The sequence below is a fragment of the Juglans microcarpa x Juglans regia genome, chromosome 3D (assembly GCF_004785595.1).
Source record: "Juglans microcarpa x Juglans regia isolate MS1-56 chromosome 3D, Jm3101_v1.0, whole genome shotgun sequence".
Taxonomy (NCBI): Eukaryota; Viridiplantae; Streptophyta; class Magnoliopsida; order Fagales; family Juglandaceae; genus Juglans; species Juglans microcarpa x Juglans regia.
In genome coordinates, this window is record NC_054598.1 from 20,610,036 (window position 1) to 20,682,124 (window position 72,089).

Consider the following 72,089-nt stretch of genomic DNA (forward strand, 5'->3'; position numbering starts at 1 on the left):
ACCTAGGCTATTATTGTGAAAGAATACATCCAGATGGGTATAGAATTTAGCAATCAAAGGAATAGTCAACAGCAGCAGCAATCGCAGTAAGCTCCCGACTGAAATAAAAGGCCTTACCAAGATAGGCCCTACCCTCGTAGGGGGCTAGACTTACCCTACTTGTTAGACATATGGGAAGATGCACTTGGGGAAGTGCTTATGGGACAAAATGTGTGCTTCAAGTGCTAGAATTCAAACCATTTTACTCAAGATTTTCAAACGAAGTGATTAGTGATGCCAGTTAAGAGTGGTAAGCAGAAGGTAATGGTCACAACACAAGTGTTTGCTCTCACCCCTGACAATTTAGAGGCATGAAATGATGTGGTTATAGACATTTTTACTATTTTTGAAAATCACCTCCATGACATAACGGCATGTTTAACCTATTCCTCGTGGCACTAAATTGTTAATAACATGTATGTAGGTACTCTTTTACTTTTTTCACGTTATGTGTTTTTTTTTCTTTTTTCTGAACCCATTGCCACACATTCCTTTATTTTGAATTGTTATGCATGTCTGGTTGAGAGAACACCTGAGACACTTGAACCTTTTTTTTCTGTTGATACACCTATAGGGAGCGTGTTATTTGCAACTTTGTGTTAGGTGGTTTCCCAATAGATATTTAGGGTAGGGTTCTCTCTGCGAATTTGATTGTATTTGATATCTATGGTTTAAAGTACTTCTGGTGATGTATTGGTTATCCCATAATCATGTTTGTCTTGGCTGGTTCAAGAAAAATGTAGGCTCCAAGCATACAGATGGAGAGGAGTTTCATTTTCATTCATCATGATCAAAACCCCTTCCTTAATCTATGCAATGCAAGCAACCCGGTTATTGAGAAAAGGCTATACGAAATCCTTAGCGAGCCTAATCTCACCCCTTGCAGATGGACTCAGAGTTGAAGAAATAGCTATGGTTAGGGAGTTTGTGGAAGTCTTTCCAAATGAACTTTCAAGATTACCTCTAGAAAAGGACATAAAGTTCTTGATTGTCCTCAACTTGGAAACTACGCATACATCCAATGCTCTTTACGGTATAACCCCTGTAGAGTTGAAGGAACTCAAGGATTAGTTAGAGGAGTTACTCGAGAAGGGTTTCATACAACCCAGTGTTCTCCACGGAGTGCACCGATACTCTTTGTGAAGATAAAGGAGGGGTCTGTGCTACTTTGTATCGCTTATAGGGAGTTGAAAGAAGTGGCCATAAAAGACAAGTATCCTCTGCCACATATAGATGGCCTGTTTAACCAATTGCAAGGAGCACAAGTCTTCTTCAAAATAGACCTACGATCTAGATATCATCAGCGCAATATCGAGGAGTCAAATATTCATAAGACAACTTTTCAGATGCAGTATAGACATTATGAGTTCCTTGTTATTTCATTTGGCTTAATCAATATTCGCGCTGGTTTCATGGATCTCATGAACAAGATTTTGAGGGAGTATCTTGACTAGTTTGTTGTGGTCTTTATTGATGACATTCTTATTTACTACCGGAGTAGAGAGGGACTAGAATACAATTTGAGGATTATTTTGCAAGCACTTTAAGAGAAAAAATTGTATGTAAAATTCAATAAGTGTGACTTTTTTATTATAGAAGATCACTTTCTTCGGAAATGTAGTGTTAGGAAAAGAGACTTCATTAAATTAGGCAAAGATTGAATTAGTGGTGAAATGGGCCAAGCTAAGTAATGTTAATGAGGTATCGAGATTTTTGGGACTGGCCAGTACTATAGGAGGTTTGTAGAGGAATTTGCTAGTATTACAGCTCTAATGACGAAGTTGACAATGGAAAATGAGAAGTTCCTATAGATAGATGACTATGAGAAAAGTTTCTAGGAACTGAAAAATTGATCAGTTACTATAATTGAGCTTGTTCTTACTGTTCCATCAGGTTATGGTGGATAATTTTTATTCACAATTATGCTTCTCTCAAGCAACTGAGTTATGTTCTAATGCAAAATGGGAAGGTCATTGGATATGCCTTTCGACAGCTTTAAAGCCACGGGCAAAATTATCAAACACATGACTTAGAGCTTGTAATGGTAGGCTTTGCATTGAAAATATGGAAGCATTATCTTTATGGATGAGAGGTGTGAGATCTATACAGGCCATAAGAGATTGGAATACTTTTCACACAAAAAGAGTTGAATATGAGATAGCACAGATGGTTGGAACTTCTGAAAGATTATGATTGCAGTATCAACAATTACCATATGGGCAAGGCTAATGTGGTGGCAGATGCCATCAGTTGGAAGTCATCCTTGTGTATATTTGCTACAATGTACACACCCTAGAGGCATATTTTGTTGGATGTTGAGTGAGTAGGTATTGAGATAATCAAAGATACGCAAGCCTCACTGAATAGTTTGAGCCTTGGTTTGTTGTTGATATGCCTTATCAAAGTTGCCGAGGCCAGTGATACAAAGTTAATGAAGATCAAGGGATAGGTACCAAAATGTAAGAGGCCTGACTATGCAATATAAGATGATGGTGCCTTGAAATTTAAAGGGAGATTATGTGTGCCTGATGATAGGAAGATTAGGGATGTAATTCTAAGGAAGGCTCACCGCTCACTTTATATGATTTACCTGGATAGTACCAAGATGTACGAAGACTTGAAGCAACACTTCTGGTGGAACGAGATGAAACAAGAGATAGTTGCTTATGTGGCACAGTGTTTAACTTTTCAGTAAGTTAAAGCAAAGCACTAGAAGCGTTTGGGGACACTACAACCATTTCCTATACTAGTTTGGATTTGAGATGATATGAGGATGGATTTTGTTACGAGATCTTTAAAGGTACCAAGAAGTCATGATGCGGCATGGGTGATTGTTGACCAACTGTCAAACTCTGTCCATTTAATTCATATTCAGGTGACGTATTCTATGGACAAGTTGGCGAAGTTGTATGTAAGAGCGATTATCTGCATGGGTTACCATCTAAGATCGTCTCTAATAGGGATACTAGGTTCACTTTGTCATTTTGGAGGAGTATACAGAAGGAGTTAGGAATTGAGTTGACCTACAATACAACATTCAACCAACAGAGATGTATATTCAAAGAGGATAGATTGGAGGATATGCTTAGAGCTTGTGTGATAGATATTAAAGGTAGTTGGATTCATATTTGCCACTTATTGAGTTCGCGTGTGAAAACAACTACCTAGAGAGAATTCAAGATGAGGTCCTCTGTGGATGCAAGTGTATATCATCACTTTATTGGGGCGAGGTAGGAGAGTGAATGATGCTTGGATGGGAAATCTTATAAGAGATGTGTAAGAAAATCTTAGTCATTAGGAGAAGCTTGCATTAGCATAGGAGCGACAAAAGAATTATGTGAACCAAAGAAGGCAAGAGCTATAGTTTGAGGTGGGGAGCAAAGTGTTCTTAAAGGCTGCGCAATGTAAAAGATCATGAGGTACAAGGAAAAGGTCAAGTTGAGCCCTTTTTCTTCTTCTATTACAGGCTCTGTTCATTAATTGACATACTATACTCATAGAACCTATTTTACTTTTGATCTCCTAAGGTACATAGGCTCTTTTGAGATATTGGAGATGATTGGAATTGCAACATATGGGCTAGCACTTCCACATCACTTATCAGTTATTTATGGCGTCTTCCATGTTTCTATGCTCCAAAAGTATGTTTTGGACCACACTCACGTATTAGAGTACGAGCCCCTCTAGGTGCTAGATGACCTAACCTACAAGAAGTTTTCCATGGGAGTATTAGCACAAAGGCCCAAGTTCTGTGCAATAAGACCATTCAAATGGTCAAAGTGCTTTGGACTCACCACACCGAGAAGATAGCCACTTAGGAGCATGAGGATGATATAAATACCCCTACCAATTGGTCCTATTCAATTAAACTATGTTTTATCTTGAGGAAGAGATTCCATTTTAGAAGAGGTATGTAACAAACGAGTCCTAGATGAGCCATAAATTTTTTATAATTGGGGGTTGGGCCAAGCTCAACAAAGATAGAGCCTAACTTATTTATTTGAAAATTATTGAACTTTGAATCATAGTACCGTAAATTTTACAAATAAAAAATACAGATACAAATGATCCAAAATTCCAAAGATTGAGTTTCTTGCTTTTCAAAACAGGATGTGGTACAAAAGCTACTTTTACACCCTCCAACCAGATATAGCAACATCAGTGTTTTCATGATAAGTAAAATAAACTCACCCAAACAATCAAAACACAAATTTATAATATAGATGTAAACTCACTCATGGAAAGGGATCCCTGTGACTTCTGACCAGATTCTGGTGGACTCCAGTCGCCTCTAGCCGTCTCTTAGGGTGAGCCACCTCGAGTGACGACTAGAATAGTAGTGGTAGTAGCTAGAGGCAGTTTTAGAAAATATATTAAGGTTAAGGATTTTATATTTTTTGCTTTTATATTTTATATTTTTATTTCAGTCTTTTAGTTAGGTTTAAATAATCATGTGTAGTGCATCTTTAATTTTAACCCCAAAAAAAAAAAAAAAAAAAAACAAACTATGCATCATCTATGTGTCATCTTCTGATTGGAAGGAGTACAAGTTACCTTTACACCACATCCAATGTATAGATTAATGCACTCTTTGTACAAACCTTTATTTATTTATTTTTATAAAGGGGGTGGGGGGTTCGAACCAGGTTTTCCATTTGGAGAACCGGGCTATATGCCATCAAGCCATTAGGCTCTTGGCTTGTACAAACCTTTATTAAAGTCCAAACAAGACAAGAATAAATTCAACAAACCAACTATGTTCAATCATAAAATAAACTGACCCAAAAATTAAAATCCCAAGCATGAAAATCTGGTTGAAATTACAGCTAGGTAACTCATTTTAGTAGAAATAAAACTAACAGTATTGCATTTACAAATTATCGTGCACAAAAAACTAATAATATTATAAACATATCAACTTCTAATTAATGTGCTACGCTCTTCTGTGTAACCATACTTCAGTGATTGTCCGCTGTTTTGAAGTCCCTGCTAGTCACCCAAAGGTTCTATCATAGAAGCCATGCAATCCAGCTGATTAAATAGTTAAAACTTCATGGCCATTTTAAATGGCTCAAACCATCATCGCTGACATTCCAAGCCCCTTCAGCAATCTCATCAAACAGCTGGTCCCTACCCCAGCTGGAGTAACCCAAGAAAAACCAATAGGCAGCAATGGATCGGTTGCCTGACTTGAAGTCTTCAATTTCACGGATTGTGGCGACTTGATCAATGAAGTAAACACCTGGTAGAACTTCAGGATACTGATTTTTAGTATCACTTCGAGTTAAGGCGACAAGAGGTGCTCCGTGTGTCATAAGTGGTCCCCCAAAGGACAGAGGAGCTTCTTTTAGTATTTCTAACCCTTCTTCCAGTTCACTCAGTGAGTCCCATCTGATAGGCTTGTTGATAATTAGACCTTGAAATCCAGTAATTTCATCAGCTTTTACAATGAGAACCAGTGACTGACCAAATGGTTGTATGCTGAGAAGTTTTTCAGTAGCAATTAGGACAGAACCGGCTACAACATGAGGGGCAGTTTCGTGCAAGTCTTTCAATGCATGAGATTTGGTTTGAATGTACTTGAAGACTCCTTTTGGCGTCCTATCTTTTAATAGGCTGTCATGGTATTTGTCCTCTGCGAGTGTTATTTTGTCATGAATTTCAGTTGTAGATGCATACTTAAATAGATCCGGACTCTTGCCTCCCTTTTCAGCAACGGTCCGTAGAATTCCTACACTAGCATACAAGGTTTATGGAGTTGGGGAAAAGCCATTAAAAAAAAAAAGGAATAACTAACTAGCGAAAACAATGAACCGACTTTGAAACAAAACAATGTAGCCAAGGAAAAAACAATGAAAAATCAGCACAAACTGAGCAAGTTCTTCCAGCCATTTCTTGCCAAATTTACAATTCAATTTGAATTCCAAAGAGTTCATCGAGAAACTTCTGTATTTTGTCTGCGTGGTTATTTATACATATAGTCAGGGAGTTGACAGGTTCATTTTCTTCGATGAAGGTACTTTCAATCTCAAGGACCAACATGTATAGTCCATCAGCCCCATGTACACAAATAAGTTTTATCCCAACAGGATGAAAATGGGGGCATTCAATTCACCTCCAAAATGGAATAACAATTTTTTTCTATACCCATGCTGCATTTCACAAGGTGACCCATATGGCACTCAGCGACAGCATCTAGTGCAGGTTTACCTGTCTCTACACGCATATAGCACATATGAACCCATTGGCCTATTATTGCCAACCAAACAAAAAAAAAAAAACTAAACTACTAATCGCAACGCTTTAAGATATTAATTTAACTAAAAAGCAAAGTGATCATTTTAAATGAGAACATGCAGGTCTTTCTTTTGTAAGTACAGTAACAAAAACCATGACCCTAGAGAACATCAAATAAGCTATAATGCTCTGATAACTGCTATGACATTTATTATGATAGTATGAAAGCAAAATTTGCACTGTATCTGCACAAAACCAACCGACCAACAAAAACAGGACTTCAAAGAAGATTAAATTATGATATGTGAACCAACCAAGAAACTACCAAGAGGACAAAAAAGTAAAACTCCACTGAAGACAGAAGTACCAAACATTTATAGCATACAGATTAGCAACAGAAATAGACGATTTTTCACAGCCATAAGAAGAGTAGCGAGCAGCACTCAGAATTGCTAAAAGCAAGAGGATGCGATGGTGGAAGCCCAGAAGGTAGAACAAATGTGAGCAACATTCCAAAGCAGCCAACATCCAACTTATCAAAGTTAATCGTTTTCCTTCATTTGAATTGGTAATCTCATTAACTAGTCGAAAAATATACACATGAAGAAAAATTACCCTTATCACTCATAAGATGTTGAGAATTGCTTCCATGATCACATATGAACTTGATTACATCAGCTACTGCCACATCTCCGTCATAGAAGACAGTATTCTTCCTTTCTGCTGGAAATAACATCAGAGCAGGATATACTTCTTCCTGCACAATCGCAGTAAAACAAAAGAACATAAACAAAATGGCAGGTTTACAACAAAAATCAACACAAAAACTAGGATGCAACTCTAAACTTGAGAAATAACTTTAAGCTGCAACTGCCAGTAAATGTTGAACTAAAATGTTTAGTAATTACTAAACAATGTAAAAAAAATTTAGATGCAACTGCTAAGTCTCATATGATAAGGGAGGCTCCAGCTTAAATTCAACAACATTTTTGAACTTCAGAAGCTTAGTAAGATCCAACAGGTTCCTAATATTCCACCAATATTTGTAAGAACCTCTGGAAAATGTGTGTTGAGAATGTCCAATAGGTTTGGGCAATGTTTCAAGACCAGACAGCACAATGATGATTAGACCAATCAGAGCTTCAACTTCTTACCTTCGTTCCAATCTAATTTACCCCCTCAAATAAAATTTGGTCACTTTGGTCCATTTCACCTATAACCAGAGGTTTGGTAAACCAAACTGATCATTGACCTGACCAATTCATTTCCATGAGTTTAACAGAAAAACAGAATGTTGGGAAGTCAAAAGAGCCATTTGAAAAATTGGTCAAACAAGAACTGGCGACGTTAACTAATCATTTTGTCCATACTGGTTCACTTTCACAAGCACAAAAGAAAAGGATGTTGGGAAGTTAAAGAATTTAAACCCTAGTCATATCCCTAGTTCATCTTTACCATTAAGCTAGCTAACACATTTCTTTCTTTCAAGTTTACTTGAAAGAGCTTAGGAAATTGTTTTTCAATACTTTACTTCATTGGTTGGTTGTAATTGATTTCAATGGAGTGAGTTTCCATGAATTTCTTCTATCATTGAACTAGCACACTAAGGCTACGACGCTCTTGTATATGTCACATATACCTGGGTTTTTGGCTATTCTTATGATCAACAAAATTTTGTTTAGCGAGAAATATATATATATATATATATATATATATATATATATATCAATTCCATAAAAAAACTAACACTTGAACCCCAAACCTTTTTTTTATAACTGACCACTTAAACCCCAAACCTTAATGACCATTTCATGACACCCCTTCCATCAGGCTAGAGATTCAAATAATCTCAGTTTCATCTTTGATTATAGCAATAGAAAATTTTAGCATTTTATTAACAAATAGTTAAATATACCTTTCACATCAAGTTCCAACTGCAGTCGATCAAATGGTTTAATTCTTGACCCTGAATACTCTTATTTCTTTTATTGCCAAGTCACATATACATCCAACGGCTCTTGAATCCATGATGACAACCTCTATTCCATTCTTATTGGGGAAGCACTATTTGACATAGAATCCATTGGCTATCATTCCCACTTTTCTACTGCTGAACAGTGAGTTTTGAAACAGTTTGTTTGAAGACATGAAAAACTGTGTACAAGAGGTCAATAAATATTAGCCGATCTTTAAGCTTATTCTATTGGCAGTCCTATTTATGATTGCCACTTGTGTGATTAGTTTTTAGCTAGAAGAGATTAATGAGAGTGAACCAATATATACTCTTATGAATAATGAGATCTAGCAATGACCTAATTAAATAAATAGGAAACTTAAGAGAATAACACAGTATATCACATAAAGCAACATGATAAATTACGAAATCAAAGATTACACAGAAAATATGGAAAACTTAAAAAAAAAATAATAATAATAATAATAATAAAAAAAGCCCCCTAGCCAAAAAAGAAACTGAAATGTTTTGCCAACTAAGATGTGGAGAAGGACACAACCTTAAAACAATGAATAATGTGAAACATTCAGCAAAAACAGAAATTAAATGTAGATCCCAGACCTGATCCATTGATTTTAATATGAAACTGCAATCATTCAATGTGCAATCCATTAAATAGATCAGTGGAAGCTTCACCAAGGCATCCCTCAAAATGTCTGCTACATGAATAGCAAATTGTTAAAATTTGAAGACTTATAAGATATTAAGTTCGAGCATTCTTCTACCATTTCATAATTTAAAGGGAAATGCTAAGAATCCATAATTTATGTATTGTACACATTATAACAGCACACAGTACTCCATATAGTACAGCACACAGCACTCCATATGGTCAAAACAAGTAATTTCCCAAGTCTAATAGATGAAATCAAGGCTATCAAAATTATATGACAACAATTTACACGACTAGCTCTCAAATCCAAAACGCAAAAATACTGTAATGCTCCCAAAAAGTTAAATACAAATTCTTTTCTCCGGAAAACATGTCTGCCAACATAGGTTTCAATACAAAATCTTCTGGAAAACAAACGAGGCTTCCATAAACCATGTCGTACAAGGATTTTCCTTAACGCTGCAACCCAAGCAAAGCATGCCATTCTTGGTGGAGCCTTACTCCTCCAGATATTCTTCCACGGGAAATGCAAATTTCCGGGGGGAGAAAATGCCAGCAAAACGATTTTACATCCAGGCATAGAACAAGGCAAAGATCTCCAAATCATATACTGCTATAAATAAATAAATAAAAAATTAAAAAAAAAAACGAAAAACAAAAACAAAAACAAAAAAACAAAAAAAGGCCACTTCCCATTGATTGGAACCCATTCAAAATCTACAATACCAAGAAAGCCCTGTTAAGAGGTTGATCTCCACATTGTACATCGTGTTGGAAACTTATTTTGAGTTATTTCCCTTATTTTGAGTCATTTCCCTCGTATGTGGTGAATCTGGAGAAATCCCCCAACACCTTTAAATTGTTTTCCATAGACCAACCCATAAGTCCCAACATCATTAGAGCACCAATCCCCCCATGAACTACCATTGGGTGTTGATATCAACATCCTTCAAAGGCTTTTTGTCTCCTTGGCATGCACTATAACCACTTCCCAGATAGAACCCGATTAAAAAGGATCAGTTTCCTAGTTTCCCAACAAACCCCTTTCAATATATGGGATAAAACCTTGGGTCAGATCACTAGGGAAATTTTAGCACCACCCTCTTATCTACCCATAAGAAGTCCCTCAGTAATCTTTCAATGCTATTGGCAATGTCAACGAGAAGAGGAAAAATATACATAAAATAAGTGGGCAAATTTGACAAAGTACTCTTTATAAGAGTAACTCTACCACCCTTTGACAAATATAACCTCTTCCATCCAACCAGTCTCTACTTTATCTTCTAAGAAATACCATGCCTAATGGATTAGACCTTAAAATGAGATCCCAACAGGAGGCCTAGATACATCATAGGCAAAGAAGCGACTTTACAGCCACTTGTAATTGCATTCTTATAAATGTGGAAGCCAGACAAACGTTAGATTTCTCTTAACCAAGCGCCAAGTATGTTTCAAGAAGTGCTCAACAATGATTACTATATGACATGAAACTAGTAAGTTTTAATACAGATTTCGCCATACAAGTATATACCATATGACATAAAACTAGAAACTAAGGTAATGACCAATGACACTTGCAACAAATACAGTGAAGAGGATGCTTATACATGTCATGTCATTGAAAGGGAATCTTACAACATACTTGATTATGGAAAATATGCCATCTTTTCATCATATAAACCGAAATGACCACATATCACCATAAACCTTAGCTTTTCACCTTTTTTTTCAACCACAAATGTCAAATGGTTATTTACTTGTCTTTTTTATGTAACAATTTTGCTATTGATTGAACTCTGATGATTAAATTCAATTCCAAATGACTTATAAAAAAAAATTCAATTCCAAATGACCAAGTTTGAACTTGAAGTGTGGGTTTGTGGAAATATATTCATTCTAGATGGGAGGGTTTCTCCAACTTTTTTAGGTTGGCAGTTGAAAATGGTCATGGTGTCTACTTTTGGCACAATGTTTGGTCTGGTGCAAGAGCTCTAAGTATGTGTTTCTGCCTCCTTACCAGATTTCTAGTGATAAAGAGGCTGTGGTGGCTGATTTGTTGGTGTGTTTTAATCAGTGTTTTAAATTTCGTACCGTACCAGCCGGTACGGCCGAAATTTTTCGTTTAGGCCATCCGGCCGGTACAGGTACTATATCTGTTCCGTACCGGCCATACCGGCCGGTACCGGTCGTACCGGCCTGAATTTCGGCCTGTACCGGCCTATATTTCGGCCGGTACCGGCCGATATTTCAGCCTGTGTTTTTTTTTTTTTTTTTTTTTCGTTTTTTCAAACTACAAGCTTATTTTTTAACCCCTAATTGATATTAGACTATTTATAATTTTTATATATATGTATTTATATATAATTTATTTATATATAGACTATTATTTTAGAATATAATTTTTATATATATTTATATATATAATTTATTTATATATCGACTATCCCGAAACGTTATCCCAAAACGCTATCCCGAAACGGTACCGGTACCGAAATATTTCGTTCCAGTGCCTTGACCGGTACGGCGTCCGGTACGGTATTCAAAACATTGGTTTTAATAGTTCTTTCCATTGGAATGTCAGTTTTTTTTTTTTTTTTTAGCAGTTCATGATTGGGAACTTGGAATGTTTGCTGATTTTTTCGATTCCTTGTATCCAATGTCATTCGGTAGTGTGACGGAGGATAGGATGTGTGAGGGGAGTAATTCCCTAGGCCTGGGCCGGGCCGAGCAAGCTTAGCCCACGAAGCTCGAGTGATGTAAACTAAGACTAGGCAGAGGAGGGCAAGGCTGGTCCAAGAAGCCCACGGTAGGTAAAGGAGGGAGAAGCGCCAAGCGTGAAGCCCAATCAGGAAGACTGGCACAATGGATGGCCAACAACCCATACCCAGGGTGTAAGGAACAACCCTGACACTCGGGTGCCGATGGTTGTGCAGACTTGTGCACCAAGCAATTGGCCGACAACTCGTGTGCAGAGTGTCAAGGACAACCCCCGTACTTGAGCGCTGACAACTGGACAGACTTGAGTAGTACGGGCTCACCTATCTGAGGCCAAGCCGCATTAAATGGAGGGCGAAGACGAGCACGCCAAGCACGAATCGGGGTGTCAATGGTGGCCATGATTGGGGCGTGGGGACCCTGCCACCTGATAGAAGGTTGGCATGGGACACGGCTGGAGTACAGGCAACACCCCCACAATCTAGTCGTCAGATACGGAAGATACCACCACGAATCCTTTCGTCAGAGGATCTCCTAGGCCAGGTATATAAATATCCCCTTCCCACCCCTGGGAAGGGCTCTATGTTCATTTTCCTACTTCCATTTTATTTACCAAACAATCTACACATCTAACTTAAGCATTGGAGCTACCCTGGCTGCCCCCAGCCCCCCCGTTCATTTTCCCCTTCCCGCCCCCCATTCTCTGAAGCAGACAAGAGTCGCTACCCAGAAAAAAGGAAAGCTAGGCCCCCAGTGGGAATGACCGTTTGTGGCGACTACCAGCAGAAGGCTTGGCTCTTACCGCCTAAAGGACAGTGGAGACTACAAACTCCCTCACCCATGAAACGCCAAGCACTTGAAGAAATACTTCACCTAGGGCTTACAGTTTCGCCCACAAATGTATGATGAATATTCAATGAATGAGAAAGCACCAAGCATTTCGCCTCAATTTGACTTTGCCTAAAAACTCCGAGCAAACAAGCCGAGTCACTGGACTCGCCGCAAGGTAAAGTTCAAGCCAGAGCCTCCCGAGCTCTGTCCCACCAACCAGTTGGACATAAGTCCCTTGACTTGCCAACCTTCATGCTACAAGCTGAGTCACTAGACTCACCGCGAAGTAAAGTTCATGCCAAAGCCTCCCGAGTTCTACCCCACCCACCAGTCGAACACAAGTCCCTTGACTTGCCGACCTTCATGCCATAAGTCGAGTCACTGGACTCGCCACAAAGTAAGTTTAGGGCCAAAACCTTTCGAGCTTTGCCCCACCAACCAATTGGACACAGGTCCCTAAACTTGTCGACATTCGTACTACAAGCCAAGTCTCTGGACTCGCCGCGAATTAAGCTTTGGACCAAAACCTCCCGAGCTTTGCCCAACAACCAGTCGGACATAAGTCTCTTTACTTCCTAACCTTCTTGCTACAAGCTGAGTCACTGGACTCACTGCAAAGTAAGTTTAGGGCTAGAGCCACCCGAGCTCTGCCCCACCAATCAATTGGACACATGTCCCTAGATTTGCCGACCTTCATGCTACAAGTCGAGTCACTATACTCGCCGCGAAGTAAGGATCAGGCTAGAGCCTCCCGAAATTTGCCCCACCAACTAGTCGGACACAAGTCCTTTGACTTGCTAACCTTCGTGCTAAAGCCGAGTCACTGGACTCACCGCGAAGTAAGGTTCGCGCCAAAGACTCCTGAGCTTTTGCCCCAACAACCAATCGTACACAAGTCTATTGACTTGCCAAGCTTCGTGCTACAAGCCGAGTCACTGGACTCACCGCGAAGAAAGGTTCAAGCCAAAGCCTCCTGAGCTCTGCCCCAATAACCAATCGGACACAAGTCCCTTAACTTGCCGACTTGGCAAAATTCGTAAAAAAGTAGAGAGAATAGAAGAAGAAAGGTGCATAGGAATAAGGAAAACACAATGACAACAAAAGAAGAAGGCGCAAATTCATAAGAGTGGCTAATTACACCAAAAGCCCAACCGAGCGTGAAAAAGAAGAAACAAAAAAAAAAAAAAAATTACAGCAAAGATGCAGCAGCAGAATCATGGAGGGGGAGGCGCGTCAGGGAAGGCCAACGGCATCACATTCCTCCCCAGGTTCTTAATAAACTTGAAGACTTGAGGGTCGGGATCAAGTGAGGAAAGGTCCAGTGTGCTAAGGTCGACCGAAGGATTCTCCCTCATGTAGTCCCTTAGGCGCTCGAGACCTTCCTTGTAGCCATTACCCCAGGCCTCATCTCGAACAGACGGCGCGCTTTGAATTTGGGACCTGACCGCTCCCCAATACTTGTGACTGGTCTCCCAGGTGGACTCCAGGGTCGAGATGGTGATGTCTCAGGCCAAGATTGTGTTTGTCGCATGGCCCAACTCCCACTCCAAGGAATGAGCCCAGTCTCGGCGTCGCTGTGCCAGGGTCTTTAGCTGGCAAACGGACCGGGTGAGCTCGAAGTATCGAAACAGCAACCGCGAGCACCGCACAGCATCCGAAGCCCGCTCCTCTTGCAGCTGATTCTTCTCCGTCCAAAGATTCCAGAGCCTCCTCTGGGTAGACTCCAGCTCGTGCTCCATCCTTAGTATTTCCCCTCCATCTTGACCTCTCTTTTGACTAAGCCGTTGGCACTCCTCCGTCGCCTAAGAAATTTCCTCCCACGCCGAGGCCAACTCCCGCTCCACCACCTTCTTTTGGTCACGAAGTTCTTTACCCTCCTTGCGCAGAAGCTTGTTAGACTTCCTCAGAGTGACCAAGTCCTCCACCAGGCCGTCGCACTCCAGGGACAGCTCGGTCACCTCCTGGTTCGCCTTGCGAACCTCCATGCACGGAAGAAGGGCTAGGGAGCGAAGTGCCCTGTTCTCTTCTTCAAAAGCCTCCCATTCGCCCAAGATCATACCTGCCAGCTGATCCGCGGCCTGAAGTCCAAAGGCAATGTTAGAGAAGAAAGGATCTGGAGAGGCAAAGAATGTAAGAGTAGAAAGCACCTGAGCAAACAGAGGCCTAAGTTTCTGAGCCTCTCGTTCGATCGCCTCAGCCCAAGTCCTCTCAAAGCCCGGGCCTGTCACCTGGGCACCCCCCAACTCGGAACGGAAGGACAGACCTGAGCCCGCCAGTAGCCAAGAGGGCCCGGACACATCAAAAGCAATTTCAGAAGGAACTACGCTCGAACCCACTTGGGCTTCGTCACCAGGACTAGTCTCCGCCAATCCAGGCTCCGACCCTCCCGACTCCGGTACGCCTTGCAGGGTCGGCCCCGACTAGGGTTCTTCTACACCACCCGACATGTCTTCCACCTCCAGGGTCACCTCCTCCACTTGTATGACCGACGCCAGACAGGGAAGCTCCTCCACGATTATTGGCGTAGCTCCAACTGGCAAAACAACCTCCCTTGCCCATGGGCCCATCACACCAAGAAAGTGGGATTGTTGAGCTTGGTCGTTCGAGACCAAGTAAGAATCGACGTCGAGCTTGGGGGAGTGGCCCAACAAAGGCGACGGAATAGATACGAGGTCGTCGCTAGGCTCCGGGACCGGGGGAGAGCTCAACCCGACCGCCTCACAAACAGTTGGGATAGAACATACTGGAGGAGATGAGGGAGCTGCTCCCCCGACCTGGGGCTCAACGTGAGTGGCTTCCACCTAGGCGAGCGTCTCCTCAAAGGAAGGAAGGGACTTAACTTCCTCATGGTGCTTTCTCATGATCGGCAAAATGAACTAGCGGAGACGGGACCACATGCGGCGTGAATGAGGGGCAAGGTGCCTCCAGAACGAGGACTTGGCGAGAAGAACTAGCTGCACCATGATGGGTGGTGCCTGCCAAAATTGGGCTAGAGGAACTAGCCAAACCACGATGGGAGGTGCCAGCTGGGATCGGACGAGAAGCACTGCCGAAAATGTAGTGGGAGGTGCCCGGTGGAACTTGATCGACTGAGCCATGATGGGGGATGCTCGCCAAAGCTAGCCGGAGGAACTAGCCTAGGCCTCGCAAGAGGAACTCGGCGGAACTACACAGGAGGAGCTGGGGAGAATGCCGGCTCGATCAGGACGCCTGCTATCCTGAGAGGCGGGGCAAGGGCGAGATATGTTCGGACACCAGCCCCAATTTCGGACGCCACTTCAGTGTCACTGCAATCTGTTCGGCACCGTTTGTCACAATCACCAACTGTTGGGGGGGGGGGAGATTGGCGCTTCTTCCCGAGGATGAAGGGGGAACCGACAGGAAGTCTCGACTGAGAACGTAGGAACTGTCAGGGACAGTCAAGAACAGCCGGATGTTGATTTCTGACAACATCGCGTCCGTCTCGGTGTCAATAGCATGGGCGGCCCCCCAGGACAACACAATCGCAACCCTAAGCTCCTCTCTCTCACTTAGTTTGATCAAGAAAGACTTACTATTTGGCACATGGGCCTAAATAGCGTGCACAGGGAACTTCTAATGGACCTCCTCCCCCTCGGGATATTCTCAGCCCGAACCAGAAATGAAGAATCATTGGGACCAATACCTAATGTGGGAGAAGTGCCTCTCCAGAGTAATGAAGCATTTCTCAGTAGAACGAGCTTGGAAGCTACACAAGCTTCTGTAGAGGCGTAGGACTCAGTACACTGCCAAGAATTCCCGAGCCGTCAAATCGAGATATTCCTCCGAGTCGGATCTTAGTACCCTCTGAAAAGCTATGGAACTGGCCACCATGAGTCGCCAGGCATTGGGGTGGAGTTGGGCAGGGGCCAACCCCAAGAAGTCGAGGATGTCCCGAATGGGGCAACAGAAAGGCAGGCACAGTCCATTCGCGAAAATCAATGGGAAGAGCGCCACCCGCAACACCTTCCCATCTGAGTCCACCACAGGAACGCGACGGCCAGGAATCTCCAGAATCGCAGATGGAGGGATGTTGTAAGTCCTCCACAGGCACAAAGATCTTCATCGAACACGGACGATTCCCAGCTCTGCCCAGCGAAGTACAGGTGATGGGCGTCGAACTGACTAGTAACAACCATTGCAGAACGAGTAAGGGGAACCAGAAGCTGAAATGGGTGAAAGGGGGGAAGAATGAAGGCTTATATAGGGAAGGGAGCAGCGGTTGGCCTTTAGGGGACAACGAAGCAACTAAGGTCAGAGATCGAAGCGACTTGTCAACCCTCAAGAAACGTGCGAGGGGGGTCGTAGATCCAACTGGCACAAGATGGGCGTGTGATAAGCAGGACCCAATGATAGGCTCTGTGCATGGGCGGGAAACCCACTGACGGGTTAGTCTGAGTGGGAGGGATCCGAGGCGACACCTCGACATTAATGGGGCAGCCAAGCACTTGTGGGGTAAATTCGGGAACTTCAACCGACGGCGAGCTTGTGGGAATTCAAATGATCAGGCAACATGCGTGTGGCAAGCACAGTCCAGCCCCAACTCCACAGGTGAAGGGGTGGGACTCTAGGCGCTGCAAAGGCTTCAATGGAGCAAACGTACGGTCGCAGGGTACCAAAGGGACCCAACTTTTTTAATTCTCACCATACATGTATGCTAGGAATTCGTGGGGGTACTGTGAGGAGAGTAATTCCCTAGGCCTGGGCCAGGCCAAGCAAGCCCAACCCATGAATCTCGAGTGATGTAAACTAAGGCTGGGTCGAGGAGGGCAAGGCCGGTCCAGGAAGCCCACGGCAAGTAAAGGAGGGAGACGCGCCGAGCGTGAAGCCCAAGAAGACTGGCACAATGGATGGCCAACAACCCATACCCAGGGTGTCAGGAACAACCCTGACACTCTAAGTGTCAATGGCTATGCAGACCTGTGCACCAAGCAACTGGCCGACAATTTGGGTGAAAAGTGTTAGGGACAACCCCTGTACTCGAGCGCCAACGACTGGACAAGCTTGAGCAGTACAGGCTCACCTGTTTGAGGCCATGCCACATTAAATGGATGGTGAAGACGAGCACCATGGCATGGACTGGGGTGACAGTGGTAGCCACGATCAGGCGTGGGGGCCCTGCCACCTGACAGAAGGCTGGCACGGGACACGACTGGAGTACAGGCGACACCCCCGCGATCTGACTGTCAGGTATAGACGACACCACCACAAATCCTTCCATCAAAGGATCTCCCAGGCCAGGTATATAAATATCCCCCTCCCACCCCCAAGGAAGGGCTGTAAGTTCATTTGCCTACTTCCATTCGATTTACCAAACACTCTACAAGTCTAACTTGAGCATCGGAGATACCCCGGCTGCCTCGAGCCCCCGGTTCTCTGCATCAACAGGTACTGAAGTGAACCAAGCTAAGTGGAGTTGCCCAGTCTGCGAAACACGACATCAACAAGATGATTTGGATTCCTGGTGGCAGTAATAGGTTCTTGATGCAATCCTATTACAAGGCTCTCTTGAGATTCTCTAATGATCATTGTTTCCCTTGGAAGGCTATTTGGAAGTGTAAGGTGCCTCCAAAGATTGCTTTCTTTGTATGGACTGCTTCTCTTGGGAGATTGCTCACTACTGATAATTTGAGAAAACGCGGTCTCTATCATTGTGGATTGGTGAATCTTGTGTAAGGAAAATGGGGAATCTGTGGATCATCTTTTATTACATTGTGAGGTGGCTCGGTTCTTGTGGAATGATATCTTTAACCAAATTGGGGTGGCTTGAGTAATGCTAGAAGAGTTAAGGACATTCTCAGGTGCTGGAAAGGAATTAGGGAAAATGCTCACATTGTTGATATGTGGAAAATGATGGCGATAAATAAGAGGTGTTTTGAAGATCGGGAACGTTCCTTGGATGAGCTGAAGAGATCCTTTTATAATACTTTATTTTCTTGGGCTTCGGTCATTAGTTGTAATGAAGCAATTTTCATGATCTGTTTGTATCCCACACTAGTGCTTAATGGTAATTGGGCATTTTCTATGTATAATTCTTGTGTACTTGGACTATGCCTATTTCTATCAATACAATTCTACTTATCAAAACAAAAAAAGTTTGAAACTTGAAGTGGGCTTTTGAAATCTTCGTCTAGAGAGAGACAAGATGGCCTTTGGGCCATGGACAATGGACTAAATATCTAACCGTGTTCATCATGCAAAAGTCAATTATTCTACTTTATAGTGGAGTCGAGAACTCACAAAGAAATCTATCCGTTTTACTCCATACTTTACGTGGACCCAAATTTCAAATTTTTTATTGGTCTAGTGTTAATGAATGTACAAGGGGCAAAACAAAAGGAAATATCCTTGGTTAATGGTGTGAAGATTAATTTCCAATATGAAGCACTTAAAAACACATTTACTTTTGGAAGGCAAGAAAAAGGAAATTATGATGCCCATTTAATTAAAAACTATATTAAGGACGTACCGCTATTAAACAATTTTTCCACATCCCTTGATCCACCCATTAACGCATTCATGTAGCCCTTCACAGCCCGATATACTTCTCGAACAACTAGTTCCATTCTCTGACAAAACCCACACCAATTATTGCTAAAAAGGACCAACACATCCTTATTCCAGGCATGGAATGCATCTTTGGTGTCAGATTGGTTAAAGCCAAGAACCAGCTCAGAGAATGTATGTGTGGTAACTCGAGGGACAGAATCCATTTCATGAAAATCCACATTTACAAATGGAGGACGAGTGGCCTCCCTAGGGCTTTGAATAACAGGTTCGGACCGTTGATATGGAAGAAGACTTCCATTAATAAATTCATTAAGAAAATCAGCAAGTGAAGAGTAGCTGAAATTTGACTCTTGGGGTAGTACATAATGTTGCTGCAAAGTTGGATCAATTATTACCACAGATGGAATCTTTGAACCACCAGTCATAGCTCTAAGTAACCGGTAGTTACCATCAGAAAAGAAGAAAGAGCCCTCAAAACTTTGAAAGTGAAGCTGTTGTTCATCTAAGTTGTCTGCATGAGAAAACTTATTTTGTTCAACAGCCACATCTTCAGGTCTTTTCTCTTCGACCACTACATCTTTAAGAGCTGTAACAGATTGGTGAGCTTCAACAGATATTAATTGCTTAATGTTATCAACATAAGCCTTCGTCCCTTCATTATATTGAGAAGAAGGTTCACCATCAGTGAGTTTAGAATTTCCCTCCTGCACCTGAGCAGATACACTTTTTTCTGTGTGTTGATCTTTGTCCAAATCATCACTATTTGAGACAAGACCTTCCTTAAAAACTACAGGTGAAACTTCATTAGGCTGAACTCTCTGTGATGGCAACGTATTTGCTGACTTGATGTCAATATCATCAGATAAAAGTTGGAAACCCAACTCCTTCACAAGGGAGCTTAATTTAAGTTCTTTATTTTGTTGAAGAAGGTGTGCCAAGATCTTAGGCAAGGAACTGCCTTCTAGATTTGAAGCTATTTTATCCAAAGTGACATGTTTTTCATCATTTAAAATCATGATAGTGGACAGCTTCTCCTTTAATTTAATCTTCCGAGCTGTTGGAGATAGTTTTAATCTCGGATGTTTTGCTTTACTGTCCAATGCTTGATAATCTTGGACTGAGGGTTTCTCTGGCTGTTCCCTCTCTTGCTCGCTTATCTGATTTGAAATATGATAGTGCAGCGCCAATTCTCTAAATGCATCAAGAGCTTCCTTAACCCTTCCTCTAGTTTCTGATAAGTTAGATGATCTATCCACAAATAGAAGCATTGAGGGCTTATTTGCAGGTAAAGCAGGCTCGATATCATTCTTATTTCCTTCCAGCTGCATGATTCAAAGAGAAACATGCTAACATAAGAATTGCTAGAAAACAACCAAACCGTGTCTCTGTGTGTGTGTGAGAGAGAGAGAGAGAGAGAGAGATGAAGAAGATGTAGAAAGACAAATAGCATTACAGGGTGTGCAAAAACCCCCGGCCATGAAAGGAAGTCAATTTTGGCTTTATACATGACCATATATCAAAGCTTACTAAAAATAAGAAACAGAGAAATTCAACACCTGACGGCCCATGAACAGACAGATATTGGCTATACTAAAACCACTGCATGCAATTTACCAAACATCGATTAGATAGAACAATTACAAATAGAAGGTACGTTAAATCAAACAAACTTAACAAGTTAAAAAAGGAATACAATCAAATAAGTTGTTTCAATTACATTATTTGAGTTGTCCGTAAGAAACCATATTCAGATAGAACATATAAAGCAGCATGACTCCCTGTTTGCAAAAGCATTTCCTTCCTAACTGGAATTAGAAGGTAGGTTTTGCCATTTACACAAGTAAAAGACATGTTGCGTTCGCATGGTCATAGGGTTCCTCATCATCAAAATTTATGGAAATCGAAAGTTGTTTAGAGTAAACCAAATGTTGCCAAACTGAGTACATAACTAAAAAAATGCCTGGGAAGGAATTTTTAATACTCATTTGATTCAGGACAGAGCGATGATGGTCAGCACACAATTGAGGATACATATATGACACCAAATACTCCCTGATATTGCATTGAATGGGTACAGCAGGTCCACATTTGTGAGTGCAAGTCTATGGCAAATATATACTCCCCTGTCAATTAACGCATGTCTAAGTTGCCAAATGCAGAGATTTTACAAAAAGACAATTAATTCTCAATTATCTCGACTTTTGAAATGGGTGGTGGGAAAGTATGAGCAGAGGGTATGGTGGGAAGGAAAGAAGTTTTATGCTTTATCTTTTTTTTTTTTTTATAGGTAATGAGAAATTTTATTCCAAGTAAATAGGCATAGCCAAGTACACATGAAGTATACAAGTGAGTGCACCTAAATACAAGCTATAGAAAAACAAGACTAAAACAAAGCTACAAATATTTCCATCCCTTGCAAGGTTTTTCACCCAAAAACTTAAAGTACTATAGAAAAAATCCCTGAATTCCCCCATAGTACATTCACAAAATCCCTGAATTCTCCCATAGTACGTTCACAATCATCAAAAAACCTCCCATTTATTTCTAACCATAACACCAGAACAAACACAAGGGGATCATTGTCCAAATTTCTGCACTGCCTCCACATCCCACTGAACCATGCCAGCTAGCCAAAAAGTCCACCACTCACGAAGGCATCACCCAAACCATGCCTACCCAGACAAATATCTCGTTCCACAAGGCTGTCACAACCTCACAATGAAGAAAAATATGGTTTACAGATTCGCCATCTTTTTGACACATAAAACACCAATCGATCACGTATAAGCCTCTTTTCCTCAAATTATCTGTGGTTACTATTTTCTCAAGTGTCACCAACCAACAGAAGAATGCAACTTTGCTAGGCACATTTGCTTTCCAGATACTTTTCCTGGGGTAAGCTGAGTCACCATTATTATTTAACACCTTGTAATAAGATTTCACAGAAAATCTGGAATTAAAATCATGAACCCACAGCAGCCTATCTTCCCTATTCTGATCGATCTTCATAGCATATAGTTTTACAAAGAAATCAGCAGCTTCACACACTTCCGAGTCCTGTAATTCTCTATTAAATTCCACATTCCAGTGCAGCAGATTATTAGAGAACTGATAGGATTCAGCCACTGCAGCCCCTTTGTTTCTTGCAATCCTAAAGAGATTAGGGTATAAATATTTGAGAGCTGAATCCCCACACCATGCAATATGCATCATGCCAGAAAAAAATATTAGACCCTTTCCCCACTTTGAAAGAAATGTTTTTGCCAAAGTCCCCCCATCCTAATCTAATGGGTTTCCACAAGCCCACCCCAAACACCCCTTTTACTTCATTTGTACACCAATTCCCCCACATCCTTCCATATTTGACATCCACAATCTGCCTCCATAATGCATTACTCTCTTTGCTGTATCTCCACAGCCACTTCCCAAGAAGCGCCTTATTGAAAGCTTTAAATTTCGTATGCCCAAGCCTCCACATGACACCTGGACACAAACTTTATTCCAGCTCACCAAGTGAAATTTTCTTTCCTCCCCAATACGTCCCATAAGAAGTTCCTGAAAATTTTCTCAATTCTTTTGGCTGCTCCCGCAGGTAAAGGAAAAAGAGACAGGAAATAAGTGGGAAGATTAGACAAGGAGCTTTTAATCAAAGTAACTCTGCCCCCTTTTGACAAATAAATCTTTTTCCAGCCAGCTAATCTCCTCTCTATCTTCTCAATCACCCCATCCCAAATGGACACAGATTTGTGAGGGGCCCCCAAAGGTAACCTGAGATATTTCATAGGTAAATTAGATACCTTACAACCCAAAATATTGGCCAGATCAAGAGAGTTTGTAACTGTACCAACAGGAACAATTTCAGACTTAAAAAAATTGATTCTAAGCCAGGAGACAGCTTCAAAACACAACAGCAAAGCTCTTAAAGCTCTAAGATGATCCTGGTTGGAATCACTGAAAATTAAAGTATCATCTGCAAAGAGTAAGTGAGAAAGAGTGATTCTGCCCCGTGTGTCATCACCCACCATAAAACCCGACACAAAGCCACCATCCACAGCCGCATTAATCATACAACTCAACGCATCCATAAAAATAACAAAAACGAAATGAGATAAAGGGTCTCCTTGCCTTAGACCACGGGAGCTATTGAAAAAACCAACTGGAGAGCCATTCACTAAGATAGAAAATCTGGCCGTCAAAATGCAATGTCTTATCCATGAGCACCACTTCTCTCCAAAACCAAATCTCCAAGTAAGTAGAGAAGGAAATCCCAATTGACATGGTCAAAAGCCTTTTTCATGTCCAGTTTGACTAAAATTCCAGATTGCCCCATCCTTTTTCTGCTTTCCAAACATTCATGAGTGATTAAGATTGAGTCAAGAATTTGTCTACCCTCACAAAGGCATTTTGAGACTTCATTATAATCTTATCTATAACCACACTAAGGCGGTTAGCTAACACCTTAGATATAATCTTATACACTCCATTTACCAAGCTAATAGGGTGAAAATCTCTCATTTCTACCACGGCCACCTTTTTGGAAATAAGAGCAATGAACGTAGTGTTGAAACTCTTCTCAAATTTCAGGAAGGAATGAAATTCTTCAAAAACTTTCATAATGTCATCCCAAATGCATGGAAAAACCATCCGGGCCCCGCACGTTATCCTTGGACATACCCCTAACCACATCAAGAACTTCATCTTCCTCAAAGGGTCTCTCTAACCAAGCAGCAGAAAAATGGTCAATGATGTCAAAAGACAACCCATCTAACTTAGGCCTCCAAGAAAATTCTTCACAAAAGAGCTTTTCATAGAAATCCACAATATGATCTTCAATCTCCTCCTTATCACAAATCACATTATCTCCTACAATGAAGAACTTCAATAGCATTATTTCTACGATGAGAATTTGCCATTTTATGGAAGAACTTTGTGCATTTGTCTCCTTCCTTTAGCCATAAAATTTTGGATTTTTTGTCTCCATGATATTTCTTCCATAAGTGTTAATTTTTCAATTTCTGCCAGAACACCTTTCTTCTTTTCCTTATCCTCAAAAGTTATTGAACCCGACAGCTCCAATTCCTCCAAACTATGCAGCTGATCCATAAGAAGTTTTCTATTATTTTCAACATTTCCTTAAATTCCTCCAAAAGTCTCTGCATTCCATTTCTTCAAATCATTTTTATGCTCCTTAAATTTTTCAGCCAAGATAAAACTGGGAGTACCAGAAAAATGATAAGAAGTCCACCACCTGCTCACTTTTTCAACAAAACCCTCTTCCTTCAACCACATATTTTCAAATTTAAAGTGTCTTTCCCACTAAAAATGCCTCCACAGTCCAACAAAATAGGAAAATGGTCAGAAACAATACGCTGCAACCTTTTCTGACTTAACTCTAGAAAAATGCTTCCCAAGAGACCGAGACCAAGAATCTGTCCAAACGAGACCATGCTCTCCCATTAGACCACGTGAAATTTCCTCCCGCCATAGGTAAATCAATCAGCTGTAACTCAGAAATGAGATCTGAAAATTCTGACATAGCTTTAGAAATTGACGAAACCCCTTCATGTTCACAAGGAAAGCGAGTAATGTTGAAATCCCCTCCAAAGCACCATGGAAAGTCCCACCAACTGCAAATACCCGTCATTTCCTCCCATAGAATACTCCTACATGAATAAGAACTTGGCCCATAAACACCAGCAAAAGCCCAATTGACACCATCATCCACATTCTTAAAGTGACAAGCCACCAAGAATTCACCCACGTAATGATCAACAACTTCAACAGCCCTCCTATCTCACATAACAATAATGCCTCCCGAAGCTCCATCGGAGACTAACTCCATCCATCCCATATAATTGCAAGTCCATAAACTATGAACAATCGATTGATTAACAACATTTAGTTTAGTTTCTTGGAAACAAATAATACCAGCCTTTCACTACCTTAGCATATTTTTTACTCGAAGATGCTTTCTATAGTCGTTTAACCCCCGAACATTCCAAGAAATTATCTTAGGCTTCATGAGAAACCATTGACAGCTCTCTCTTTGCCCTTTTCTCTAAAGGCACTCCCATCCCTGGATTTGTAATTAATTGTGCATTCTAATCTTTTTAACTCCCTCTCCTTTTTAGCAGCTGATCTAGCCAGAGCAGGATGTCCAACCTCGACAGCGATAAACAAAGCTTTAAACTGCTCTTCAAATCCCTCACATGAAATGCCAACACAGCTTCAGATTTCTTCCACCTTTCTCAAAACCCAGTCAAAAGAATTACAAGACCATTCAAAGCCTGGGTTAATAGAACACAGAGGAAAAGTTCTAAGTCTTCATCAGAATCAACAAATTCTCTAGATTCGCACAATACAGAATCTTCACCACCACCAAACACCAGTTGCAAGTCATTTGGAAAACTGAGTGCAAGGAACTTGTGAGGTTGACTGTTCAGAACCATTTACCTCCTCACTACCTTCAGATTCTAACTCAACAACAGCCCCTAAAGCTGGAACAATAGAAGACATTGCAACCCCAAACCAGGCCTAGATTCTGACTCTAAACAAATGCCAGGAGAGTCTCTAACCTCCATCGCAATTTTCTGGGGCACCTCGACCTCCTTACCTGAAGGGGGGAGTCCCCTAGGTTAGTCGACATCCTCTGTGTAGATGGGAGCTGCAACGGGCCAATCCCAACCTCGGGCTCAACTCCACACAACTTAGCCGAAAACTGATTCACTGTAGCTGGGGGAACAGTGACAGAAAATGTCGCCGGAAGACCCCCTGGAGGCTGGCATCCTGTGATGTTATGCTTTATCTTTGGACATAGACATCCATTATGGGACAAGAAAAGAGGTAAATTTCGATATACATAATGAGACAGAAACATAACACATTTTTAAAAGTTCTATCATTGCAGCTTATAATATAATAACCTTTAGGGTGTGTTTGGTTAGTGATGTGATCTGAGATCACCTCAGACTACCTCACTACTATTCATTACTATTCACAAACTATTCACTACTTTTTTACTACTATTCATTACTTTGTCACTAATATTCACAAATCATCTGAGATCACCTTAACATCCAAAAGTAGCCTAATTAAACTTGCATCCTTAAATTACACTTAAAAGAGGAGAGACACACAAAGGCTTAAATTGCATGACTTACTTGTTATATTTACCACTACATCAATAATATTACATTAAATTCACACTCCTACAAAGAAAAGCACATCTGATATGGGCATGGCTCTGAAGAACCAGTGCTGCTTATATACAGAACAGAGAACGAGCAACCATCTTTAGTCCGACCTCACTGACACAAACATATTGCAAGAATTGTACTAAGACAAATGAGATACTAAATGGTATGAGCTTAACTGTCTCAATAGAAAAGACAAGCCCAGAAATCCACCAGAGCTGATAGATCCAATCCAAAAAATCTACAAATATACAAAAACTGCCACAAAACCAAACAAAATCGCACAAATATGGTCCAAAATCCAACATATGGATATACAAAATCTCACCCTTGCTCTTGAGACCCATGGCATGGTGGTCATGGATCTCCCTTGGTCGAGAGATAGAAGAAGAAGAAAAAGAAGAGAAGAGAAGAGAAGAGAAGAAAAGGAAGAAAGAGAAGGATGGGGTGCGGCTAGAGAGAATGACATGCATAAAATTAGGGATTTTAAGTATTTATATCCAAACAGGCAGACAGGTAGGATACCCAGCCCCCAACCACCAGTGCCCTAGCGGGATGCATGGATTGGGCTGGGCCGGTACGAGTGACCCATCCCACACCCCTAGCCCTCAGCATGTAAAATTTCACTGGATAAGCTAAAAGATAAATATTTTCTGATGAATAGTTAAACCACTGGATGAGACATTCTAGGCAAGGCCAACTACCGATCCCACTCACGTTGAATCAGCCAAGTAACTCATACATCTGAAAATTTTTTAGCCACAATTTTTGGAACGAGAATATAATATAAGGAAACCTTAAAAAAGACCAGATAAGTGATGAGAAAACTGGTTAAAATTACCTCTTTAACAACAGGATTGTCAATGTGTAAAACATTATTGAGGTCATCCGCTTTCCTAATAATCTTTAAACAAGTAGGACATCCAGCAAAGTAAAGCACTGCAAACCATGAATCAGAATCTTCGAGACCAAGAGATGAAAGCATTGATCTTTCGGAGACGAGGCCAAATCTATGTCTTTCAGGGGGCAGAAAGAGCTCTCTTGCAACAATCATGAACTTCGAGAAGAAAGAATCAAACTGCTGAAATTCTTCTAAGGAACAGGAAGAGGCGCTAGAGTGTAAATTCTCAATTTCCTCAAAAGGAGCACTTCCATTTCTTGAGCTAAATTCCCCAAGCCAAGGAACTTCACTGAACCCATTTTGCACACCACACTTCCATTTTTCATCCCCTATTCATGAAAAGAAGGAGAAGTGACAAATGTGTTAGAGATAATTTTTTTATTTTTAATTCAAAATCAGTCTCGCAATCATTTGCAGTTAGAAACTACCAGCCACCTTCTGGTTAGTTGGTGATTCATTAAAGCTCATGCCTGCAAAGAAAATTATGTTACTAGCACTGAGGGATAAAATTAACACCACAAAATAAAAGTAGCCAATAGAGACATTCCAAATCATATCAAAGCTTTTGTTTCCGCTAACAAAGACAAGATGATTGTCTATGTTACAAAAAAGGTTATGATAAAAATGTAAACAAAAAAGTTGATTTGAAAAAAAAAAGGATGATGTCAATAATTGAAGTAAAAATTAATAAATCATCAAATGGAATTCGGGATACAAAACGATACAGAGCAGCCAAATTGATTCACTATTTCAGCAATAAATGTTTTTTGAGATAAGTGATGAGATTAGCTGAAAAGAATTTATTCAAGGCAAAAATGATAAGATTAGTTGAAAAATAAGAAATGTAGAAAAATTATCCATGGTTGCCAATAAATGTTCCACTAACCTTGTGCACCAGAATCACCCTCAGTTCCATTTTTCTTCTCCTTGGCCAGCAATTTAGGAGTCCATCCACAGAATTCAAGGAGAAGTAGAGCCTTGTCAGTTGAACTAATAAACATCTTCAAGTCCTCTAGACTCTTCAAGGACTTCAGAGGAAGTTCTTCAGGCACAAGCAACATATAGGGATAGACTGAGGATAATATATTTTGTGCTCGGTATCTTCCTCGATATTTGTAAGATATAGAATGTTGGTAGTATAAAATTGTTATTTCCTCGGTAGCACTGACAGCATCTGCCAACATCTTTTCCCTATTTCTATACATAAACATCAACTTTAGCGAGCTAAACTCCTCTTGTCGATCAGAAACCACATGTGATACTTCTTTCATAAGGGAGCGAAACTCACCGGACCCTTTGCATCAAAATCAAAATCAATGACTAGGTTTAGTCTAAAAGAAAAATATAAAAGGCTGGCTCAACAATAATAACAATAATTAATGAAAATCATCACAATCAATAACCAAGGGGAACATCTTCCGCAACTGGAGAAAGACTACACTGCATGCATTAAGACAACATTTTCCATGGATCACTCTTTTCAATTCATATTACAATGTAAATCCCTGTATACATTGCTATGCTGGTTCTATATGAGTAGCATGACATGAGCAGAGGCAAAATGTAGACAAGATGGTAGCAGGAAAAAAAAATCTATCCACACAAGCTAATTGGAAAAAGAAATTATATTAGCACATCTGTGTTACCACTTCAACTATTAACTAGCAACCCAAAATGTCCAGGGCATGCTCCATCATTTCTGTACAGACACATACATACCTGTGTGCCTACGCAGTCAGCTATCACATCATAAGGTGGCTTGGCAATTAGTATCAGATAGAGATTGCATGGATGCAAGGAAAGAGAAGCTAACCTTAGAATGGTTCAAACATTTCAAATGAAGACACTACAAGTCCACATTTTATATAGTAACGAGCTATGGCATGTTTCCCCACATGACAGATTTACAGCCAACGTTTTAAGTTAACATGACTTTACAGGTTCAACCGTTCAAATAACCCTCACCGCATTTGCACCCTTAATTAAATTCCGTTACTTAAAATTTTCAAATGCGTGAAAACCACAGGTATATGGAAAAAGCATGAAACTTATGATTTATTTAAGAAGATTAGCTCATAGAGAAAATATTGCTGAAATGAAGCTTCTCGTTCATTATAACCTTATTTCTTTTCTTTTAATGATTTTTATATCAGTAAGATAATATTATAAAATAAGCAAAAGGCTGCCACCCAAGTATCATCTAGGGACTATACACTAGAAACACCGAGGTGGAAAGGGTATAAAATTAATTAATTTAGGCGCTGATTTGTTATAGAAGGCAACTAGAAACTTGCCCAATTGGATCTCGTATAGGAAAAGAAAAAATTAATAAAACTGGGACAGCCCTAACCCAGAAATTTGAGCATTCTAGAGTCCTTAATCAAAGCTTCCTAAGATCATATGTTGCAAAGATTAATTCTTACGGAATTCACTTATGCTCTCAAATTTTAATACCTGCAAAGTTTCAACCAGAAATAATGCCTGGAAAAATTTTAATGAATAGATAGTAGGCCATGAAAATTCAAAGTAAGCAACCCTCACACCTTAAATTCAATATTGGCTTCTATGCCTTTGTTTGTTCTGACTGGCAGAAAAGTGTTCCCACAACATTTCAAAGAAAGTATGTTTATTTTCTTCACCACTCTAAAATTAGACAGGGCTCAATTTGTTCAGCAGCAACAGAACTCTTCATTTTGTCTCATTCAAACAAAAGAATTAACGGGGAAAATAGAGGGAAAAAAAAAAAGGGAAATCACAGGACCATTCCCGATTAACATATAAGCATTATATATGTAGAGACACAGAAAAGGAGAGAGGGAGAGAGTAAATACAGGGAAGAGTGACGAAGAGGAGGATATGGGGGTGGAGTCGAATCTGAGAAGAGAAGTTTTGCTTGGTGAGCATCTGCCATTCTCCAACGCTGTCCGACTCAGAGTCAACAGCTAATATTAAGAATGCTGCAAGGACAACAAAAGGAACCACCGGCACCAGCAATTTCCACTCCTTCATCGTGCTCTCGTTGCTCTCTACTCCTTGTTCGCTGCCTTGTTACTGGCACCGAAACAAGCAAACATCCAGGAGGAGACTTGGGGCTTGAGGTCGGGTCACAAACGGTCCAAACCCAATTAATGCATGGTTTGGTTATACCGTTTCGTTTCTTTATTATAAATTTTTTAAACTCTAATACAAAATATAATAAATAATTTAATTTTTTTAAATATTAAAATAAAAATAATATTAAAAAATTATATTCTAACAATATTTTATTCAACTTTTAACTTTTATCTCATCTACATAATGAAATGAGACAAACCACTAGACAAATACGCTGTCTAGTAATAGAATTAGTAATGGCAAGCTAAGTTTTGAATTTGATTTTCAATTTTAAGTGATGTTTTTGTTTAGAAGTTGAAAAAAATATCTTGATACCGAGATATATTAGCATTGTATCATAGGATTACCTATATATACATTGTCAATGATAAAGTTAATTGGATCCAACCCATTAAAAACTTATCATTAATAGTAATTAAAGAGATAAAGTCAATAATCCGGCATAAGTAAAGCCAAGAATTTAGCCAAAGATAAGATAAGTTGACTTTGATTCTTAAAAAGAAAGGGTTTCATAAGACAAGTAGGACATAACTACTCTAAACAAGGAAATAAATCCCTATAAAAAGAAGAGATCTCTGCAAATCTATAGAGGCTCAACGACTCCACGACGCACAATAACTCCAAAGGATATCTCTCAAGAGAGGTATCATCTTCAAACTCTCGAAATCTTAAATTTCTCCATTATATTGAAAGATATGTGAGAGCATGAGAAATATGTAAAATCGACTATTATAATGGAATTTGCAGCCAAACGACCTATAGATATAGGCATTATGTCAAACCACGTAAATCTCTCTATTTTTCTATTCATTTTCATACGCTTATTTGCTCTTTATTTTTATTGATGAACAAAAAAAATAGAGTATTGAGTGCATGAGTAACTAAAAGTAAAATTTAGAAAATGCATAAACTACTCTTGACTTGGGCTTCCTTCACTTAGGTCATTTTTGGTTGCAAGACTCAACTGAGACTAATCCAGTTCAGTCTAATTTTAAACTGAGTCTAACATCTATACACCCAACTCTTAAATTACTAAACTCATCTCAACTCAAAACCTTCTTATATATAGGACCCACAACCTTTTTCAATTTTTTATAAATAGTATTAAACTCATCTTAACATCCAAACATATCTAAACTCATTTTAGATGAACCTCACATAACTCACTCCACCTACTCAACTCACTACTATTCATAAGAACTTAATTCAGCTCAATATCCAAACGTAACCTTAGACATGTCCTATTATCCGATTTCATCCTTCATGCTTTCTTTTATCACGTTTCTCTAAATTCTCAAACTTGTAGCTTGGGACCCAATTGACGTCACATTTCCAACACATAGCATTCTACTTCAAGTGCTTATATTTTAAAGTGAACTTCCATGATTCACTTTCAAGGTTAAGACACACTATCACCTTCATTATACTCTTCCTACCATATCCCTTCCGATGCATAACTTGAACCAAATAAGTGATACATCTCAACCCTAGTTAGTACACATATACCTTACTTCATTCTTACACAACAACCAACACTTCATCGAAATCTAAACAAAACATAATACACAATTTTAAACCAACTTTGAGGCTTAACATTGTGTATTCATGCTTAAAATAGACTATCAATTACATATGCTAAATCTGTCTGGCATATGCGTCCAACCAATTTACACATGTACCCTACCCTTTTTATTACTTAAGATTAATATATAATCCACTAAACTCCTGCTTCTTTAAACAAGCTTCATATACCGACATTAACGTCCAACTCAAACCCATCCAATCATCACACTTCACAGTTTTCTCCAACCTTCACAATTCCAACACTTCACTTGACATCATGTCACTTCACAAACTACATAATTCACAACCTCTTCCAAACTGAAACGTGATCCCATCGCTTCACATGGCATCTGGCCGCTACATAACTATCCAATCACCCCATCATTCACACAACACAATTACATCACAACTTTGCATTTAATCCCAACACTTCATAACATACTGCCATAACACCAACTACGTCACAATTACACAACAAACCTGTCACTTCACACTACGCACAATCACAACACAAACTACACAATAATGCTCATCACTTCAACTACATAGTCAAGTCACAAACTACTCCACAGCACCGTTCACAGCAATCCCACCACTTTACATCACAATCCACAGAACACCCTTCACAACTATGCAATCATCCCAACACTTCATAACACACCGCCACATCACAACTACTCCATTCACAATTCACAACACAGCACACTCCACAACAACATAACACACTTCACATATAATCCCATCATTTCACAACTACATTACACAGTTCACAACACCAATCCATCTTCACAAACACAATAAACTATCATGGGAAAGAGATATGAATTATACCATACATTCGGGCTGAAACGTTGCGTCGTTTGCAATCTGGCAAGGTCTCGTGACGTCAAAAGTCGTTAATTTGGGTTGTGGTTATCCCTTAGTGGTCACTGTCGTGGCCTAAAAAAAATCCTGTTTAGAAGGGGCTAGAGCTAGGGTTTGGTAGCTATGGTTGGGTTACCGTGGCTGTCCAAGATAGCGAAATGGGTAGTGATAGGGTGCTAACCGGCCATGGACAGTGGTGCTAGGCTGAGGAGCAGTGTACCATGGTGATCCCTAGTGGCTGAGGAGATCTAGAAAGGAGATGGAGAGGGGTGGTCGTGGCAAGGCTTGATGGCAGAGGATGGCTGGTGGCGGCTCGGGAAGGGCATGGCTAAGGTCGTGGTGGAGAGAAACAGAGGAGAGGGAGATAGACGTGGGGGAGGGTTGGGCGTACGGTGGACCAAGGGAGGGGAGGTGGTGGTCAAGGCGACGGCTCGTGGCTCACGGTGGTGGTTGGTGGGTCACGACGATGCTGGGATAGGGAAAATAGAGAGAGAGAGAGAGAGAGAGAGAGAGAGAGGCCTCGGGCTGGGCATGGAGGAGCAAGGGTGCTCCAGTGGAAAGGTTGGCAGCCTCGGCGAGGCGCGGTGGCGTTCGTGGCGCCCGTAGCGACAATGCAGCTAGGAACTCGAGAGATGAGAGAAACTCAGGGGCTAAGGCTCAAGAAGGAAGAAAGGATTGGGGGGAAGAGGAAGGGGGTGGCCGGCAACGAGGTTCTGACAGTGTGGCTGGCTGGCCTTGGCGGCTACGGTGGGCAGCTCTGGGGAGAAGATGGATTGGAGAAAGGGGTGCGGTGGTGTGGGAAGAAGAGAGAGAGGAAGAAGAGGGAAGGGGGAATTAGGGTTTTTGAGATTTAATCTCAATCCTTCGTCTAGGGGTCCCCATATTTGATCTAACGATAGAAATAAAACACAAGAAGAAACTAACTAAAAATGGGAAATAAAATAGAAATGTAATAGGACTAAATTAAAAACCCTACTTTGATTCTAAAAATAATAATCTTTCATCATAAAATAAAATGATGAAATTTACTAAATATTTTTAAGAGAATAAAATCATCTAAATAAGTAGAGTTTTTAACATAACATAAAATGGTTAATATTAAATAATATTCTTAAAGAAATAAAATCATTTAAACAAAATGATTTTACAAAACTATAATATCTTCGAGGCTCCCAAAAATATGAAAATGTTTACTTTAAAAATTAGGCTTGGTTCAATAATACTAAAAATATCACATTTAAAATAATTTTGGACATTTAAAATATTTCGAAGGTTTTAAAATATTCAGCTCACTTTAAAAATCATTTGCTAAATTTAAAAACGACTTTGAGATTTAAAACGCAAAAGTAAGACTCATGACCAATCAAGAGAAAAATGAGCGGTTGGTCACACCTACACACTCGGTGCATAATTAAGCGAACATCATTATACCAAAGGTAAACCAAAACACAACTTAATCCAAGACACTCAATTAATCGAAAAGTCCACACATCCCATCTAAAGTATGTGCTAAGCTTAAATGTCCAATACAATCTCATCCAAAAAGATAAATGCACCTATAAATTTCATTCTAACAACAAATACTAAACTACTCAAGACCCCAGTTCTAATTAGCGTTTATCCTAGTGGTACTAAACTCAATATCATTCACCATTAAAGTCCACCCAGTCCTATTCTCAAACTACCTTGATCACATTGTATACCATCACATAAACTACCATTTCCAACACCTTGATGGACCTATATCCTTAGAATCAACAAAAAAAAAAAAAAAAAGAATCATTCGCTAAATTAGCACCATCTATAATCCTTAAATTTGATAAAAATCATTTCCTGAAATCTGCCAACCGTATAACCTCAAACCTGATAATAAGCATTTTTTGAATTACTCAATTTCCATAACTTCTTAAAAGTACAATCATTTTCGAGAGTCTGCATAATCAATACCTTCAAATCTCATAGATAAATTCACTTCTTGTAAATCTACATATCAATAACTTAAATTTGATCAAAACTCACGTTTTAATGGTTGCAAACTAATTAGCTTCAAAATTGACCAAGCTTACATACCAAGTCTGCAGAACTAAAAATTCAAATCTTATTATAAATCAATCCTTTAAGTCTGTAATTCTAAAACCATAAATCATATAAGAATCATTTTCCAAAGTCTGCAAGATTGATGACCTTAAATCTAATAACAATCATCTCTTAAAGCTTTTAGATTCTAAAACCCCCAAATGTTATCAAATTGTTTCTCAGAGTCAGCAAAATCTAAAACCTCCAATTTAACTAACTCCTCAAATGCTTGTTGAACCTATCACCTCAAATTCCATAAACTCATTTCATAAATTCTATAGAATCTCAAACCTTAGATCTCTTGCACGTTTAGAAGCACCCTGAACAATTCATGTCTTTAGTCTTTGTTCCAATGAGTTCGACTAGACCACATCGTTTCTCCTTCAAGCATGATAATTCTAAATGCTAAAAGTTCAAGCCTACTATACGAAAGGTTCATGCCTATCATATTAAAAATGCCAGCCAACTTTGCTAAAAAAAAAATCCTAAGGCTATCAATTTGTATTAGTGTGTCATGTTAAGCCGTGAATATTATACTATGAGTCAATTTGAACACGATTTGTTTAACAATACTAGTATAACTATATAAAATTATTCATAATTACCACTAGATTAATGATCAAATATTTTATTATCAATATCCAAACAAAAAATATATAAGAAAATTAATATTTTCATAAAATAAGAAATCATATATTAACAAAGTCTCAATAGTTTGAGATAATAAGTACTCAAATACTAATATTAATATTATAAATGTATATAAAACTAAACAATTATAAAAGTTAAAAATAAAATTTATTCGTGTTATATGGTTGATTGTGGGTTTCACCCGCAATTGACTTTTTTATTAATTATATCTTATCCGGTTAATCTGTTTTGACCTAAACCTATTAATTTGGTATTGTGTTTGTATCAGATTTATAGATCATGTCATGTATTGTCATCCCTAATAGGTCTATTATAAGTGTCTTGCTTTTTTGTCCAAAATGACACCCAAAAGTCAACGTGATTTCAAAATGCCTAGACGAGAGTCTTGTACATCCGATCGGTCGTAGCTAATTTCCTCTATGTCAATTGAATTTGATTGAAGCCAAATTTGATGTTGTACATGAGGTTTTCGTAAATTAGTTTCCATATTTTAGTTTGAGGTTCTCATTGTGTTTTTTTTTGGAAATAAAACCTCCTCATTCATTCAAATATCATTGTTTACATTGCAAAAATCTCTCAGTAAACAATTCGAGATACAAACTGGTATATCTTCTATCCATATCTTTTATGTTCCTATATGTAATGCTTCTTTAACAAGAGTATGTGCTACTGTATTTGTATTTCTATTAGCAAACTTCACTGACCAATTAGGCCACTCCTTCAACTGATCCTTCAAGTCTTCAACAATGCTGCCAAAATACGATAAGTCTTCAATTTGGCTATTCACTGCATTAACAACAGCTTGAGCATCTCCCTCCATTATCACTTTGTTAAACCTTAGATCCTTGCATAACTCAATTGCTTTCCTTAGTGCCCAGCCCTCGGCTATAGTAGGTTGTTCCACAAAATTTTTTGAATCACAACAAGCTGCCATCACCTCCCCCCTATCATTCCTGATTACCACCCCTAAACCCACCTTCCTGGAATTCGCATCTAAGGCTGCATTCCAATTGGCCTTAAAACAATCCACACTAGATGGACTCCAAATTTGAGCCAAACCTCCTGTATTGGCTTGCTGCCTGTTTTCTGTCAACTTCAAGTTTGTTATCTAATATTCTTCCAAGCTGTCTCTAGCTGCACTAATCACATAGTTATGACTTAGAAGTTTGCTTTCAAAAACAAAGGTGTTCCTCCAAAGCCATAACCCTCTCATAACTACTGCAATTTCCTCCATATCAAAATGTGAGAGCTTCTCTGCCAGCACTTCCAGCAAACCAAGTAGATCCCCTTCTCCCACTCTCCATTTCTGAACTGATTTGACAGATTCTAACCAGACATCGTTTGCAGCAGGACATTTCCAAAGTACATGTAAGACTGTTTCTTCCTCTTGCAAACATATAGGATATCTAGCATCTTCAACAATCCTCTTAGATAGCAAATTTTTTCCAGGTAGCTAAGAGATTATTCCCAGCCTTTTATAGGAAGTTTTTTTGTTATGCAAGGAATATTCAAGCCCCATATACTCTTCCAAAACTTTCCCAAGCCATTTTGCTCTAAGGGTTCACCTATTGAGGCTCTTAATCTTGATTCCTCCAAGTAGTAGGTAGATTTGACACTAAAAATATCTGTCTTTGAAGGTCCCCAAATCAGTCTATCATCCAAAGTCCTCTTACTCAAAGGGATGCTGCTTATCAAATCAGCCTCTTCCTTAGAAAAGATTGATTTTATGTGACCCTCATTCCATTCCTTCCTCTCCTCAATCATTAGATCCTTAACCTTAACACAAGTGTTCCGAAAAGGACTAGGAGTTTGAACTCTGAAAGAAGAGGTGTTGGCAACCACCTTTGACCCCATATATTAATCTTTGGGCCATCCCCCACCCTACATCTTAGTCCTTCCTTAAGCAGGTCCAGAAAACTCCATATACTTCTCCATATTTGAGATGGAGCTCTGCCTAACTTTGCTTCCAGCAGAGAAGAACTTCTAAAATATTTTTCTTGGAAAATAGTGGCTACCATAGAAGAGGGGTTATGAAGTATTCTCCATTCTTGCTTAGCCAGCAGTGTTGTATTGAAACTGGCAAGATTTCTAAATCCCAAACCTACACACCCTTTTGACTGGTTCATTCTCTCCCAACTTCTCCACAGTATACCACTGGAATTCTTCTGATTTTTCCACCAAAACCTGGACATCATTACATTGATCTCTTTGCACAGCCTTTTAGGCAACCTGAAGACACTCACAGTATAGAAAGGAATTGCTTGTAGAACAACTTTGATCATTACTTCCTTACCTACCCCTGAAAGAAAGAAGTTCTTCCAATTGCTAATCTTTTGCCAAACTCTTTCTTTTAAACTTTTAAAAGTGTTATACTTTGATTTATCTACCATAGTAGGTAGACCCAAGTACTTACCATGGCTTCCTTGCACAAGAGCTCCACCTTCCAATAGAATCTTCCTTCTATCTTCCAAAGGAGTATTAGAACTAAAAAACATTGATGTCTTATCCTTATTCAAAAATTGATTCGAGGCTTTTTCATATATGAGCAATAAATCTTGTATCTTCCTCCATTCTTCCACACAGGTTCTTCCAAACAAGATACAATCATCTGCAAAGAGCAGATGATTTTACTCTTAATCCGTGCCTTACTACTGAGATTCATTTTGTGTTCCCCAGGATTTGAATTGTTGAATAAGGAACTCAAACCCTCTGCATAAAAAATGAATAGATAAGGGGATAGAAGATCTCCTTAGGATCCCCTTGTCTAAAACCCCTTGAGGGAAATAAAACATCTCTTGGTATGTCATTTATTAACACAAAAAAGAAACTGAGTTAATGCACTTCAAAATTAAGTCTGCCCACTCATCACAGAACCCAAGCCTTTTCAAAACAGCATTCATATAAGGCCACTTAATCCTGTCGTAGGCCTTGGACATATCCAACTTGATAGCCATACTGCCTTCTTTACCCTTCTTCCTCTGTTATAAGCAAGTAACACATGGCTTAAAGCCATGCGTTACACTTTGATTTAAGGAGGGGGTCATCCCCACGTAGGCGCCCCTCCATCTTACATCTCCCACTCGCACACAGTGGGCATGACCCCAGGTCTGTATCTCTCTAATGTTCTCAATCTTATTCATACAAATAAATAGGCCGTGAGACCACCAAGCACATCTGTAGAAAGGTGGGAGTACATATACCAAATCTCTCCCAGAGAAGACCAGTATAGTAACATCCCTAAAGTGTCTGGCCATGTCCTAGACTCATTTGATCACATCAAGATCAAGCATTTTCGAATCCTCTTGAGTTAAAAAACTCAGAACAATGCTTGACTACCTCCAAATCATTTCAATATGTTCACAACCTTTAGCCGCTACCATGATATAGCGTCATTGTATGACGTCAACAAACACTATTGAAGATACGATATCGAAGAGTCTTCCCTTTACACTCATATCACTCAATTTTGGTCGAACCGCTTTCCCAACAATGCCTCTTTAGACCGTATCAATCATGGTCATAGACAGCATGCCAAAGTAGCAGACTTCACAACCTCTATCGCGTGACATAGTCAAAAATAAAGGACATTTAAAAATGAAACTCACACAGTGAGAAAGAGGGAAACATTTTACTCACTTTCTTATATGGTCGAATAAGCACATATAGTATGAAACACATGCTACGGTGGATTTCTCTTTTTTAAAGAGCATATGTCTATATCAACACCGTACATATCTTAGTCTAGCCGCTCCTTAAGCGTCTAACCCGAATTCTTCTATTTGCAAGCCTCCAAGACGTCAAAGAAGAATTTGCATCTGGCTTACTACAGGCTACATGGATGGTGGGGTAACCCATGCATAGTCCTATCAATGGACCTCATCTTAGCTCCCACTAAGGCAACATAATTTTGTATCAACCAACTTATCCCTTTGGACAAGTATCTAGGGACACAATGTCTCATCTCTACTCGCTACTTAAGCGCTAAGGCGATCGCTCGTGTGAGTGAGCCGATCTAAGCCTATTGACATATCTTGTATGTGTATTATAAAACAATATGATAAAGACAAGAACTGAATCATATTGTATTAATATCACAAAGGAAAGGTTACATCTCAATGTTATTTGAAACACAAATTACATTTACAGTCTACGTAGTCCTAGATTCCTTACATGAGCCTCAAAGACATCTCTTGCAATAGGCTTCGTTAAGGGATCAGCAACCATGCGACTCGTAGAAATGTGTTTCAGAACCACTTCCTTTTGCGCTACCATATCTCTGGTGTAGTGATATCTGATATCTATGTGCTTAGTTCTTCCATGATACTTTGAGTCCTTAGCCTATGCGAGAGCTGCCATGCTATCGTAAAATATCGTCACTGGATCTGAAGTATCCGTGCCAATGTCTAAATGCTTAAGGAACCTCCGTAACCAAACAGTTTCTTGAACTACGGCAGAACAAGTTATATATTCTGTCTCCATAATGGATAAAGCTATACAGGGTTGTTTCTTGCTACGCCATGTAATGGAGCCTTTATTGAGCAGAAAGACATACCCAGTGGTTGATTTGCGCTCATCTAGGTCACTGCCCCAATTGACATAACTGTAACCTCTTAGCTGCAAATCTGAACCCTGATAGCATAACACATAGTCTGTAGTTCCCTTGAGATATCGCATAATCCTTTTAACCGCTTTCCAATGAGCAAGTCCGGGGTTCGATTGAAATCTACTTACTAAGCCAACTGCATAGCATATGTCAGGCCGAGTACACATCATTGCGTACATCAGACTACCCACAGCATTAGCATAAGGGACACAGGCCCTCTTTTCCTTTTCTTTTTGAGTCTTAGGACACAACACTTTGGACAAGTTCTCGCTTCTTGCAACAGGGGTGTCAATGGGTTTACATTCATTCATTAGGAAACGCTCGAAGACTTTCTTTATGTAAGTCTGTTGGGACAAACACAAAAGTTCTTTGAGCGATCTCTATAGATTTTAACTCCAAGAATATATTTTGCCTCATCCATATCCTTCATCTCAAAATTGAAGGATAACAACTCTTTTGTGGCGACTATCATCCCTTTATCATTTCCAGCTAGTAGTATGTCGTCAACATACAATGACAACATAATGAAACTCTTCTTGGACCTTTTGAAATAGACACAATGGTCCTCTATGACCATTGTAAACCCATTCGAGAGAATGGCTCGATGGAATCTGAGGTACCATTGTCTAGATGATTGCTTTAGGCCATATATAGATCGTTTGAGCTTGCACACTTTGCGCTCTTGACCTTTGACCACAAAATCCGTTGGTTGATCCATATAGATCTCCTCATCTAGTTCTCCATTAAGAAATGTTGTCTTAACGTCCATTTGGTAGAGTTCCAAATCCATATTTGCTACTATAGCTAGAATCAAGCGAATTGAGGCAAACCTCACCACTGGTGAAAAAGTTTCCTCATAGTCTATACCCTTCTGTTGGATATATCCTTTCACCACTAAGTGAGCTTTGTACTTATCTATTGATCCATCCGACTTGCGTTTGACCTTAAGAACCCATTTGTTCCCAATAGTCTTACGCCCTGTCGGTAGATCAACCAGATCCCAGACCTGGTTTGTCTTCATAGACTCAATCTCATCATTAAGAGCTTTCATCCACTCATCTTTAGTAGAAGATGAGAGAGCCTCATGAATCTTCCTAGGCTCATCATCATCATGTGGAGCTACCATAAAAGCTTCCCCTTCAATCTCAAAACTACGAAGGTGAATACTTTCACGTGTACTTCTACGTGGCTGAGGTTGTTATGATCGATTGACAAATGGTGTGCTCCCACTCGGATTCAAATTCTTTTTATGATTTGTAGGAGCTTGAAGAATTTCTTCCTCATTCTCAACTAAATTCCTTAGAGCACTTTCCTCTTGTTCTACAATCTCATGAAGTTCTAAACTCATATCAACCTCACCTCTACTTAGAAACTCATCTTCAATAAAATCCACATCTCGTGACTCAATCTCAGTCACACTTCCATCAGATTGTTCACCTATTAACACATATCCTTTAGAGTATTCTGAGTACCTTATAAAGATACACTTCTTCCCTCTAGTTCGTAACTTCTCCTACTTATGAGAAAGATCGTGAACAAAACCGGTTGAACCCCATGGCCGCAAGTTACTCAAATTGGGTTTCTCGCCGGTCCATAGTTCATATGGGGTGGGAGTTACTGATTTGGAATGCACTCGGTTAAGAATGTAGGCAGCAGTCAAAAGTGCATCCCCTCAAAAAGAAATTGGTAGGTTTGCTTGCGTCATCATTGACCTAACCATCTCAAGTAGTGTTCGATTTCTCCTTTCCGCCACACCATTTTGTTGCGGCGTACTTGGTATCGTCAACTGTCTTTTGATTCCTTTTTCATCACAGAGCCTTTTAAATTGCTCAGAGAGATATTCTCGTCCTCGGTCAGTTCTTAGAGTTTTTAAACTCTTTTCTAACTGATTCTCAACCATTCTTAGATATCGCCTAAAGCATTTCAATGCTTTAGACTTGTGGGAGATTAAAGTAGATATGACCGTAACATGAAAAATCATCTATAAATGTGATGAAGTAGACACCTCCATGTCTTGTCCTCATACTCATTGGACCATAGATGTCTGAGTGGACTAATTGTAGTGGAAAAGATGCCCTAGTGGCTTTTCCAAACGGATTTCTCTTAACTTTTCCCATTAGACAAAGTTCACATGTGGGCAAGATGACCTTAGCGAGATTGCCTATAAGGCCTTCTCTAGCTAACCTAGTCATTCTATCTTGCCCTATATGACCAAGCCTAGCATACCATTTATATGAATCCAAATTATCAGATGTAGAAAGAAAATCAATAGACTCATTTACATTTGAATAATTCAAATTCAATAACATAAAACTGTCTTGAAGAAAAGCATTGCCATAAAACACATGGCCCAAATAAAAGGAAACATAATTGCTTTCAAATACAATTCGAAAATCAAGTCTTAATAAAGTGACTACAGAAAGTAAGTTTTGTCGAATCTCGGGAGCGTATAACACATTTTGAAGGAAAAGAGTGCAGCCACCCCGCAAGTCCAGCTTGTAGGTACCAAGACCCAGTACCTCCACGCTAGCTCCATTCCCCACCTTGATATCACGGCTCCCAGCTGGAATCCGGCGATACTCCACAAATCCAACTCTATCTCGCGCTATGTGTTTGGTCTCTCCTAAATCAACAGTCCACACAGGATAGGAGTGAGCAACCATCACATGGCTAGTTATAAAAATAATGCGAGAAAAGTCAGTGTACCTTCTTCGGCTCAGTGCAGTCACGAGCGAAATGGCCATTCTTTTCACAATTGAAGCACTCTAATTTTGACTTATTCTTCCCGCGCTTGCCCCTCTTGCTGCGCTGAGAAATTCCTGGCACCTTCTTAATTTGTCCAGCAGCTACCCCATTCTTGGACTTCTTACGCTTAGGCCTTAATGCCTTATGCGAACCAGAATCAGCCACATAGACCGTATGATTGGGCTTAGTAGCTTCTAGGCGCTTAGCCTCCAATTCCAAGTGACGCGAGACATCATCAAAGTCTTTGATATTCTCGTTATGCGTCAGGTTCTGGCTCATATTCTCCCAAGAATTCGGTAGTGATCTTATCACTGCCTGGACTTGTTGTTCATCAGTCAGGTTGTTTCCTACCGACTTAAGTTCGCGGATCATGGTCGACATAGCCCTAAGATGCTGCTTCATTGTGTGGTCAAAGCTCATCTTATAGGAGTCAAACCTCATGGTTAACTCACGCAACCTAGTGGCTGAAGTTCCACCAAACTTCAACTTCAAAGCCTTCCACATGCTTTGGGCAGTGTCATAGATCTCGAACTCACACATTAGATCATTGTGCATGTTGCTTAACATTATTAGGCACGCACACCGACTTGTCTTAGCCCATTGAGTATAGGCTAGTTGATCTATCTTGTGTTATTCCAAGATCCCTTCCTCGAGCGTAGTCAGGGAGTGAGATAAGGCCTCCAAGACCTCTTGCTCATCTAAGACATATTGGATCTTGCGATGCCAGATGTCGTAGTTCTCCCCATCCAATTTCTCCCATTTGTTTAAATCGGCAACTATACTCTTGGATGTCATTTCACTATAATACGCAAAGAAAGGATATTACACACACACACCTAAGAAATCTGCCACATCCAAGTTAGAAAAAGAATAATTTAGACATGTCGCAAGATCGAAAAATCGCTAGGCTTCAGAATCATCTCTTGCGCCACAATATCCAATTATTAAATTTCTAACCTAATTCCCGTGCAAATTTAAAAAAAATATAGGATAATTAATCATCATAAATCTTAACCATACTCCCACTATCTTAAGTAGTCATCTAGTCCTAGTCACATGTAAAGACATAACCTACTAAAATCGCAGTAACATTTTGGGCCAGTCTATAAGGACAGCTACTCCAACCACAACAACCTATTTGGCCAGTCTACAAAGATGGTTCATATAAGATCATTACAATCCATTTTTCTTGTTCCATCAGTGCATTTACAGTTCTTACTGGGGTCACTGCAATTTTTTTAGCCTATCATTTACATTGACAATTCTAACTAAGACTAATTAGTGGGAACTTTTCTATTTTATCATTAAAGACTAATGTATAAACATTCAAGCCTAATACTCATAGATGATAAAATAATCACATATCCACATGTTCAATTCACATATACATGTAATCACATTTAATCTAAACAATTAAATAAAAGGTCACATGTAATATTAACATAATGGAATAAAAACAATAGCATGAATCTAACCATATATTCATATATAATCATATTTAATCTAAAATATTAAATACAAGATCACATGTAATATAACATTATATCTAAACATATATTAAATCATGCAATTTTTTTTAATAGAAACGAAATAATGTATAACAAATACATTTAAAAAAAATACCCCACCAAAACCAAAGGTAAGTCGCAACCCAATGGTGCGCACTGCCTTTGATAGGTGGTCCTGGGTTTGAATCCCAGAGGTGCCATTTTTTATCCCCTTCTTTTTATTTTGTGTTTTTAAAAATGAGCTCCAACAAGATTGGGTTTCAAAACAGACCCCTTTTTTTTAAAAAAAAAAAAAAAAAGCACAGAAGGGCCAAATGGCCCAGCCCAGCCCGTGTAAAACCTGTCTTCTTCAACCTTCATATGGCTACTGTTCAAGTGAATAGTAGCCGTTACACAGCAGCGCTCAGCCGCCGCTAGGGTCTGCCACAAGCAGTCTCAGCTGCTTTCTCCGCCGAAGAAGCTCCTCCAAGCGGCAGGGTGGTGCCGCAGCACCTTGCTGGTGCGCACTGCACCTCGCTAGTGCGCGCAGCACCTTGCTGGTGCGCGCTGCACCTCCCTAGTGCGCACTGCACCTCCAGGTGCGCGCAGCACCTCGTGTTGGTGCGCGTAGCACCTTGCGGTGGTGCTCGCACCACCACAGTGCAGCGCTACCTCAATTTTTTTTTTTAATCCAGATAAAAAAAGAGGATAAAAAAAAAAGACAAATCTCAAGCATATGCGAGAAAAAACTATAAACTATAAGCAATTTAAACCTTGCTCTGATACCAATGTTAGAAAGTATAGTAGAAAAAATACCTCAAGCTCAGCTTATAAAATTGCTCCACAAGTTTTTCCAGATTGACAAATCATAAGCTTTTCCTCTTAGTGGCGAAGTGTACTACGTAGAATAAAACTAGAGTAACACTTAACAAATCCACAGTCTAAATATCTTATCAAGAGAGAACAAAATAGGAGAGAGATTTTGTGTATTTCCAATCATCACAAACAACAATTGAGGAGGACTAATTATAGTCCTCCTACACACGGCTGGCCTTAAAGGTCAGCCTTCAATTGCCATAACGCATGGCTTTAAGCCATGCATTATAAGCAAGTTAAAGCCATGCGTTACACTTTGATTTAAGGAGGGGGTCAGCCCCACGTGGGCGCCCCTCCATCTTACGTCCTCCCTTCATCGAATGTAAAACCTCATAAGCCACCATAACATTATCGGTTATGATCCTACCAGGAATAAAAGCACTTTGATTGGCTAAAATTGTTACTGACAGCACTTCTTTAAGTCTGTTTGCTATCACTTTGGAAGCCATTTTGTAGATTACATTACATAGGCTAATAGGGCTATATTCAGTAACCAACTTAGGTTCCTTAGACTTGGGAATCAAAGCAATAAACGTATGATTAACTGAAGAGAAAGGGATTTTACCATTCAGCAGATCTAATACTGTCAAGCACACCTTATCCCCCACTATTGCCCAATGATTTTGGTAAAAATAAGCACCAAAACCATCAGGGCCTAGTGACTTCAAAGGAGCCATACTTTTAACAATATCTTCTATCTCCAACTTGCTAAAAGGTCTTCTTAATTTTTCATTCACCTCACCTGTCACCCAAGGTGCTATATTCTGTAGACACTCCTCCATAACAGTTGTGTTAGGACTTAAGGTAAAGAACAACCTCTCAAAATAAGATCTGAAAGCTTCATCAACTTCCACCTGAACCCTGAAAAGTCTACCTTGATCATCCCTCACTTGTCTGATGCTATTCTTCCTTCTTTTTTGGTTTGCACAAGCATGAAAAAACTTTGTATTCCTATCACCCGAGGCATACCAGTTCCTTTAAGCCCTTTGCTTCCACTTTAGGTCCTCCTTCTCAAGCAAAATCCCAACCTCCCTTTGCACCCTTTTAATCTCTAATGAGTTATGCCTCCCCTCATCATCTTGTAGCTTCTTAGGGTATTCAGTTTTCTCTTTAATATCTTTCACCCTATTCACTTTGTTCTGGTTATTCTACATCCCAAGTGCCTTGCTACAATTATCCAACAGATTTATGAGATTCACAGTCTGCTCACCCCTTTCCTACCTTCTTTCCCACTCTTCTAATAACTTCTTCACATTCTTCATCTTTGGCCAAACCAGCTTCATATCGGAATACTTTCTTGCCTCTCCAAATTTTTCTACCTTTCTTAATGTCAGTAGCAAAGGCCTATGATCTGAGCACCTTCCAGCCAAGACCTCCACCCAGTAATCTCTATGCAATTGTGCCCAACTTGGATTGGCCACTGCCCTATCCAACATTTCTTTAATAAAAGTGTCATCCTCATGTTTATTGCTCCATGTGAACTTGTTCCCTCTCCATCCAAGGTCAGAAAGATTCCCTTTCTCCAAGGCCAAAGTAAATCTCTCCATCAGCTTTTCCTGTCTTGGATTCCCCCCCCCCCCCCCCCCCCCCCACTTTCTCATCATTGGTTGCAATTTCATTAAAGTCACCAATTACACACCACCCTTGATTCACCTTAGGCTTTAAGGACTCAAAAAAATCCCAGGCTTCAACCCTCTTAACAGTTTCTGGCTGCCCATAATAACATGTAAGAATCCAACTATCTTTATCATCTTCCTCTAAATTCTTCACATTTATATGCCTTTGTGTGTAGTTAATAACTTCAACTTTAACTACATTGTTCCATAATAAAGCTAGACTACCCCTTCTCCCTACCGAGTCCACAACAAAACACCCTTCACATTTTAATATTTTCTTCAAATAGTCAAATCTTTCTGCTCTTAATTTAGTCTACATCAAAAAGACTAAATCAGGTCTTTTATTCTCCACCAAATGGTAAAGGTCCTGAACTGTCCGCGGGTTCCCAAGTTCTCGGCAGTTCCAACTTAGAATTTTCATTAGAATTGGCAGGACTGTTGAACAGCCTCTGCCAACTCTTGGTGAAATTCCATCCCTCTTCTTTCATTAACTAATCTACCTTTCTTATGCTTCCCAGTCTCCCATTCTCCTTCTTCTACCTCATCTTTTAATCTTTTCCTAGACAACAAATTATCCTTCTTAGCAACTACCTGCTTCTTCTCTCGAGCTTTCCTCTTCCACCCTCCCCTTGTCAAAGGTTTCCCAACCAACAGTTCTGGTCCACCCCCAACCCCCACAACTTTAGGCCCTTGCTCCTTCTCCCCCCTCTACCACCTGAGTGCCTTTAAAAACTTCCACCTCTTCCCATACACTACCCTATCCCCCAGCCCCTACAAAATTATCCCCTTCTCCCATCTCAGGTAACATACCCCCACTGACTTTCTCCCCTCTTATCTTTTTTATGCCCCTTCCCATTCCCCTCATCTCCCACGTTTGTTTGAGCACTACTATCCCCCTTCATTCTGTTATAAAAACCCTCTCTATCCTTCACTCTAACCCTGATTTAGCCTCAGCCCTCAACCACGACCCATATTGCTCCTTTCCTTCCCCTTCCCCTCCACATCCAAATCTACCATGAACCATACAACCACAAGCAAGACAGATTCTAGGGAGTTTTTCATACTTTAAAGGAATCCACATTTTTTCTCCTTTAACATTAATAAATCTACCTCGAGCCAAAGGTTTGTGGATATCTAACCTGATTTGGACTCGCATGAATCTACCCATCCACTGCCATCTGAGTTCACGTCAACTTCCTCCACCTTGCCAATAGTCTTCCTTATCTTCTTCCCATGGTCCTCATTCATATAACCAAGAGGCAGATCATGCATTTGGACCCAGAAGCTCTCTTGCTCAAACTTCAGACTCTATGGTGGTATAAACTCCTCGAACATCTTCAGTGCAAGCAGATGCGAATCAAATAACCACGGTCTCCCACTCCATACCCTTTTCTTATCTGCATGGTTTGCAAAAGTAAGGGTGAACAAGTTATTCCCCACCTCAATAAACTTTGTTGGCTTACTGATTCTCCAATCTTTCATCATTGTTGATTCTAAAACTTCCTTCCTAATACTTCGCTCCACACAGATCTTACCAACCAAACTACACTCCCCTTTATAATGGATTTCCACTGTAACCGATTCATCAATTGGCTATTTCTACCGCTTCCTCCTCCCTCAAATAGAATCTCTCACATTTCTCCTCTACCTCATTCATTCTCTGCTCCCCCGATACGATTCTACCAGAGTTCCTCAGAGATTTTCCATTCTACCACCACGTTTCTAGGCACCAGCAATGTCCTCGTACCTTTCCTCCTGCAACAACCACCATGAGCACCATACCATCCGCTGCACCCCAGCTACGTACCACCTGCCTCCCACTACAAAACTGTTAGGAACTCTAAAGTATCCCCCCTAAGCTTCGATATGGTTTGTTGGCTTAACTATTTCTATGCACTTAAGCAAGTGTTTTATGCTTAAGTATTAAACAAGACCATTTACATTTGTTGGCTTGAACTTGGATCATGATTCAATCAAACAAAAATTTATCAAATTTTTTGCGGGCCAAACAACCAATACAAAAAACAATTTAACTTCTTCAACTGCCAAAATAAAAATTATATTCTAACAATATTTTATTCAATTTTTTACTTTAATCTCATCTCATATGTGTAACCAAATAAGGTCTAAACGTATATCCTTAATCTTAGCAATTGTTCCACAAGTAAATTTAGTTTACCAAGCTCCGTTCGACATGGGTTCGTCCTCCGCTAGATGGTATTCGTTTGCATGCCGATCAATTGCATTACGTAATAAAGTGTTGGAGCTAACATTCGAAATACCCACAACGTTAATTAAAGCTTTTCACATAGAGCAACAAATTGATAGAGAGAGGGAGAGAGAGTTTTTAATGTTATAACACTTTTGACGAGGAAAGACCAGTTGCTGACCAGGCCTCAAACGCCCCTTCACTTGTAATATAGTTGTTTATGTGAAGAGAAATCCCTATCGAATTAATTAGTATTTTATATTGGAAGAGAAATCCCTAAAAATTCTGATTTAGGATCCATTTAGATGTTGAGATGGTCTTAACTAATATTATCCAATTTTATCTCAATGTCCAAACATAATTAAAAAATAAATACTTTTCAATTTCAATTTTTCTATTTAATCATTACTTAATCATTATGATTTTTCTAAACTTTTAAATAAAACACAAAAAATAATTTAACTTTTTAAAATAATAAAAAATTATATTTTAAGAATATTTAATTTTATAATATTTTTATTCCATTTTTTTTCTCTTTCTACTATAAATTTAATACTACATGATTTTGTTTCATTAAAAGAGCATAAGTTAAGATTTTAGACGCTATGTATTTTTTTGTTTGGTTTGTTTGTAGAGTGTCTTTATATTGTTTCAATGATATATTGTTCTTAGCACATGATATACTTTTTGTGATACATAAGTTGTATTAAACGTATTTTATTTTTATTTTAAATTTTACTCTTATATTTTTCGAAATGACAGAAAAAAAAATCCTTTTTATATTTTTTAGCTTCTGTTTGCCCCTAGCTCTATTAATTTTAGATTTGTCTTAAATATGTTTGGGTGTTGATTAATTTTCACTTTACAGTGTTGTGACGCAATCTACAGATGTTAAAAAGTCTAATAAGTACTGTTGATTATATGTTGGATTTTGTTTAAAATTAATTGAGATTCATATTTTAGAAAACTTGTTTGTTTTTGTTGTGAAAGCCACATCAATCATTCTTCTGCAATATTTTATTTATTGAATATTGTACTATTATAATGTATTCTAAAGACCGTTAATGCATGAGATTATTGATATTACATCCATTATGATTATTGTTACTGTTATTGGCCTTGTCACGTGCATAAGATGTGACAATTGATTAATACAATTAGTGTTATTGTTGTTGACCTTGTCATGGGCATAAACTTGTGACAATTAGGAACTGATTACTGGTATTGATGTATTACTGGCCCCGCCTCAATGTAAAAGTATTGTGGTAACCATTATTGATATTGTTATTACTTACGATATTAGGGTAAATTTTACAGGGCTACACTGATATTAATTTTTCTATTTATCGTTGCATTGTTTATAAACTATTGGCTCATGGTCTACTGATTAGTATCTGTTCACGACTTACTAAGTTGGTAGACTTACCAGTTTATTTTTTTTATTTTTCAAATGTCATTGATGATCGTGCTAATATCAGGAATGGACGTCAATAGCGCATAATGGATGAGAGTAGTAAGGAAAATGACAGATGACATAAATAAATTAGTTAGATTGAAGAGAGTTATTTGTTAGTTTAGTTCATTTTCTTTGTAAATAAATCTTGAGACAATTGATATTGGAGGATTTTGTATTTAAGTTGTTATTTTTATTGATTTTGATTAAAAGGGTTTACCCCAGATATAAGATGTGACAATTAAGATATGAATAGAAATACTAAGGTTTCGTTTATTTTCACAATTTATCTCAATTTATTTCATCTAATTATTATAATTTTCATAAATTTACACACAAAACAAAATAAAACAATGTAACTTTTTTAAATTTTAAAATAAAAATAATATTAAAAATAGATATTTTACTAATATTTTATTCAACTCTTAACTTTTATTTTAACTCGTATCATTTTATCAGTAAAAATAAAGGAGGCCAAAAAGTCCAAAGGTATAGATTTCTCAAGTCCGAGAACCAGGGTTCAATCCCCCCTTCCTGCAATAAAAAAAAAAAAAAAAAAAAGGTCATTATACTCCAGAAATTACAAAAGAAGACTTATGTTATAAACGAAGAAGCTGGATAAAAGCTGGATAAAATGTCACAGACAAAAGAAAAGTTCCTCCAACCGGTAAAATTCCATTACCTTTTAAATTAATTTAAATTTACCGTTATTTAACCCGTGAATGAATGATGTTGTTCAACTCAAAGAAAGAAACATTTATAAATGAAATTAGGCAAATTGTTTTTTACCTTTAAAATATTTAAATTTATGGTTTATTGTTTTGAAAAGTAAAATTTGAAGGATCTTTAAGGAATAGGAACCTTAAGAGTCTTTCATGTATTGAAGGGTATTTTAAATAAAAAGTAAATGAAAAAAGTACTTGTGAGGAATTAAAATTCTCTTAATAATTATAATAGAAATGGTTGAAAAATAAGCTGACATGAGCAAAATAAATAATTTCAAAATCATATTAGTTATAAATATGAAGATAGAAACTGAGTGGTAGCTGAAAAGTTTCAAAAATTAAAAAAAAAAAAAAATAGTAGAAATTCATGAATTGCTAGCAATAATTAAAAAAAAAAACATTTACAATAATATTAAATGATAGAATAAAATGGAGAAATGATTATGTGATTGAGTTTTACAATTCATCATCCTACACACAACACATTATTTTTATTTTTATGTTTTTTAATTTTTTTTTGTTTTATTCCTCTTAAACTAATTGAGTTATTATACTCATTATCTATACACCACACATTTAATAAAGAAAAAAATTAAAAAAAAATGATATGTAGTGTTTAGTGTGGAGATGATAAGCAGAATTTTACTCGTACGATTTACTAGATAGATAGAGTGTGAAATTTGATTTAAAGAATTAACATTTTTTATTTAAAAAAAAATGAAGAATGGCTAACCAAAACAAAATACATGCAGGACCTATTGGAATAGAATATTTGATAAAGGCGGTTTGGCATAATGAGTAAATGAAGAGATCTTTCTCAAGGCAAGTTGGATTGTGTCTAACTCTAGTCCTCTCCTCTCTTCGCCACCACTCCATTTTCCCTCTTCAAAACTGTACCTTCTCTTCAAGATCTATGCTTCTCCTATTTGCTCTTTCATTCCATTCTCTTCTCTGGCCACGACGTTGCGTGGACGACGTTGGCTCCACCCAACATGCCTGACCTCGAATCTGAATCTATGGGATGGTTGACGAAGCGCTTCAGAGATACTTTTTATAAAGGACGAGTTGTATGTGCATGTCTTGGGTAGGCAAAAATTAACACTTGATCATGTTGGTTTAAAGTAGAATTTAGACGATTTAAAACTTTCTTTTGGGAGATGATGTAAAAATTTAGCATAAGCCTGGAGGTTCAAAGAGTTGCTAACTAATGGAAATGAGTTTAATTGCATGGAAAACTAGAAGTTGGATGCTTAGTTAATGGAGATTTGTTTGGAGTGTTGTATGGGATTTTTCATAATGTGTAAAATGGAATTTGAGGTGTAAACCTATTACAGGATTTAGAAGTTGGAAGAATATTAATGATGAAAAATATTGTGAATTTTTTAATTATATTGAGAATCAGGGGGATGATTCTTTCTCTTATCATAATAATATTGTGAAATCTTCTGAACATTTATTAAAACCAACATAGCATATAGGTAAAGTAATGAATGCACAAAGTTCTGAACAGGTGACTCTGTGTTAAAATATCTATTGATCTTATTCAATGACTGGCATTCTAAGGATGTGCTTTTAGAAATTATGATGAGACCCTTTATTCAAAAAATAGAGGTACTTTTATTGAGATTCTTAAACTCTTGGCTTCATATAATGATAAAGTTGCAAAAATTTTTTTAGAAAATGCTCATAAATATTTAAAGTATACTTCACCCAAAATTAAAAAATATATTTTGGAAGTATTTGCAAAGAAAGTGCGAAATAAAGTTCGTGAAGATGTTAGGAATTCTAAATTTTGCATTATTTTATACGAGGCAAAAGATAAGTCTAAGGAAAAAAATGGCTTGAAATTTGTTGATAATAATTGTTTTATACATGAACATTTTTTTATATTGTACATGTTAAAGATTCTACATCGGCATTGACTCCAAATAATGAAATATCTGAAATTTTTTATCCTCATTGTCTTGATATTCAAAATATTAATGGACAAACATATGATAGTTGCAATATGCAAGGTGAATAGAAATGACTGCAAGCATTTTTTCTTAAATTTTGCTCATATGCACATTCTATGTTAATTGTTTTGCTAACCGATTACCGTTAGCATTAGTTGTTGCATCTAGAGAGCCAATTTTTGTTCAGGATTTTTTCTCAAATTTAAATTTCATTATCAATGTGGTCGGTGCTTCATATAAACGTCATGATACTATAGGTTGCTCAAGCAACACAAATTGCACATATGTTAGTTATTGATGAACTTGAAAGTAAAAAAATGAGCTAACCAAATTGGCATTGTCGAATGAGTTGGTGATTTTCGTTGGAGTTTTCATTTTTATTCTATTTACAGTCTACTATGAATATTTGGAGCCACTTGATTGATGTTTGAAGGGATAATAAAAGAAGTATCCACTTACTCTTAATGGGAGGATGTGAATGCTACTTATAAAATAATTAATTCTTTCCAAGTTATATTTATTTTATATTTGATGAAGGAAATCATAGGTATTACTGGTATTTCTTTTTCAAGTTTTGTAACAAAAGTCTCAAGATATCTTAAATAGCATAAATTTGGTTTCTACTAGAAAAACACTTATCCAAAAGTTGAGATATGAATGTTGTGACAATTTGCTTGAAAATGTTATTTCTTTCTCCAATCAATTTGATATTGACATTTCTGTTTAAAGAGTGTCAGTTGTCAGATAGCTGGGATATGAATATGCTAGAGAACCTGGTGGGGTTGGAGAATGTTGAGGATATTTTGGTCTCTTTATCTGGGCATAATTCGGGGAAGGATGTTCTTGTCTGGACCCAAACAGAGACAAGTATGTTTTCCACTAAATCTGCATGGCATTGTATTAGAGTCTGAGGCTCCTCTCTTGATTGGCACTCTTGGATTTGGCATAAAAGTCTTCCCTTAAAAAGGTCAATTAAGTTCGAGAAGGCTTGGCACAGAGCCTTGAGTGTGGATGATCGGTTGCGTCGTATTGGCATTCCAATTGTTTCCAAATGTGAGTGTTGTATTACAAGTCAATATGAAGACATTAATCATGTTCTTTTTGAGGGAGATTTTCCCAAAAAAATCTGGTCTTTCTTTAGCAATTTATTTGAACTTCCTCTTGGTGGAAATTGGAACCATCAAGTTTCCTCTTGGTTCCGGCATGCTAAGTCCTATTCTCAGGTGGGTGTTCTAATTGGTCTTATGCCTATCATAGTCACTTGGAGGCTTTGGAGGAGAAGATGCCTAGCTCGAATGGAGGGCATCTTTGAGTCGCATGAAGTTGTTGTCAGATCCATTTGTGCATGGCTTAGTTCCTTTTGTCAGGTGATTGATGTTTCTTCTAGCTTATCCTGCTTTGATGTCTTCATTCTCGAGACCCTACGGATTAAACCCGCTCCTTTGAAAGAGAGGCGGTGCAAAGTCGTCAAGTGGCATAAACCACCATCAGGGTGATTTAAATTGATATGGATCGTAGCAGTCTTGGCAACCCGGGTTCTAGTGGTATTGGTGGTGTAATTCGAAATGATTTAGGACGGCTGGTGCAAGCGTTCGCCTCTCCCATTGGTTTTGGTTCTAATAATAAAGTGGAACTTATTGCGCTTCATAATGGCTTGCGGCAGTGTACGACGCTTCGGATTTTCAATGTGATTGTTGAGGTTGACTCGATGGTAGTTATATCTTGGTGGCATAGAGGGCGGTGTGGGGTTTGGTATCTGGAGGATTATTGGGAAGAGATTGTTGGTTTGGCTCAAACTATTAATTGTCGCTTTTAGCATGTCTTACGGGAAGGTAATAAGGTGGCGGATTGGTTGGCCAAGGAGGGTGCCAATGGTGCTACTATGACATTCACTAATAGTTCTATTTTGCCTAGAGTCTTGAGAGGTTTGCTCCGGTTGTATTTATCTGGCCTTTCTTCTTTAAGATGTCAATAAATCTTGTTTATGGTTTTCCTTTTTTGTTTTGCCATGTTTTTTCTTTATGTTTTATAGGCTTGTCTAGGCTCTTTTTTCAAGCTTGGTTTTTGTTTGTTTCTCAAGGATCTTGCTTTTTGTTACTACAGTTTTTCTTCGCCATAAGCGAGGATTTTATTAATAAATTTGGGAGGGCGTCACTATTGGACAGATGATTGCTTGGTCTTTATAAAAAAAAAGTTAAAATTTTAGACGCTATGTATTTTTTTTGCTTGATATGTTTGTATGAGTGTCTTTATATTATTTCAATGATATATTGTTCTTGGCACATGATATACTTTTTGTGATATATAAGTTGTATTAAACCTATTTTATTTCTATTTTAGATTTTACTCTTATATTTTTCAACAGGGCAGAAAAAATTCTTTTTATATTTTTTAGCTTCCATTTGCCTTTAGCTCTATTAATTTTAGATTGTTTTAAATATGTTTGGGTGTTGATTCATTTTCACTTTACAGTGTTGTGACGCAATCTACAAATGTTAAAAAGTTTGATAAGTACTGTTGATTATATGCTGGATTTTGTCTAAAATTAATTGAGATTGATATTTTAGAAAACTTGCATGTTTTTGTTGTGAAAACCACATCAATCATTCTTCTGCAATATTTTCTATATTGAATACCGCACTAAATTTTTTTGTCATAAATAGTGTAGACCTAAGCTATTTTTACATGATCATGTGCTCCTACTGCAAAATTGTGATACAAATTTATGTACTTACTCTGTGGAGGAATAAAATACCATAGCCTATAGTTGGGTCCAACCCACAAGGCCATCACTAGGGACAAGGGGAAACATGCAAGTGTCAGGAGGGATATGGGAACATGCAAGAGTCAGGAAGGACATGGGAGAGTGCAAGTGTCAGGAAGGGTCAGAGGCTAGGGAGAGCAAGTTAGAAACGCCAAGGGTCAAGTCACCTCATGCCAGAGGGGATCAGGAAAATGGGAGGGATTAAACAGCTTGAAAAGGATCTTCTTCTTCTGCGACAGAAGGCTCTTGACTTCCACTGCTTCCTCTTCTTCTTCAACCTCGGAAAGGAGTGCACCAGAGGGATTTTCTTCTCCGACAAATGAATCTCTAGCTTTCTTTGTACAGTGACATATGAGGGACCACAAGTGACTGTAAACAAATACATTAAAGGGGAAAATCCCCTTTCCAAACCCCTGTGTACGTAGGCCTAGTGCCAAACCACGTAAATCTTTGTGTTTATCTCTCTTTGCTTTTTCTGCACTTATATTTTTCATTCACCGCTATGGACATATGCATCACCACCGTACAACCGCATCGGAACACCGTCGGGGGCTTCAAACAACACCGATCAAGGCCTAGTCGACTCAGTAGGTTGGGAATGACTCTTTATCCCCTTCCGGCCTGTTGTGCGATTTTTATAGCATCAATAGTAGCACTATCTGTGGGATCTGATTTCCTCTCTCTACCGAAGGTGGGAGAATGATGATTTTTTGACACAGTGAATAAATCATCGAATGAACAAATAACACCCTCCCAGATGAGTATTATCAATTTTTTAAACTTCTACGTTTACAAAAAAAAAAAATGAGTGGATGGTGAGGAAAGATTAATTTTTTCCTCACCCAAGTGAGAAACCAAGCTCATCGCCACTGCTTTCAGTCCATTCTAACACACTATGCAAGAAAAAGCACACAATCTCGAGCACTTACACTTTCCAGTCGCTAGTGGGCAAATAATACACTAGACAATGTAAGAGTGCAGTACATGGGTCGGCACCGTGCGTTTAAGTGCACTGTGCGCACTTCTGCCGGGCATGCACAGTGCTCAGGAGCATGCCAGGGTGCACCCGAGTCTCACGGCACCACGCCGTGAGTCCAGTTGGTCCACCGACGATCACCACTTGGACCGCCGGTGGTTTCTGGCTCAGTGACCATGGCCCTTGTCTTTGGGGGGCCGTGAACAGTGCCCTTGCGCACCCACTGTGCACAAGGAAACCATCGTGCGACTCCACCTTACCAGCACCTAGGTCACCAGCATTTTCTGCCTCCACTAGCACCTTACCAACCACTCCTCAAAGGTGGTAGCTTCGCCGAAATAGCCACATGCATAACGGTGCATGGAAACTAAAAAGCCCAGCCCCACCGGGCACGGCTGGGCTACCTGCGACCACCCGGCGGCTTGATGGAGCTCCCTGCCACCAGGGGGTGATTCCTGAGCACCCCGGACGACCAACGACGGTTGTTGGCTGCACATGTAGTGCACACAACGTGTGCCAACACCCAAGGCAAGCTCACGGCACTGCCGCGAGCACTATGCTCCAGTCGGCGGCCATCACTTGGACCGTCAGCACCCTCTACTGCACCCGAGGTGGTCCCCCTACCACCATGGTAGGTGGGAGGGCCCCATCCCACAGAGGGCGTGCACCATGACCCAGCAGCAGCACCACCCACAGACTCCCCCTTGGTCACCCTTCCTAGTGGCCAGCTCTGCTCCACAAAGTGGTGCTGCTCAGCAGCTCCTTGGTGCCACAGGGCTCAAGAACTCAACCACCGAGCCCCTCTCCATAGAGTGGTGCCACTCGGCATCTCCTTGGTGCCACACGGCTCGGGAGTTCAGCGATGGGCTCGATAGCTCCTTAGAGCAACATGGCTCGGGAGTTCAGCGACCGAGCCCCACTTCCATGACTTGATACCTCCTCTAGTGGCCATGCACTTCTCGGCCACCATGGACTCGGCAACTTCTCAATGGAATGGGACTCGACAGCTCCTTGGTGCCACACGGCTTGGGAGTTTGGTGACCGAGCCCCTCCTCCATGACTTAATACCACTCGGTAGCTCCTCAAAGGAATGGAACTCGGCAGCTCCTCCTCTGCCACTCAGCCAACACTGGACTCTTCCCCTCGGACACTCAACTCTGCACAGTACCCACGTGCATGGATCCTCACAAGCTCGGTAAGCCCTACGTGCATGGGCACCTCCCAGTTACAGGACTCAGACACCGTGTGTCTGGACCTCTCACAACTTAAACTCAGTGAGCTCATCCCCCCTCGATTCATCAACTGAGCGTTTCATGATCAAGACCGCAGTCCACTCAATTCAACTTTCAGATTTGTCCTCCCCCCATGGATAGACCACTCACCACTTGGGCATGAACCAAGCCCACACGACTCGGATAGCCCTGCATAGCTCAAGACTCTTTGCATGGGACAACCCTACACTGCTTAGGACTCTATTGCACCACACAGGACTCGACCACCCAGCTCGAACCACTCAGCCTCCCAGTTGCTGGGCTCGAAAGGACACCACTTGCACTGCAAAACTCGGCTCAGACCAGCAAACTCTCCTAGTGGGCTCACTCAGGCTCTCCCGGCGAGCTCACCTAGACTCTCCCAGTGGACTCTCCCAGTGGGTGCATCCGGAATATTTTAGTCGAGCCTTAAAAATTACACATCTCCAGCCTTCACCACGATTCGACAGAGTAATTCAACATTGACAAGTGCCTCGCGCTACAAGCCCAGTCCTTCAGCTGGCCATGATGCATTGGCTAAAAGGGCCAGGGACTCCCAAGCTCTGGCCCTTCACAGCCAGTCGGACGTGAGTCACTTGACTCGCCGACCTTCGTGCGATGCATGGTCGCGATGCATTGACTAAGGGCTAAAGCCTCTCGAGCTTTCCCCTTCACAGCCAGTTAGACACAAGTCTCTTGACTTGCCGACCTTCGTGCACCACAAGCCCAGTCTCTCGGCTGGCCATGATGCATTAGCTAAGAGCCAGGGTCTCACGAGCTCTGCCCCTTCACAGCCAGTCAGACACGAGTCACTTGACTCGCCGACCTTCGTCCAATGCATGGTCGCGATGCATTAACTAAAGGCCAAAGCCTCTCGAGCTTTCTCCTTCATAGCCAATCAGACACGAGTCCATTGACTTGCCGAGTTTCGTGCACCACAAGCCCAGTCCCTCAGCTGGCAACGATGCATTAGCTAAGGGCTGGGGCCTCCCGAACTTTGCACCTTCACAGCCAGTTGGACACGAGTCAGTTGACTTGCCGACCTTCGTGCAAGGCATGGTCGCGATGCATTGGCTAAGGACCAAAACCTCTTGAGCTTTCCCCTTCACAACCAGTCGGACACGAGTCCCTTGACTTGCCGACCTTTATGCACCACAAGCCTAGTCCCTTGGTTGGCCGTGCTGCATTGGCTAAGGGCCAGGGCCTCTCGAGCATTGCTCTTTCACAGCCAGTCTGGCACAAGTCTCTCTACTTGCTGACCTTCATGTTACAAGCTGAGTCTCTAGACTCACCATGGTGCATAATCGTTGCCAGTGGATTACCTTCGGGAATGAACCTTCGAAGTTAATAGGACTCTGAGCTCCACAACCGCCTAGAGCGGGTTACCTTAGAAACAAGCCGACGGGCTCGACAACCGCCTAAAGTGGACCCAGGGGGTCGACGAGTCCTTTGACTGCTTTGCGTGGGTTACTTCACACAAACTCTAACACTAACAACAAATAAAAAAAAGGCATCAAACGAACATACACTTTACAAATAACAACAAACATCCGAGCTTCGCGCTTGCACCATACGCGGTCGAGTCAACCTCCCGCCTCATCATTCAAGCTTCGTGCTCGCACCATACGCGATCAAGCCCTTCTCCTAGCATATCTGAAGCTTCGCGCTCACATCATATGCGGTCAAATACACCCCGCCTAAATTCGCCCCTGGGGGCATTTATTACTTAATACAAACGGATTATATTGTTTTCTTGTTGACAACTTTTGTGGCACATTTTATCTTGAAGACTCTCAATGACTTTTGTTAGAACAAGTTGCCTTTAAGAATTGCAGACTTCTGTGGAAGAATAAAATACCAGAACCCTAGTTAGGCCCAGCCCACCAGGCCATCACTAGGGACAAGGGGTAAACATGCAAGTGTCAGGAGGGACATAAGAACATGCAAGAGTTAGGAAGGACATGGGAGGATGCAAGTGTCAGGAGGGGTCAGAGGCTAGGGAGAGCAAGTCAGACACGCCAAAGGTCAAGTCACCTCATGACAGGGGGATTAGGAAAATGGGAGGGACTAAATGTCTTGAAAAGGATCTTCTTCTTCTGCAACAGCGGGCTCTCGACTTCCACTGATTCCTCTTCTTCTTCAACCCTAGAAAGGAGCGCACCAGAGGGATTTTCTTCTCCAACAAATGAATCTCTAGCTTTCTTTATACAGTGAGATATAAGGGACCACGAGTGACTGTAAACAAATACATTATAGTAGAAACTCCCCTCCCCAAACTCCTGTGGATGTAGGCCTATTGCCGAACCACGTAAATCTTTGTGTTCGTCTCTTTACTTTCTATGCAATTATGTTTTCCATTCACCACTATAGACGTACACATCACTACCGTACAGCCACACCGGAACACCGTCGGGAGCTCCAAACAACACCGATCAAAGCCCAATCGAGTCAGTGGACCGAGAATGACTCTTTCTCCTCTTCCGGCCTGTTGTGCGATTTTTTTTTTTTTTAGAAAGAGAGAGTGATCACATGTGCAAGAGTAATCTCCACCCAAGTTTATTAATGAATCCTTACTTATGGCTAAGGAATACCATATATACAATTCATCAATGCTAGGGCTTACAAATAAACAATAAATTCATCCTAGCGGTACACTTATTTCCCCTAACATAAGCAAAGAAAACTATTGAAACAATTACAAGAATCATTATGAACAAAAACAAATATAAAACACTTCCTATGTCAAGTCTAATTAATCCTTTGATTGAAGCCGGAATTCCATCATTGCCGACCCATAACTTGTTCAAACCTTTAGCACGAATTTCTGCTAAATCATCTGCAACGATATTAGATTCTCTAAAGATATGATTAATAGAGAATTGAATCCCCTCCAATCTCTGCAGAATCTCTTCCCAAAAATCCTCCAAATACCATAGACCACAACGTTTCTTTTTCAGCCATTCCACCACCAGTTTTGAGTCTATTTCTATTTCCACCTTTCTAAACCCCATCAGATCTACAATACGAAGGTCGAGCAAGATACTTAGCACTTCTGCAACATTATTACTCTTTTCACCCAGAAAATTAGCAAAACAACAAATTAATTGACCATTAAAACTCCAGATCACCCCACCTGCACCGGCACCACCCAGATTCCCCATAAACATCCATCTATATTTAATTTCACAAAATCTGCTGCCGGTCTCCTCCATTTAACAAATCGTACTCTGTTATTAGGAGGATATTTAAATGGAATTTGCAAATTCCTCAACAAAGTTTCATCCCAAGTACTTATTATCTTGGACTCCTTAATTTTCAAAGCCACCCAAACCAACCAAAATTTAATTGAAGCACATACCGAATCAAGAGTAATTCTTCTATCATCTATTCTCTCCTGACATCTTCTCCACCACAATCTCCAAGAAATTATGGTAGGCAAAATACCAACCAGTTGACCCCCTTAAAAGACAGCTTAGCCCTTCTATGAAAGGACTCAACTCTCTCCCTCCATGACCTTCCCTGCAAAGAAAGAAGTCCTACCACTGATGCAAATCTCGCCCAACCCTGTTCAACCAACTCTCCTTTAGCTAATATATGATCAAGATTTTCTTCTTGACCACTTAAGCAGCAATTACATTTTGATACCATGGGAATATTCAACCTGCGAATCTCCTCATCAACTGGTAAGCAGTTGTACTAAGCTCTCCACATTGTAACTGAAATTTTCTTTGGTAATGCCGGATGCCAAATCCACTTTGCCCATGCAAACACTGGAACCCGAGTATGAATACACTCCAGTGCACTACTAGTTGAAAATTTACCATTACTGTTTGGAATCCAAATGAGGGTATCAACACCCGATTTTACTCTACCAAGCCTCTCAATAATCTCAGCAGTTTGCTCATTACCCAACAACCTGGAAAACAATTCTTTATTCCATCCTCTTTCATCCTTACATGTCTCTAACTGAAAATTTGACAATTCAGAAACAGATTGAGTAGAAAACAGAGGACCCAAACCCGACCAATTGTCCCTCCAAAATGAGATCTTTCCATCTCTAACCTTCCATCTTGACTTCTCAATTACCAAAGGAATACATCTCACAATCATTCTCCAAAAATTTGTTCCTTTATTCGCATCAATCTTTGTTATATGTATACGTGCTACATATTTTTTTGAGAAAAAAATTTTCCCAAAAAGATGATTGAGAAAGAAAATTCCAAGCCAATTTCATATGAAGTGACTGTTGAACTTCATATAAATTCCAGATGCCCATGCCTCCTTCAGTTACTAGTTTACACATCTCCCTTCATGCGTACCATTTCCTCTTAGACGTGACATGAATACTACCCCCAAAAAAGGTGCTCATTATGGAATGTAGTTTATTAATGACCTGTTTTCGAGTATTCAACATTGAAAGTAAATGAATCGGCATACTTTGGATAACATGTTTAATAAGCATCAGCCTAGCCCCACTTGATAACATTTTTGCCTTCCAACCTTCTAGCCTTGCTTGGACCTTCTTAATAATAGAGTCAAAATGCCTGACTAATAGTCTCCCTGAAACTATCGGAGCTCCCAAGTAAACGAAAGGAGAATTTCCTTCCGAGAAGCCCATGATTCTAAGCAGACTTTTTCTTCGAGATGTTGATATTTGTTTAGAGAAATGGATGGAGGGCTTTCTCTTACTCACAACTTGACCCCTTACTCACAACCTGACCCGACCACTCTTCATATACTTTAAACACATTTGAAATTGCCCTCAACGACACCTTTCCTCCATTAGAAAACAAAACAATATCATCAGCATAAAGGAGATGTGAAATAATAGGAGTAACTCTTGGATGAGAAAAAGGAACAATCTTGCCTAATTCAACCTGATTCTTTATCAACCTAGTCAGGACCTCTTCCATCACAATAAATAGATAAGGCGAAATTAGATCCCCTTGGTGCAAGCCTCTTCCTCCTTTAAAGAAACATTTAGGGATTCCATTTAGTACAATAGAGTTCCATGACGAAGATATACATTGCCGTATAAACATGCAAAAAAATTCAGAGAATCCTAAGGCCTTCGACACATTCAACAAGAACTCCCAAGACACATTATCATAGGCTTTCGCCGTGTCTATTTTCAACACTATATTCTCTCTGTGACATGGCTTATGGATTCCATGAATTAATTCCTGGGTCAAGCTAATATTTTTAAATATGCTACAACCTGGAATAAACGCACCTTACTCAGGAGATATAATCTTATGGAGAATAGGCAAAAGACGATTCACCAAACTTTTTGAGCAAATCTTATAGAAGACTGAGCATAAACTGATCGGCCTGAATTTCTCAAAGTTTGTTGAATTGCTTACTTTAGGAATAAGCACAAAAAATGTTGCATTATAAAACCATGGTAATGGAACCCCTCTAAAAAATTCCATAACTACTTTAATAACATCCGGGCCCACAATATGCCAACATGATTTATAAAATCATGCTCCAAACCAATCAGGGCCAGGACTACTATCCACCAGAATGGAATCAAGAGCTTCAAAAATTTCATGGGCTGAAGGGAGGTTACACAACACCTCATTCTCAAGATCTGAAACAATAGGTTGCACCAAATCAGAAAAATCAGGCAATGCACAACTACTACTATTTTCAAAAAGAAAAGACTGAAAATATTGCACCACTCCATTTTGTATATCCTCGAGTGTTGAGAGAATAGAACCATCTTGTAAAGACATTGTTAATATCTCTTGATTTTTCCTTCTAGAAATAGCACGGAAAAAATATGAAGATGCCTCCCCTTTAGTTATCCATATATGCTTAGCCATATGAGACAATCGTACTTGTTCTCTTTCATTCCACATTGATAGTTCGACCTAAGATGCGATAAATTCATCCTCTATCTCCATCGAATAATTCTCCTGCAAAGACGTCTCTGAACCTTTAATACGAGACTCAAGTTCAGCAATATGACCTTCAGTTCTACCAAACGTTTGCTTATTCTAATCTCTCAAAGCAACTTTCAGTCTTTTGAGTTTAATCATAAGCTTCACCAGACCACCAACCTTCTGCACCAGATCTGCTTGCCAAGACTTCACAACACAATCAAAGAACAACTCATGAGAGACCCATATTTGTTGAAATTTAAAAGATGGAAATCCATAACGAAAATTATCCCGCTCAAAATTTATAACCATGGGAGAATGACCAGAAGATGATCTAGCTAAGTAAGACAATCTTGCATCAGAGAACTCATTCATGAAATTAATATTCATAAAGACCCGATCCAACCTTGCCCATTGTCTAGACAAACCATAATGTCCGTTACACCATGACAACAAATTCCCAAAGAATGGCATCTCTAGAAGACCATTAGCTTCTACCCACTCATTAAACACCTCCATAGCCAAAGCTAATCATGGACGACCCCCCTTCTTTCTTGATCCACACGTATAATATTGAAATCACCAGCCACAATCCAAGGCAAATGGGAGTACCTTGAATTAGCTAGGGAATCCCACAATCTTCATCTTTCCATATAATAACATTTTGCATACACAAATGTCAGTAAAAATTGTTTTAGATTATAAGTAATCTTAATGGTAATAAATTGATCTTCCATACACAATACCGAGAGATTCACAACTTGATTCCAAAAAATCCATAGCTTACCACCCACAGCATAGTTAGAGAAACAATTCTCAAATCCCAGTTTTTCCTTCCATAAAATCAAACGAGACTCCTGCAACATAGGTTCAGCAATTGCAAGAACTTTGGGCTTGAATTTCTTTATTAAGAACTTTATTCTTCTTCTTGAGGTCCCTAAACCTCTAGCATTCCAATATATAATAGACATAATCAAATATTCAGTTTAGAGGGCTTACGAACCACCCTCTTAGAACTCCTCTCCTTCATTTCTTTTCGCTTGTCTTCAGTTTCTTTCAAAATATCTGAATCAGAAACCACCACTTTGTTTTTTGCCAAATGCTCAATTTTGCCATCAGTTTCGTTATCTGAACAAGTTTCCACCTCTACAAATTGTTCTACCTCTTCAAACTGAAAATCAGTTCCACCTGTTTGATCATCAATACTCTCAGTCTGAACTGCCCCAATAATTCCTGGGCTATGAAACATAAACATATTTCCCTCAAATTGTTGTGGGGTGATATCCCCGCTTTCCAGATAAGTCACTTCAGGGGCCTCCTCCACTAAATTTTCCATACCCTGCTTTTCCAACTATACCTCTATTTCCTTTCTCAAACCTCCGAGAGAAGACACTGCCTCCAATTCCTTCGCAAAAGGCTCTATGACAACAGGTTCTGTGACAGTAGGCTTTGTCTGCACCTCAATAACATTACCATTAAGAGCATGTTCATTTAAGGTTTGATCATTACAATCAGCATCCTTAAGACCCAAATTCACTTGTTTACTAGATTCTCCTAACTGAAAAATAGAGGAAATCTCTTTGTTGGGCTTCTGAACCCAGATTTCAGCAATTCCCCCATCTTTCTTCCCTTGCTTAACACCTTCTTTTCTCTGCTTCAATTTCCATTTGCACGTTAATTCATTATGACCCCGCACTCTACAATGCAGACAATATGCAAGGAGTGTCTCAAATTCCACTTCTTGATAAAAACTGAGAGGATGATGAGGGGTACCAATCCATATTGCCTTAAGCGGATCCTTTGATACATCCATCTCCATATAAACACAGGCACCATCCGTCCGAGTTGCACATCTGGTAGAATTATCTCTCTTAAGAAACCTCCCAATCGGCGACGTAATATTTCTCAAAAATCCTCATGATAAAAATTCGGTAGCAAACTCGACAAATTTAACCACACAGGAACCCTAACTGGTTCATGATCCTCATGAAAATCAATAGACTAGTGAAAAGCCCTATAAGGAACAACATCAATTTCACAGCTTTCCCTAGCAAATGTCTTCACAAAATTATCCTCAGTTGTCATACGCACAAAGACATTTCTAGGTTTCCATATAGAGGAGATTATCGGTTGCTTACTCAGGCCCCATCTAGCACAAATAAATGAACGGATTGCATCCAATGACGCCCTCTGTCGAAGAAATTTCAGCACTAATGAAAACTGAAATGGCAAAGCAGATCTCTCAAGTTCTTTCTTTGAGAAAACAATGCAGACTTCTCCCTCCACCATCTATGGCACCTAAAGAGGAACCTTCACCTCAAGGAGAGGTTGTGGAGGATCAAGAACCATGTCCGCAAAAGGTTCACTGGCGAGGACTCGACGCTGAAGCAGCCCTAAGGCCAACTGTAGTAGCCATGAAACCCAAGCCAGATTATTGATATTATTATTGTAATGCATTCTAAAGACTGTTAATGCATGAGATTATTGATACTACTTCTACCATGATTGTTGTTACTGTTATTGGCCTTGTCACGAGCGTAAGATGTGACAACTGATTAATGCAATTAGTGTTATTGTTGTTGGCCTTGTCATGGGCATAAAATTGTGGCAACTAGGAATTGAAAACTTGTATTGCTATATTACTGGCCTCGCCTCATGTGTAAAAGTAATGTGGTTACAATTATTGATATTGTTATTACTTATGATATTAGGATAAATTTTACATAGCTACACTTATGTTAATTTTTCTGTTTATCGTTGCATTGTTTATAAACTACTGGCTCATGGTCAACTCATTAGTATTGGTTCACGACTTACTAAGTTGGTAGACATACCAGTTGATTTTCTATATTTTTCAGATGTTATTGATGATCATGCTGATATTAGGAATAGATGTCAATAGTGTGGAATTGGATGAGAGTAGTAAGGAAAATGGCAGATGACATAAATAAATTAGTCGGATTGAAGAGAGTTATTTGTTAGTTTAGTTCATTTTTTTGGTGAAAAATTCTTTAGACAATTGATATTGGAGGATTTTGTATTTAAATTGTTATTTTTATTGATTTTGATTAAAAGGGTTTAACCCTAGGTATAAGATATGAAAATTAACATATGAATAGAAACACTAAGGCCTCGTTTGTTTTCACAACTCTTCTTAACTCATTCCGTTTTATTTCATCTAATCATTACAATTTTTTCAAATTTACAAACAAAATAAAATAAACAATTTAACTTTTTCAAATCCCAAAACAAAAATATTCTACCAATATTTTATTCAACTTTTAACTTTAATTTCAACTCATCTTATCTCATCTACGAAAACAATCTAGGCCTTAATGGCCTCGCTGGGCCATTGCACCAAGCATTGCAACCTTTTTATGAATTAAAAATGTTTTAAATGTTTTTATTGTGAATTGTGAAGTTATGACTTTTCACAAGTGCCATTTCATTTTTATAAACAGAGAACTTCACCCAAGAATTTAAATAATCAAACTTCTCTAGAAATTTAGAGAAGCACTTCCTTATTCATTTTATGTTTTTGTTTCTTTGAGCTTTAGCTATTTTATATTGGGTTAGAATATCTTTTTTTAAGTGCATCGAAAATGAGATTAATGGAAATTGACATTGTTGTATCTTGGGATAGACTATCAAGAAGCCTATTGTATGTTAAGATTTGGAGGCAGTGGAATATACTCTACACAAAGCGTCCATCATAACATACCTCAATACCGGATTCTCTCTTTCTAAATTGCTTTTGTTATTATATTCATTCTCTAGTTTAGAAAAAGTTTGCACATATCTAAAAGAACTAAGGCAAAACAAAATAAAGATAAACTCGAGTAGCTTCCTCGAGCAATTCACATGTTCTAACTAAATGCCTAGAACAGATTTGCATATGCAGTCTTGACACATAAAAAAGAAATCATGACATGCTTTTCATACATCTTTCTTATACTCCTCCGCCAAAGGAGGGCCGCACAAAGTGGCGATTTTTATAATCCGACTAACATATTGTAAAATTAGGGCTAGAGGCCATAGTAGTTATTGTGGCTACATTTAATTAGAAATAGCCATGTTGGCACTTTAGTTAATTTCTATTGGTTGTAATGTACTTAGTTTCAGTAACTGTAAATACTCTGCTTTACTATAAATACTTTACATGTATTTCCGTAAATGTAAGAAAAAATATTCAGATTCAATACAAGTAAAGTCCAAATTTTCTTTCTCTTCTACGTTCATCTTTCTTTCTTCCTTCCTCTGAATCTTTCTTCCAGAAACTTCCATGGCAAAATTCAGATTTTGTCATGGTATCAGAGCAATCTGATTAGTTAATTTCTGAATTCTCTGTGGTCTTGAGTAAATGTTAATTGTGGAATTTCATTCCTTTCTTGACCTGCAGCGGAAGAAAATGTTTGATTTGCTGAATGAGTTGTTGCACTTTTAGACTTGAATCTAGGTGGAAAACCATGGATTTTGTAGCACTTATCAGAGGTATGTCCTGTGTATCCACAATGACTACACACAGGACGATCTTTACGGAAGCCAGATTGCTTGAAAGATGAGTTGCCAAAGGGTATACTCAAGTTGAAGGTTTAGACTTTCAAGAAACATTTTCCCCAGTTGCTAAACTGACCACAGTGAGATGTCTATTAGCTTTAGCAGCTACTAAAAATTGACATTTACATCAATTAGATGTAAATAATGCATTTTTACGTGGTAACCTCAATAAAGAGGTTTATATGGACATACCTCCTGGTTATGAAAAAGAGGGGGACCATCGTGTTTGCAGACTTAAAAAGTCTCTTTATGGCCTACGGCAAGCATCTAGACAATGGTTTCAAAAATTTTCTGCTGCTATACTTGATTATGGGTTTCATCAAGCACATTTAGATCATTCCTTGTTCATCAAATCTGATACTTCCTCTTTTATTTTCTTGCTAGTTTATGTTGATGACATAATCTTAGCAAGCAATAATCTTCAATCTATCACTGAGCTGAAAAATTTTCTGGATAACAAGTTCAAAATCAAGGATTTGGGAGTTTTGAAGTATTTTCTTGGTTTAGAGGTGGCCAAGTCATCCAAGGGCATTATTTATGTCAAAGAAAGTATGTCTTGGATATTTTGCAAGACTTGGGATTCTTAGCATCCAAACCAGTAAATTTCCTATGGCACAAAATGTAAAATTTTCCTCTACTGAAGGTGAACTCTTAGCAGATCCTTCTAGTTATCGCAGACTCATTGGTAGACTCATCTACCTTACCATATCCAGACCTGACTTAGCATATGCTATTCAAGTTCTCAGTCAGTATATGGACAAACCAAGACAGTCTCACTTAGATGCAGTGCATAGAGTGCTTAAGTATTTGAAAGGCACACCTGGTCAGGGAATTTTCTTCTTTGCCACTTCTGATATTCACCTTAAAGCTTTCTGTGATTCGGATTGGGCTAGCTGTGTAGACACTCGCAAGTCTGTGATAGGTTTTTGTGTTTTTCTTGGAGAATCTTTGATTTCTTAGAAATCAAAGAAACAACAAACTGTTTCAAGGTCTTTAGCTGAAGCAGAATATAGGGCCATGGCTTCTACAACATGTGAACTTTCTTGGTTGATTGCATTATTAAAAGACTTTCAGCTCCAACACTTTCAACCAACACTTCTTTTTTGTGACAATAAAGCTGCTCTTCATATTGCAGCTAACCCAGTTTTCCATTAAAGAACCAAGCATATTGAGATAGACTGCCATATAGTAAGGGAGAAATTACAAGCCAATGTGATCAAGACTCTTCATGTTGCTTCTCATAATCAATTGAGTGATCTTTTTACTAAAGCTCTTGGATGTGTTCAGTTTCATTCCTTACTTGGCAAGATGGGTGTTTTGGACATACACACTCCATCTTGAGGGGCACTATAAATACTTTACATGTATTTCCGTAAATGTAAGAAAAAGTATTTAGATTCAATACAAGCAGTCCAAATTTTCTTTCTCTTCTACATTCATCTTTCTTTCTTTCTTCCTCTAAATCTTTCTTTCAGAAACTTCCATGGCAGAATTCAGATTTTGTCACTTTTCGTTTTGTAATGACCGTTGGGGAGATCATCCACTTCATTTCTCCCATGTTAGCATGGTAATCAATGCATTTATGGCAGCCCACACCGCATTGATGAAAAAAAAGTTGGTCATGTCCTTATGCCAGGGATTATGATCATCTCCACTTTACTCAAAACATTCAACGTAAAATATGGTATATTTTTTGCCGTTGTGCTTATAAAATTAATTACAGGTAAAATGATCATGCTTAGCTTAAAATAAATATAATTCGTTTCAAATGAAATGAAGAGGATCAGTATATGTAGGTACCTTCCCAGGACGAGCTGTGTACACCTACTACAACACTTGATGCTTACATGTGAGTGATGTGAAGGGAATTACCACCACAAAGAGAACTAACTATGATGAACAAGATAAAAGAATTTCCACTTTGTAGTCTTTGGGAACAAGCTGAACTCAGTTGAGCATCCATCTTGGTCATGTTGCAAGGCTTTGAACTCTCTCTGGCTATTGCATGCGCCATTGTGACCTCAAGAGATTGAAGTCGAAAAGATCAACCCCAAACTCGACTTCGCGCATCAATTAAACGATATATGACATATAAAGTGGATCATACAAAGACCTTTACATGTTCTAAATCACAAAATGATCATAGGGTAAATTAATCAAAACTTGTTACAACTGAAACACATCTTGATGCATGCACGTATATTCAAGGACCATGTAAGAGTGAAAGGAAGAGGCATTCAACAGAGTCTTGGAAAATCCCTATTATGCCTAACCATCTTGGACATCTGACCCTTCATCACCATACATGCTTTCTCCAACTCCATCGCCCTCCGTTGCATCCGTTGTAGGCTTAGTGTCATATGATCTTTATCTTCTTTTGAAAAGATGTGTAGGTTAATGTCTTTTTTCAAAACCATCTGATGCGAACTGCAACTGTTTGTGCTTGGATTCTTATATACCAACTGATCTTTTGTTGGGATTTTGGATTTTTGAGATATAAGCGCTTGTACAGCGATCCTGGGAGGGATTTTAGGATTCTTTGCAAGCTCTTTGCACACTTCGAGGCTGAGCTTCTCATAGTTGATGCATCTACATAAACTTGATCGTTCCTCAAATGAAAGGCCGCGGTGAGACTGAGCAATCACAAGACATATATGAGTTAAGAAATTACTTCTAGCTAGAAAAGAAATGATTACAACGAGGACGCGGATGATGACGACGACGACAACTTAAGTAGAAAATAATATTTATTGAGAATTTAATATTTTTAAAAAAATTATTTCCTCAAATATACCAAAATTCCTATGGTTTTCATGGATATCCACTTCAATCAGAAAACAAAATATGGAAGATAAAAGATAGGAAAATACTTTAACTATAAAGAGATTACATAAAAAATAAATTCACAAACTGACGTGGCTTGTTATGTTACGTCAAATTTTAAAGTTACTTTTATTAAAAAGTAAATCTAACGGATTCTATAAATTTATATCAACTTGTAAATTTACTTTTATATAATATTTTTGTGTCTATAACAGTTCTATAAAAACTAATATGACTTGTGTAACTGTAAGGTAACGTAGGTAACGTCCAGATGAGGGAATTTCCATCATTAAAGTACCGGCCATGGGCATTTCATGCGAGCATTTAATAGGCCAAACAACTAGTTGCTGACCTCAAGAAATCACAAGGGCTGATTGGATAATATCTTTTTGAGCCCCTAATTTTTTTTTTTTAATATTCTAAAGATAGACTGATTGTCAGATTCCCTTTGTTTTAGTCCGTGCATACAGCCATTAATCTTTCTGGCTCTTGATTTTCATCTCTCATCCAAACGAAGGCAATACATGCATTGCCAATCACAAGTGTTGATTCTCTGAGAAAAGAAAATTCAGTATTTATATGCCGAATTTGGACTCTTATGAACTACACGGGAGGGAGTTTTTTGGTAGATAGAACCAAAAGAATGCTTAATAATTAAATAAGAATATGACAAAACATATGGCGATAGATCATTGCCCCTGCTTTTTATAGAGGAAACGTCCTTAATCTTCTTCTCTTTTTCCCATTTGGTGGAATGGCCTGTGGTATTCATTTGCCAAAACAGCACTTGTTTCTTTTATCTTTTGATAGGAAACATTCACAAAAG

The 72,089-nt window shown here is 39.2% G+C and overlaps 2 protein-coding genes across 3 annotated transcripts in view; both read right to left on the bottom strand.

Moving 5' to 3' along the window:
* Positions 1-4,780: 4,780 nt before the first annotated feature.
* LOC121254959 lies at positions 4,781-30,195 on the bottom strand. Of its 2 annotated transcripts, XM_041155208.1 has the most exons (8): positions 29,903-30,195; positions 27,958-28,365; positions 27,500-27,541; positions 27,012-27,400; positions 18,937-20,299; positions 8,852-8,946; positions 6,892-7,033; positions 4,781-5,770 (listed from the first exon to the last, which is right to left on the bottom strand). In XM_041155208.1, the coding sequence occupies exons 1-8, from the start codon at positions 30,078-30,080 to the stop codon at positions 5,091-5,093; spliced, it is 3,297 nt and encodes a 1,098-aa protein (XP_041011142.1). In that variant the 5' UTR covers positions 30,081-30,195; the 3' UTR covers positions 4,781-5,090. The 2 variants fall into 2 exon arrangements, with proteins under 2 accessions (XP_041011142.1, XP_041011143.1); XM_041155209.1 differs by lacking the exon at positions 27,500-27,541.
* Positions 30,196-70,456: 40,261 nt separating this feature from the next.
* LOC121256567 (BTB/POZ domain-containing protein At3g19850-like) overlaps positions 70,457-72,089 on the bottom strand; it is a 3,543-nt gene continuing 1,910 nt past the window's right edge. The window contains exon 3 of the mRNA XM_041157411.1: positions 70,457-71,073. Coding sequence (XP_041013345.1) covers positions 70,678-71,073 — 396 coding nt within the window. The 3' untranslated portion in view covers positions 70,457-70,677. The remainder of the gene's footprint in view (positions 71,074-72,089) is intronic.

Bases quoted from the DNA above. Each gene is read 5' to 3' on its own strand.
- LOC121254959 (XM_041155208.1), bottom strand. From the start codon at position 30,080: ATGAAGGAGTGGAAATTGCTGGTGCCGGTGGTTCCTTTTGTTGTCCTT. The intron at 28,366-29,902 runs GTATTTACTCTC...TTTGATGCAAAG, and splicing joins CCTCTTCGTCACTCTTCCCT to GGTCCGGTGAGTTTCGCTCC. The intron at 8,947-18,936 runs GTACGTCCTTAA...TTCATGTAGCAG, and splicing joins GGAAAAATTGTTTAATAGCG to ACATTTTGAGGGATGCCTTG.